This window comes from Lissotriton vulgaris, chromosome 10, assembly GCF_964263255.1.
Source record: "Lissotriton vulgaris chromosome 10, aLisVul1.2, whole genome shotgun sequence".
NCBI lineage: Eukaryota > Metazoa > Chordata > Amphibia > Caudata > Salamandridae > Lissotriton > Lissotriton vulgaris.
Genome location: NC_141698.1, coordinates 17,463,195 through 17,529,702, shown reverse-complemented (window position 1 = coordinate 17,529,702; position 66,508 = coordinate 17,463,195). Strand labels below are relative to the sequence as shown.

Below are 66,508 nucleotides of genomic sequence, written 5' to 3'. Positions count from 1 at the left end.
CGACCAGATCGTGTGTGGCTCTGTGTGTGTGTGTGTGTGTGTGTGGCTCTGAGTGTGTTTTTGAAACCTAAATAAAACGTGTTATTTGCAATGTCAATAGCTCAAACTCGCGTAAATATGCGACCTATTGCATTGCAAATCCAATAGGTCTTGCATTTGCGAGAGATTAAGCTATTGGCATTGTAAATGACTGTCATTTATTTATCTGTTTTCAAAACCAACACATAAATAAAAATGTTGTCCTTTACAATACCAATAGCTCTAACTTTTGCAAAGGCGGGACGTTACATTGTAAATGCTTGTTTAATGTGAACTGGGAAACATTTCTGCGCTTCCACTGATGACAATCCTGTTCGTGAACTAAAAGTCAAGCCAGAGGGTCACATATACCCTACGAGTGGGTTAGATTCTCAGTATACATGGAGCAAAAGTATAGTCTATTAAATCGCACAAAATAATATTTTTATACAGCAGATATGCTGAATCCACGTATCTGAAAGTGTTTTCATATGTGATGACCACAAACTAGACTGAAATGAAATATTTGCCCAGGATCACACTAATTGAGACCAGTTTATGGGTCAAGTGTATTAGTTACATCAAATACATTATTCAAGTCACTAGACCTGCAGGACTGGTGGCATCATTTTAATGATTTTTCAAGGCTGGGAGTAGTGGCTTAGAATAGAGTGTGCATTATGTGGTAGTGAACTGCCATTATACAACAGTTTCAATTTAAATGACCATTCATTTGTACATACAGTTTTATTGATCAAACTATACAGTGTTTAAAACAATAATGTGTTGAAATAGGCATTACCCAGGGTATTGATTTGTTTTGGTTGTAGTAAAATATTTGTTTCCACCACACTTCTGAATTACAGAAAAACGTGCTTTGTTTGTGCTTTCCTAATTCTGATATATTTGTACAATTCATATACCGGCATTAAAAATTTTTTGGTTGCTAGAAAAAATAACCACCTATAACCTTTCCCAGCAAGATTGTCACACAAATCTGCTCGGTTTGCAGTCAGAAAGAAAAGTAAACCTCAACCTGTCTTGGAAGACAGAGCCTAACATTTGATCTGTGTCTTTGAATGCACACAAATGTGAGCCGATAACTACTAAATTTAAAGGCCGGTTAATTGCTCATTCGCTTCTGAACTCCAGCATGATTATTTTGGGGGTACTTCAGCACTCCCCTACTACGAGAACCTATGGCATGAAATTGTGGAAGAATATTGTTTAAGTGTTTCTATTAGTAACGAACACTGACCAAAATAAACACACTCTTAGACAGTACATTGTCCATCAAAGGCATGCAAAATGAATGGCGTAGATGAGTGAGATCAAGCAGAAAGATAGGCAGGAAACGGAAAAACAGTTCATCGAAAGTGAGCACTCGAATAGGTGGTAAACTGGCTGTGCTCCACTGAGGGAGACAGACCTGCTGGACAGTCTAAAACTAATAAAGCCAGGAAATAGAAAGCAAGCAAATGCGAGTTACAGAACAGAAAGCCTCTGATCAGTAATGGACAAAATGCATTCCTAAGGAAGCTGTCTGCATGTTCCCAATAAGTCTTTCCAACCAAAACAGCTGAGCGTCTGGTAGTCTTCAACCTAAAAAGAGCCATGTCCCCACTGTTATCGCTAGATTAAGCAAAGGTATAGCTGAGCTCTGCTTTTCAAGTCATCTGTCTGTACTCTCAAGTTTCCGGTTGGGACACATATGTGTGGCAACATGCTGTGCACACTCCTGCCATCTAGTGTTGTGCCCAGACATTTGCAACTTATTTTTCTTCGAAGATGTTCTTGTCACAAGACCTGGTGTGACTCCACCCTTAATCCACAATGCAACAGCACACTTGCGCCACCGCATAGTATATATTTTTTTCTGCCATCAAGCTTGGAAACTTGGGAATGCTGCTCCAAAGTAGGCATGTTTAAATACTCCAGCTCTGTTTTTCAGGTTCGCTTCTGTTCCAGCAGCTCCTTTCTCACATCTGTGTTGAAAAACTACTTATTGCATCAAAGGCTTCTGTTTGCACCAACAGGTCTGTAGAACCATTGGCCAACGTCTGGCATACTTCGACACTTGGTGGCATCACGCTGCCATTTCCTCTGGACTCTCGAGAATCTGCGTTGGACAACCTATTGGAAAGCACGTCAATCCACTCTTGTCTGAGGTTTAACATAAATTCTCCCTGGGCCGACCACGGGGAGGTTCTGCTTATACCCAGAGAGGTGCAGGTCATGTCCCATTATTGCAGCACACACCAGCCTTGGGGCCAAAGTCAAAATTCATGCAGTGTGCACAGGTTGTGCTTGAAGGACAGTCTTGAGCCCCCAAATGCACTATAGCTGAGGCAGAGCACTGCTCCTGGAGTTTGGCATCGAGGCCAGATCCACGCTGGGAGCCGCATAAACCACCTGGATCAGCATCTCTGGCTTGAGAGGTTGTGCCTGTTTCCAAGACTGCTCCACATAAGAGCAGTGGAGCTCACCACGCTGCCCCACAGCACTGAAATGTATTTATTTATATGCTTCTATAGCGCCAGAATCGAGCCCGAAAGGGTTATCTCCGCGCTTTGACAACAACAGGTTACGAAGGTACTGTATAGGCAGCAGTCCTAAAATTATTTCTCCATAAACAGATTCGGTTTTAGCATTTTTCTAAAAGTGAGATGATTGGGGATCTGTCTTAGGCTAAAGCCTTAGGCTAAAGCCTCACTTTGCGTCAAAAATACCCTATCGTAGGCAACCGCCTTCAACAAAACATATTTTGAAGCTGCCGCAAGGGCTCACTCTACAACAAGCGCTGAGGAGGACACTGGAATCCCCCTAGAAGATGAGATCTGACATCTAGGAGCGTTCCTTATACGAAAAGCTGGCAGATGTTCTAGATGAAAAACTGATGTTTATCCACTCTGACATGGACAAGATTTTTACCAAACCACTAGCACCAAGACGTGCTTTTCGATAATAAACTTGAGCTTCTGCCTCCTACGCCCTTCAAGCTCAAAAAGGATTAGAAACTCCACCACTAGTCCTGCACCCTTCCCACCACTAATGTCCAAGCCCCCTACTCCACCACCACTGCTCCCACAACACTTGCCTCTATCTGATCCACAGGATTCAGACTAATAGTTTAGGACCCATATGAGCAACCATTCGGGCCACTGGCTAGGGGTGCTTGGACCCACGTGAGATTTATGCAGTACCCCCAAAAAAGATGAGCTAGGTATAATGAATATTATACTAAAGTGTGATATAGTAGTGCACTGCCGTTAACAGACAGCGCACATCAACTGAAATGGCCGCAAACTTTCCCACTAACTTAGTTTTGTTTGTAAAACTATATAGTATACAAACTGTCAATCAGTTTTCAAATATTTATCATTTTCCCATCTACAAGTAAGGAGTTCTCATTCAGTTCTCATTTTTTTTGTTCCTATTCAAATGCAGTACAGTACGCCGACACTGGAAAATACTGAATATTGGGGGAGAATGTTTGCCAGAATCCCTGTTTGCCTTTAAGAGAAACAGTAATTTGCGTGACAAACTTGTGCACACCAGACCTCACAGTCCAACACCGCAGACCCAAGGTACCATATGGGGTTTACCAGCTTTACAGGGACGCTTTCCCTGTGGTGCTTGCAAAGTCTGTCCTCTGACCAAGAAATCAAAGACGGTGGAAATTGGGACTGATCGACCATGGATACAGAAAAAATGTACTAACTAAGCGATAAGGTGGTTTATTTGATTTCTTGCCCCTGCAAACTTATAGGGATGACCTCTTGTAAAATCAAGTTGAGGATAATGGAGCATATGAGCACAGTGAGGTGCAAGAAACTATCCACACGCCTGACTTTGCGCTATTTGGAAATGAATCATGGACCAGAAGACATGGTTTGGACCTTATTGGAACAACCGTTCATCCCACAACACATCACTGACCTATCGAAATTCCCTTTATTAAGGGAACAGAGATGGGTTTTTAGGCTCAAGAGTGACATTAAGGGGCTGAACGATTCTATCCCGTGGTCCACTTTATGATGTTTGATAATTTATATTGGTTCCACCGTGTTGATGGTCAGATGTCTGTATAGTACAAACTTTATTATACAAACAATGCGCGAAGTTTGTATCCCATTAAACTACCTCTCCCATGATGCAAGTTGAATATTGGTAGTTCTCAGCGTGTTCTCGCGAGAAGTCTTGCGAGTTCTCACGGCAATCTGGATATAGAACTGTTTGGGCTCTCGAAATGCACAGTTTACTCGTAAACCTTGTGGACTACCACCCCCATGATTGTATTTTGACAAAAAAGGTTTTATTAGTCAAAAGATCCCTGGAGCAAACAATGCGTCCACTTAATGATGTTTGATAATTTATATTGGTTCCATCGTGTTGATGGTCAGATGCCTGTATAGTAAAACTTTATTATGCGAACAATGCGCAAAGTTTGTATCCCATTAAACTACCTCTCCCATGATGCCAGTTGAATATTGGTAGTTCTTAGCGTGTTCTCGCAAGCAGTCTTGCGAGTTCTCGCGGCAATCAGGATGTAGAACTGTTTGGGCTCTCGAAATGCACAGTTCACTCGTAAACCTTGTGGACTACCACCCCCATGATTGTATTTTGACGAAAAGGGTTTTATTAGTCACAAGATCTCTGGAGCAAACAATGCGCACAATTTATATCCCATTAAACTACCTTTCCCATGATGCTCCTTGGATATTGGTAGTTCTTAACGTGTTCTCGCGAGTTCTCATGTCAAACGGGCTCACACAGGACAAGATGAGCCTAGACCTGAGTGACAATGGCTCATTATAAACACCTTCTAAACCTCTCGTCGGTACCGCCCCCCCCCCCCCCCCCCCCCCCCCCCCCCCACCGACTGTTGGTAAGACCGTCGGTGGTACCGACTGTTAGGTAAGAGCGCGTTCTCTCCAGCCTGCTATTGGGTTTTCTTCCCTTGATCGACCTGTTGATATCTCGGAGTTTGAAGTTTGTATTTTTTTTTTAGCACTTTCTCAAGGTGTTTCTTTCTTTTCTTTTGTAGCATTTAAACAGCGCTTTTTCTGGTGATGCATGTCTCCTCTGTATCTTTAGATAAAAGAGATATGCTGGTCACTTATACGCTATCAGCCCACCCATTACATCTGGGGTTCTGATTTATGACTGTGATTGCGAGTTATTAAGAAGTGTTACCTTGGTAAATAATTTTCGCTTGAAGTTGGCACATATCATTCTTTAGGTGCCCACACGCCACCGTATTGGGTGGAACAGTTTACATGACAAGAGAGAGTGAGTTTGAGTAGTGGGGGCTCATACTATTGTTACGGGCAATAGGATGTTTTAATGTTTAGGGTAAACAATTCACCACATAAATTATGGGTTTGGTGTATTCTGTTTCCTTTATAGAGCAGTGCCTCCTTTGTCCTGATTGTGAACTGTGAGAATACCGATCCACAGTGTATCCTTTATGGTTTTCTTTCCCTTTCTTTGTTTGCGTTCTTTTCACTTTTTACATTTAGCAGTAGCATTAATATCTATTAGGTCGTGACAAAAGCACTAGGGGCCAGATGTATCAAGGCTTTTGCGAGTCGCAAAGGCCGAAATTTGCAGAATTTCGGCCTTTGCGACTCGCAAACGGCCTTTTAGCATGATTTGCTATGTATCAAAAAATCGCAATTTAAGGAATCGCAAAAAATTGCGATTCCTTATTTTGCCGTAGCATTTAAAGGAATCGCAATTTTTGCGATTCCTTAAATGATATGTATGTAACTTTTTGAAATTGCAAATTTGGTGGTAATTTGCGATTTCTTTTAAAAATGCCCTATTTGGCATTTGTGAGGGTGGCATGGGACACACATACATGCCCATAGGGCATGTATGTGTGCCACATGCACACACATGTAAATTTCAGGGGTGCAGCAGGGTGTCTTTGAGACACCCCTGCACCTTTGAAATAATTCTCAAATTGCGATTAGGAAATTGCGAATTCGCAATTTGAGAATTATTGCACTATCATTCCTATGGGCCTCCTGGCCCATAGGAATGCATTGGAAATTATTCTTTATTTGCGAATTCGCAAAATTCGAATTCGCAAATAAAGAATAATAAGGAATCGCTAAAAAATAGCGATTTTGTACATACATTCCATTTTGCGAATTCTAAAAAGCGATTCGCAAAAAATCGCTATTTAGAATTCGCAAATCGGAATCTTGATACATCTGGCCCTAGGTGTATATCTACCTTTGAGTGCTGAAACATGTTGACCGATTGTTTACTAGTGGGTAGCTATCTATTGAAATCGTCCTTTTGCACGGTTGTTAACTCTTGATCGTATCAGACATAAATAAAGCTTGCGGTCTGATTACGCTTCAATTTTAAAATTCACATCACCTTTTGCACTGCACTTTTTCCCATACACTTTATATACTACATTTGGCTCACATCTGTATCCATATCTTTGAAAACATCCTTGGGCTCCTTCATCATTAGGGGGGGAGTGGTAGCCCTGTTAAAGGAGACCCAGATGATGAAGCATGTCACCTGGAATGGTGAGTGATGGGAACCCATACAGATGTTGTATATTTTTTCGAGTCTTGGGTAGTTAGAGTATTGTTGTTCTTCTTTATTTAGACTTCGGGTTATATTCTATGTATTCATAAGGTTTAATGGGGCTGCATATCCTGTTCTGTCTATAAATTTTGGCCTTTGACCCTACCCTAAGTATAGTGTTTCTTCTTCCAATTTTACAGTCTACAAAACCCCTGCCATTCAATCAAAGGAGGGTGAACATGCCTCAGGAGGAGTTTCAATCTAAAATGAGCTCGCTGTGGTGGCTACCATAATCGCTGTGGGAAATGGCGACTGCATCATCATTAAAGTAAACTTGGTAAATAAATCCATTATGACAGTCCTTTAACTGATGGATTCATCTATTTGCACCCGCAAAAGATATAAGGTCTGAGACACTATCTCACCTGCTGTTCATAAACTGAGCTAAAATTAACCATCCAAAGGCTACATGGATAATTATGGGCAACGTCTACACCAATTCTATAGATGGAGGCGCCAGCATTATTTGGCAGGGATATGACAATCGAAGCTGTGGTATCCCCTCATCTCACATGCAATTTCAAAGAGAAGCACAGCCATGTAGAAAGCTCTGCATTGAACGATATGAGGCTGCGCATATTTAATTGCAGATTTAAGAAAGATTAACGGGGGCCTACACCCCCTTCTCATTAAACAGAATGGCCATCTTTGACTACATATGCATATCATTAGCACACTTCCATCAACTAAGCATATTAGAATCCTTCCATCTTTCGTCAGCAATTATGCCATGCTAAAATGTGAATTAGCTGCTCTGGGTTTCCGCCGCACAAAGCGATGTCTCATTGGCGGCAAAGAGAATCTAGAACCCATCAAGCGAATTAGATGGCTCACGGAGGATCAGGATAGGCTTATCCCTCTCCGGGAGTGGCTGCTAGAGGAATTTGCCAACAAGGTCTCAAAGAACTTAACGAGCAAGGAGCCATGGGTGGCCTTGATTTCACATCTCCAGGAGGTAGCTGAGTCAATCAGGGTTCCACCTAATCCCTGTTGCAGGAAGAAGGGCTATAAGAACATACCACCCACTAACAGTAAAATGGTCTAAATTAAAACGGGAGGCACAGAGCAATGTAAGACTACTTATAATGTTTGGGTATTATCTGTATGCATCCATACGTCATGCTATGTTATGCACCTGTCTATGTAAAGCGCTCTGATACCCCTGGGTCTAGCCAGCGCTATATGGAACTTATAAAATAAATAAATAAAAAACAGAGACAAATATTAGAATGTTGCAGCAGAAGGCTTATTATACCAACCATTATAAGGCCGGAGCCACTCCATTGTCTTCAATTGGGTGCCCAACATTCCACTGTTCTAATTCAAACTGCATGAAAATGCATAGAAAGCTCATGATTAACTGTAACTATTATGCTGGACTAAATAATTATCACTCGGATCCCAAAGAGTAGTGTTGCTACCCATTTGCAAAGCCCTCATTGCTTCATCACGTATTAAATACAATACTGTCATTTAATATCACCATGAGTGACCTATTCTGTTATGCACTTAGTAAAGTGTCAAATACCAGCTGCTAGTTCCATGATTAAGAGAAGTAAAACTGCATCGCGCGGTCGCACCTCGCAGTGCAGCCGCTCATTCGCTTCAAAAAGCCCGCGCTTTCGTTGAGACTCTCGCTATTGGGCGAGAAGTCCGTCACTCCATCGGTTCGGCGGCGGGTTGTATGCGACTTCGCTTACGCCGATTGGGCACAGGTACAGTGATGTCAAAGGCAGTGCGGCCGATTGGGTGCCAACCCTTTAGTAACAAGCACGCGTGTTCTGGCAGTAATGCGTCGTAATAGCACGTAACCAATCTCAGCTGCAAGACTGCTGATTGGGTTATAAAATAAATAATACGATGGGCGGAAGCGGATCACGGAGCGCTGATTGGTTGACCAAACAGGTCTGTTGCGGAAGTGATTCGAAGTAGAACATGGCGGATTTCACCGAGGACCTGCCCGGCGAAGGGAAAGTGGAGGGAAGCGGGCTCAGGAACATCACTCGCGAAGCGGCGCTTGAACTGAGCGGATACAAGCACGCCTGTCACGTGATGCTGCACGCGCCCGACCCCGAGAGCAAGCTGTTCGGCCGCATCCCGCTGCGCCACGCCGTGCTGGTGAGGGCACCACAGTGCGCATGCGCGGTCCAGTCCTGAGGGTCCATGGACCATAGCATTGCTTCTGTTCGTTGTGTATCCCATAATCCTGACTTCCAGCCTCTCCACGAGTCTTATTGTGAAAGTGTCCACACCAGTTAACCACCTCGCCCTTCGTGTCAAACAGCATTGCATTTTAAAAGCTGTTACTCGACCTGAAGCTAGTTAAAGGCTTTCCTTTGGCTCCATTTCATGTGGCGATAAAGATCTCATGTACAGCAAGCAATAGTGTTGCGGCGTCAGACCTATTCACCAAAATGTTTGATCCTGGGCACTTCATAGTGTCTGTCCCTCTCTAGTCTCCTCTCTCCTCTCCTCTCCTCTCCTCTCCTCTCTTTTCTCTCTCTCTCTCTCTCCCCCCACCCCCCACCCTATTCTACTTGGACAACAAAAGCACTATGAATCGGACAGAGTGAAAGAAATAAAAGCACCAAGGGCGTAATCCCAGGACAGGGCCCAGCTTTGTTTTCATTCACACATTTAGGGTTCTTTATAGAGATTATCTTTCTCTATCCGCATATCTAAAGGCAAATGTGTTTCAGGAACTTTAGTTGTGAGCCATCCCTCCTGTGTTGAAACTTCTACCACGCAATAAACATGCATGCTGCACTGCGCATAGGCAGCAGAAAGAAGAGAAGGCAGCACCATGCTGCAGTGAGTCGGGGTGAAGTGTACCCCTAACAACGCGGTGAGGCCTACTGTCAAGGTGGGAGCACTAATGAATATACACACACTCGGAAAAACAGTGTGGGCCAAGACCCCGAGCGGGCATGCGCCTGTTTATTTATCCCCAGGGGTGTGCCTCTCCCTTGGGTGACGCAAAGTGCAAAACTGTAGTGTTCGTGCCGGGTGGCACAGACTCTACATCCCTCCTTTCCTTTAGCTTCGTACTGCTTCTCAATGGATGCAGTTTTATTACACTGTGCAGCACACAAAGTCTCGAAACCTCTGGCTTGGAGCCGGGTTCGGCAGTAGACCCTACGTCTGGCTCTGGGAGCTGGAACTTTGCCCGGCTTCCTCAGGACTTGTGGACATGGGTAAATCATCCTTGAGTTGCACAGAGGTGTTCCTCTTGGTGGATGGAACCTCTTGTTCTGTCAGCTTGGGGTGAGACACCACTCACCTGTGGAGAGTGTGGCGGCGACATGGCTTTTTCCACCAGTGTGTTGTGTTTGGATTATTCTTCTCCTTCTGGTTTTGATCCATGTACCTTCTTGAACCACAATATGTTATGCGCAATTGTGCACAACCCTGTCTTCGCTGACACCATCGTGCCTGGCACGTCCGTGACCTCTCACACATTCGGTTCAGAGGGTGTTCGAAATTTCCAACCAGGGTGCCGATCCCGCCCTTATGTTGGTCACCTGCGTCCTTCTGGACCTGCTGGCTTGTAGATTGGTGGCTGTTCTCCTGGCCTGCATGGCTTCACCATCGAGCTCCTCAAGGTGCCAGGCAGGGTCTGTTGGTATACTGTCTCGAGTGTGGGGGAGCCTGCCGGAATAGTAGGTGTCACGGGGCACATCGAGTCGTGCAGTGTGGGGTCTGGCGGTACGCGTTAAAAAAACGTTGCAGTCAGCCGTCTAAAGAAGGATGCTCTTTTAAGCTGGATTCCTCCCTGTTGTACGAGGATTTCCGCCTCACCCTGTCATTTGTCCTGATAACCAATGTAAAAGATATCCAATGTGCATTCTTTGCTATTGAGCTTTCAATAAAAATGTTTTTTAAAAAAATAAGAAAGCGCTGCAGGCATTCTTCCGACTCTTCACCCTTTTCCACCCCAATATTCAGTGCTTGATTCAGGGTTCTCCTAAACCTCACCATTGGCTTGCAGATACTGCAGTGTTATCTTGCAGTGCCGGGCGTCATGTGCCGCCAGATAATCCTAGAACTCCTTGTCTTGAAAGGGCGTTCCATTGTCAGACCGTGTCTCTTCTGGGAACCCTATCATCGCAAATGTCTGGTCGAGAGTGACCTTCACTTGCAGGAATGCTGTGGACAACACAACTTCCACAATGGGAAACTTGGAGTGAGAGTCTATTAGAACGATCGTGCTTCTCTCGTCCGGAAAAGACCCAAAGTCCATGCTGACCTGTGACCATGGTTCTCAACACAGTTCTTCTGTGAGGACTGGAAGCTGCACCGGGTCACTACTGGTAATGGTGCAGGGGTGTCGTCAACCATGGCATCCATTCCAGAAAACCAGACTTTGTTCCAGAGGCGGACTTTCGTCTTGGCTATTCCTTGATTTCCTATGTGTGCGAGGCTGACTACTTATTGCTGTAAACTACATGGGATCATAATGTTCGTACCTCAGCACTATTCCATGGGGCCCTTCACTGAGCTCACTGCGTGCTTTCCATAGTTGTTGTTGCGTCATCTGGTCTTCCACGGTCCTCATGCGGCCACCGTACAGAAAGTGCTGCCACATCCTGTCAGCCAGCGCTTTCTTCACCTTGCCCAGGTTCTCATCCAGATTCGTTGGGGTTCCTACTTCTTCCAGGGTCAGTGCTTTGAGGCATGATTCTTGCATCATCACCCTCACCAGTTCATCAGTGTCCTCGCCGTCGGATGGTGCTGCCAGTCTCACCGTGATGTGGTGTCATGATAGGAAATGTGCAGGGTTGTTGATACCCAGACGGAACACCACTTCAAGTTGATCTGCCTGGAGCTGTACCTCCCATCTTTCAATTCTTGGTGGGGCCAGAGTGGTGTTTCTACAAATAGGGGGATCGGCGGTTTGTGGTCTGTCACCACTCCGAAGTCATGCCCATATAGTTAAAGGTAGCACGCCCACTTGATGGCAAGAGCTTTTCTCTCTATTTGGGCATGTCTCTGATAGTGACTGCTGGCGTAGGCAACAGGGACCCACTCCCTCTTGGTTGGTTCTTGTAGGAGGATGGCCCCCAATCCGACAGGGCTGGCATTGACGACTACGTCAATGCGGCAGCTGGGGTGGAAGTATGCCATCACGATCTTGTCCATTAGAGCCTCCTTTATGGCTTAAAATGTCCTGTTTGTTTCGTCTGTCCAGTCCCATGGTGCTCTGTTCTTCGTGAGAGCACGTAGGGGTTCTGGTAAAGATGCCAGGTTCGGGTTGAAGCAGCCGCAGTATGTTGCCATCCCCAAAAAGCTGCAGACGTCAGTCTGGAATGTGGGCAAGAGTGCTGAGCAGATGGTGACAGATTTCTTTGGGTCGACCTGTAGCCCCTCCAGGAAGAAGATGTATCCAAAAAACTCCAACGATTCCTGGTTGAAAGAGCATCTTGCCCTGTTGAGGGTTAGGCCACTGTCTGCGAGATACTGGAGTATGCTCCTCAGATGCATATGGTGTTCCTCGAGTGTTTTTGAAAATACAAGAATGTTGTCGCTTAGGTTGATGACTCCATGTAGTTCTGATAGTCTCGCGAATAGCGTTCTGGAACACTTCAGCAGCCAACAACATCCACAACCTTAGTCGTTTGTATCTCCTTAACCCCACTTGCGTGGAGAAGGTCGTTAAGTACCTGCTTTCTGGGGCGAGTTCAAGCTGGTGGTAACCTTCATTTAAATCAAGTTTGGAGAACCATTTTGCTCTATTTAGGTCCGCCACAACATCATCCATTGACAACTAGTGGAGATACCCATGGTGTGGGGCCAGAGCCTTTTTCAGAGACCCCCACTTATTCCAACTTCCGTAGTTCTTCGACTTGTGGGTGTAAGTGACCGGGTACCGTCCAGTGCCTCAGTGCAGTCGGCTTGACTGATGAGTCGATGTGTAACCGGAACTGTTTGCCCTTAAGCCGTCGGAGGCCTTCGAGCAGCATGGGGAAATCATGTAGGATAGCATCGGCATGTAGGTTGAGGACTTGGTTTGCGAAGAAGACCAGTTCCAAGTCTTTGGCTGTATGACGGCTGAGGAGGGTGCCTCGATTCCCCTCAGTGACGTGGAATCTGGCAGGGCAGCCATGTCCTTCACTGGCTACCTCTACCTCAATTACCTCTCTCAGGGGGAATGGTTTAGTGGTCCCTCCATACGTGTAGATCTTTGCGCGGGACGGAGCACTGTCCACCACAAACACATCGTCGTCTTCCACTCTAAGCCATAGCTTGGTCCTGGCGGGGTGGGGTCTTCCTGTCCCAGGGGGTCGTCTAGAGATAGCTGTCTGACTTCAGCTGCCGCTCTGCCTTGTCCAGTGGCATTTGTTCTTAACCATCCAATCCTATACACTCTGGCAAAATTGTTAAGCTTGCCACACCAGGAGCATGTTTTGCCTTTAGCAAAGCATGTGTTGGTGGGAGGGTGCTCCATGCCACAGTTTCTGCAGGACCCCCTTCGCGGGCATACTTGTGTTCACACGTTGGGTTGGTGGGCGTCTTTGAATGACGTCTGCCCTCTCTTCCTTGTAGATCTTTGCTCGGGACTGAGCACTGTCCATTGCATTAACAGACGCTCCTGTGTCAATGAGTGCTTGAACCATGGATCCTACTACGAGTATTGAGCACATGGGAGGTGGTCTGTGCCGTGGACCAGCGTGGCTTACGAATGACACCACAAACACATTGTCGTCCTCCTCTCTAGGCCATAGCTCGGTCGAACCATCCTCGAGAGAAAAGTGAGATGGAGAGAGCGCCGCATGATCAGGATGCTGCGCTTGCTCTCCCCATTGTTCATGATGAGGCCAGGGCAGAGGCGAGAGAGGAAGCAGGGTCCACGTGCTGGCAGCACCTGTCGGTGCTCTTCGCGCCTTCGCTCACTGACCTTGACCTTGATGGGGAAGGATCCGTCTCCGCTGCTGCCAGCTGGGCCTTTTTGGGCCCTGGTTGCGACCGCCTTTCCTCAGCGGCTTCGTCGCTTTAGGGCAGGTAGGTGAGCGGGCTGCGAGAGCGCCGCTTTGCATGCGACGGGAGCTGCCGTCGGGTGCACCACAGCAGCGCCGATGCTGCTGCTATGATGCTGCTCCGCCTGCTGCCACAAACACAGTGCAGGCGCCTTTGCTTGAAGCGGTGGCGGCGTGGGTGAAGACCCGCCTCACCACCGGTTTAGTGAGTTGGGTTAAAGCGTGCCCTGAACCACGCAGTGAGGCCTACTGCCAAGGTGGGAGCACTAATGAATATATGCACACTCGGTAATTCAGTATAGGCCAAGACCCCGAGCGGTCATGCACCAGTTTATTTATCCCCGGGGGCGTGCCCGCCCTCTGGGGTGATATACAGTGCAACATTGCCGGGTGGCTCCGACACTACACATGCCAGATAGCTAGTGGCGTCTCACTAAATAGCTGAAATCCTTTCGATTGAGCGTTTGTAATGGTTCCCATGCAAGAAGCAAAAGGTGGGATTTTGGCATCCCTCACCTGGCCCTGTGGGCATCAGGACAAACCATCAATGTGGGGATTTTTTTTTAAAAGCCCTTCTTTTTATTTAGCATTTTTTAAATAACATTTGTAGGTGAATCAGTGCATATTTAACTACAATGAAGGCATGTGCTTTACACTTTCTGTCATATATTTTGTACATGAATTTTCCTTTGACCAAATGCAGGACAACCCTGCTGAAAAGAGGACGATTGATTGGTCTCCCTTCTGGGGAGCACAGCCACCTATTTCCATAGCAATCGAAGGCATGTAACAGAAAGACCAGGGAGGCAGACTTCAGGTTTGTTGAATGTGTCCTAGCAGTTTATTCTCTTGATCAGCAATTCTTCCAGGACAGAATTGTGTCCTCTACAATAGCTGTATGTAAAAGAGGGTTGAAGTAAACTACATTTTCCGCTGTTGGTTTTGAACGTATCGGTACGAAAATCACAAGTTTACATGCTATTGACCATTGAAGCTTCCCCTTTCTTTGTGAATGTACCAGTGCATTGACTGGTCAAGGTAAGGATGTACCGGGCACAATTACTGCCTAGGTCCAGGAAGAAGCTGGAGTGTTGATGTGTTCTGGTATAGGCACAGGTGTGAGGACCAAAACAGTAGATAAGGGTGCATCTCTTCAGACTGTAACCATAAAACGTAAGGAAGTTCTTTCCAAAAGTTACAAGCATCTCTGTTAAGCAGTAAGTTTGCTTCAATCAATGCTTAAAGTGAGATTCTCATTATGTTCTTATGATTTTCAGAAAGTGTTGCTGTCATTTGAGCAGTTTGGGACACCTTAAATGACCCAACACATTTAATCTTAAAAGGTATCAGCAGCTGAAAAAAACATGGAAGCGGATGCCTTTATACTCGGAAGCCACAATGCATTCCAAACAGTGACGTAGGTGACTGATTATTGTGCTCAAGCTGGTGGCATCATTTATTTAGTTCTAGATCTGAAAAGCTTTTAGCTGCATTAGTTAATATATCATGTCCTACGTTTGTTGTGCCAGTTGTCTGTGGCATTGGATAGGTAGGTTTGGCTGATGCCTCCGGCATGATACATGGTTCTGGAATGATTAGTGACACAGTGTGAGCCCATCTACAGGATGCCCTGAGTGCGGACCCATCTACAGGTTCAGTAATGTTCCGTTTGAGGAAATTGTTGATTTAATCTTCACATTACTTTTAAAAGTTGCAAGATATGCCACAAAAATGCTGAATACTGTGCTTGATTGTTTCATCTGTGGGTAAGATCTGTCTATCCTTGAGTTTGTCAGTATCTTGAAAGCAATTTGGAAACTTCTTCATGTTGTTGACATTATCACGGGCAGTCATTTTTAGGTCTCGCCCTGGCGATTACTGCGCGAAGTACTGTCTCGCCGCGAGACCTATAGTCACCGGCTATGCTTTCAAGGAGATGTGCAGGCTGCAGGCCGGACTGGGAATCTGGATGCGCGCGCCTTGTGCATCTCCTTTCCCCTTTGAGAGGCAAGGCACTTTCACTTTCCATGCCTAAGACGTATCAGCGCACTAGCGCGCCCCACTCACCGGGCTGCTGTGCGATGCTGAAACACACCCTGCCCCTCCACTTCACCCAGGCCCCCTCCTGGGACCCGGGACTTCTCTGCATTTCCACCGCTACCGCGGGGCTCTCCCTTCCTAATGGGAGCCCCGCATCAACGAGCAACACTGGCCTCTTCCGGCCACGTCACAGGCTCCGCCCATGTCACGGGCAAGTATGCCTGACTTCCTCATTTTGCCCCCGCCGCAAAGGTGATTTTGTGCTTGTTGATGTACACTTGAAAACTCTGAGATTGAAAATGACATCAACTGCCTGCCGGGGTGTGACTATCCGACTCCACCGGTCTCCAGTAATTTTTATAAATAAAACCATAGTGGTGGGCAATAATGCTGGTTGTTTAATACACTAACTGGTCGCAATATTAGCCGCACAATTTGTATTAATATTTGGTAGGCGGAAAGGCTAAATAGCATTTGAGGAATATAAGTATAATAGTCTCTTTTCGAATGCTAAAAACTGGCAGCATGACGTTAAAATCACGTGACACAAATTTAGACTACAATTCCCAGAAGCGCGAGCGCGACACAACTTAATGCCGGAAGGACACGCCAGATAGTGTTTCCTGTAGCGGAACCACTTGGCAAGTTGAGTAGATACGGCAGATCTGACCCAAAAGAACTGGAGGTGAGCATTTGAGCGTTAATCTATGCTTTAGAGCAAAAGAGGCACAGCGATACACATATGGTTCCCAATATGACATTGCAGGAAGTCTTTTTAATAAAATGATGGTATGTCGTGCATAAGTAAGAGCAGCATGACTGCAAGTGCACCCGTGACTGGCTAGAGAACTGATGAAAGGGATGCCGTTTTTTTCCTTCAGCATCAACCTGTTGTGACTCCTACATTGACATAAACTGCTGGAACTGGTGATTTGTTATCGGATAGAATTTCCTCATAAGGTATGTAGGCTATTTGTGAAAAGCAGTACCACAATGCTAATTAACTCACTTCAATGGTAGTTTTTTTGAAATTGAACTTTATTGTCCACAGAAGGTCAAGAGTACTTGTCTTCTTCTCTTTTCTCGTCGAGCCCTATCTCTTTCTCCCTCCATTTAACCATGCTTGCAACTCATTGCTCTCTTGTCCACAGGTAATATGTTGTTCTCTCTTTCATCCCTCCTTTCTCCAGGATTCTCTCCTCCTTTTTCTCTCTGAAACACCTTCTCTCACCTTTCATTTGTCCACCTACTTCTCTCCCTAAAATCCATTAAATCCCACTGTCCAATGTCTGTTTTGCCTGCAAAATATCAGATTTTGATGTGTTTCATAATAATAAATATAAAAGGGGCACCAATGACTTGTCCCCCATCCCTTGATATAGTCTGCCAAATTCCAGGGCCTGGACAGGCCTCCAATGGGATAAAGATAGGCAGCACTAGGCCAGAGACATTTGTTTACTCAGGATCGGGACTTCTTGTGGGACAAACATTGGAAATTCCTATTCCTCAAAAAAAAGTCTCGGCAACCACAGGCCCAAATTAAAAACAGCATTAATGTTGTATCATCTGTGTTGCCAGCATCATTAAATTACATTACAGTGATTAAAAACGCACAAATCCGTGGTCAGTATCTATATTTATAATTTGTATTTGTGCGTCAAGAATTTATTTCCACGAGGCACATTAATTCATAATAAGCACATGATTAAAGGTTTAGGAAGCATGTCTTGCGTTTCATATATCAAATTAGTGTATGTTTGATTTAGATTTGCAGTACAAAAGGGGGTGGTGATGGACGGAGCATCTGAATCAATCAAGCACTCACACCCAGTCAAAAGATCTGGGTTTAATCCATCACCGTTCTTTAGCCCACTCTGCCACCCCAGTTCAGACATGGCCATATGCAAATCAGTCTGACCCTGTGCCTCATGGGAACAGTCCAGCCCGAACTGCCAAGCCATGTCTTCCCTGGACTGGAAACAAGCTTCCGAGGACCGGTTTCTGGCATTCCAGCCGTCTTCAGCCCGGCTTGCTTGAATCCAGTGGCAAAGTGAGCAAGGGACTCGCGTCTGAGCATACCCTGCCACACTTATGGCGGCCAAAAGCGGTACAAAAGGGGGTGGTGATGGACGGAGCATCTGAATCAATCAAGCACTCACACCCAGTCAAAAGATCTGGGTTTAATCCATCACCGTTCTTTAGCCCCTTCTGCCACCCCAGTTCAGACATGGCCATATGCAAATCAGTCTGACCCTGTGCCTCATGGGAACAGTCCAGTCCGAACTGCCAAGCCATGTCTTCCCTGGACCGGAAACAAGCTTCCGAGGACCGGTTTCTGGCATTCCAGCCGTCTCAGCCCGGCTTGCTTGAATCCAGTGGCAAAGTGAGCAAGGGACTCACGTCTGAGCATACCCTGTCACACTTATGGGGGCCAAAAGGGGGGATCCAGCAAAAGCAAGCAGGACTTTATCCCATGCACTGAAAGTATCAGGAACACTTGCTTCACTGTTGACATTGAGTTTCTTCCCTTCTGAAGCCCACATGTAGCAGACCGAGGACAGCCAGAAGGGAGAGACAGTGGAGGCAAGAGCCGCACCTGTGGGCTGAGGGACTCCTTAAAATGCCTACAGGTTAGAAGTACTTTTGATGCAGTTTCTCTGTGCACAGCAAGCATTTCTTTGTGTACCAATCAAAAGCCTTTACAGAAAGCATAAGAGGCAAACTTCAAGTTCGTTCAACAGGGGCCCAGTGGTGTGGCAGATGCTGGTTTATCCAGAGCAAATCTTTCTGTGACTGTGTTCTTCAATGTTTGCGAACCTTTGTGTCGCCCTGCCTTCCTCCATTTTTGCCCCACTTCATTTCCCAAGCGCTAGGAAAAACACATAGCTCTACACAGGAAGTAGCACCTGGCGTAGATTACAGCCTAAATGTATCGCACAGATAGCCCAGGTATTCAATAGATTTTACCTCTTTTCAACAGAGCGCATCCATTTGACAAGGAAGGCATTCTATATTGCCGTTGTACGTGCTTTGTGTTAGTCTGCAAGCACAAAAGTGAGCCCATAGAGTGGGCGCAGTGCTGCTCTTAAGAGTATGTAAACGAGATCAGTGTTTCAAGAGTTCTTCCTCGAGATCCATGTCCACCTGCACTGCCTGCTCCAGTGGAGAAACCTCCTTCCGTGCCAGAGCATCAGAAACAAACATTCGCAGAGTACAGACGATGAGAACACCCTCTATCATCACCAACAAACCTTACTCTGCTGGATGGATATCATGGGAGCCAGAGGGGGTCAGATAGTGCTGCAGAGACTATTTCTACTAAGGTTCAGCCTCCCACTTACCACATACAGCGAACTTCTTACTTTGTTCTAGACATGTGAATCTAAAAAATGCTTGCTTGTAACTGTGTCTTCTAAGTTGGTATATTTCATAGATTTGCACGTGACATGCCCACCCTCCTGTTGGGGCAGTGGTATTGGAGGGCGAGTGTGCTTTAAGAATCTGGACACCTTGATACCCTTAGAAAATTCTTAATTACTGGAATAGTGAAAAAAAGATGTGTGTAAAAGTCACACCGTCGCTGTGATGCTGCATGCACTTTTATGGAAGAAAATCCAGGCCAGACCTATATAGGCGATAAGGACATGCTGTATATTCCTAGTCTGACCACATGACCAAAAGGCTCTGGAGTTTGATTCTGGATACCTGAACGCCAGTTCTTGCATTTCTTGCTGTGGCAGAGCGGTCTGAGCTGGATCTTTGTAGAATCCTCCGATCGACATACGCTTCAGTCGTCAGTGTTAACATTTTTCATACTGAGAAATGTACAGTCTTAGTTCGTGATCCAGTACCAGCATAACCTGGATTCCTTCAAAGTATCCTCAATCTTGTTCCTTGTTGAAGTAGGCCCAAAAATTGGACTTTGTTTGCATAATGACTATCTGCAGTTTACTTCTTGCAAGCGTGGACTTGATTGCTGGAATCTACCTTTGAGTTTCGAAATGTTGAATCTCTAAGACTTTTATCTTTACAGTAGGAGTCCTTGAATTGTCAAGCTGTCCATTCAAGTTCTCTAGCCCACAGTCGAAGAATTAATTTTGGACTGAATGGAGAGGGTATTAATTTGGCAGAGCTGTTGCTTATGTTCTTTTTCTGGCATCACCAGGGAAGGAGTCCTAAAGATGCAGGTTTTTGCCTTAGTTTGGACATGCAGCTCTCTGACTTTTATATTTGTTGGTCCTCCAAATATTCTTCCAGGGAAGGTCTGCAAAATTGCAGACAGACATTGGCTCCAGAGAAGACCGGATTTCTTCAAGTTTAAAGGACTTTGCTTCCAATAGAAAGGCATTTTCTTCAAAAGATACATTCAGGCGTTGCTTGTTTATAAAACAACCCCAAATAGAAGCTTTCTCTGCACAGAGTAGGCTGGTGTGTTTCAGTGCCCCCCACCATAAAGACCAGGTACTTTCACGTCCAGGTGTTGATGGTGCAGGTGTTGGGTTCAGGCTGAATTCTAAGACATTGCTTTGGTGACTTTAATGCATGGTGAGTCATAGAGCTTGGTTTTATTTCTTTTCAGTGAAGTGAAGATGTGCACATGCATCTGTTGAGTGCATCCAGTGTCTTTTATGCAAAGTAAACATCCTATAGTTATTCTTGTTTGAGGTTTTAAGACCGAATGGGTCTGATAGTTGCGTTTTGACCCTTTTTAACTAGAAAATAACAGCTGTATGTCACTTTCATACTTTTGAAAGCTAGCAACGTTTTCTACTACGTTTAACTGTGCACATTCAGCATGACACCCCCTTAGGAGAGAGGGGGCTACGAGGTACCAGACCATGAGATCTAATATCTAGCAGCCCAATGCCATTACTACAGATTCTGGTACCTTCCAGACAGATTTATCCCGTCCTTAATCCAGATAGGGAACAGGCATAGCCCACGCCCCCACTCTATGCACTAATACCATGTGGTTGTGTATACCCCTCGATACCTTCAACCTAGTTGCAACAGCCTGTTGTTCTTAGAACCGTGTCGGCAAAATGTTTAGCACGCAATTCCCATACTCTCCAGAGGCACAAATGGCGAATAATCTAGTATTTCTGCTTGCAAATACAAGTGGAGTCCTGGACCTACTGAAAAGGGCGAAAATAAAGGAAATGGGACAGCTGTTCGCAGTAGGCCCGTTTATTACACCTGCACAATTTAGTGCTTCATGTGCAACCAAACCATTAGACATCATCCTCTACAATATGATATGTTACACAGCTCGTGCGAAACTGAAAGAATTCCCAACCGAGCCAAACGATTGACCCAACTGATTAAATCCTCCAATGCAATGAAATGGGTCTTGAGACTTTATGGCCTGATGTCCGACAGGAGACCGATCTGAACACTGCGACATAGGCGGGCTCGGGAAACCTACCTTGAGATGGAGATCCCCGAGGTAAATTGGAAATACTGCTGTCAACAGACAAAAGCGGTAGCTATAAACCATAGACCTAAGATACTTAATTAGAGGGCCTACCACGCGCCACTTGAACAGTACAACATAGACCCAGGTCCGCAATGATAGGCACTCTGTAACGCAGAGCAAGCAGACATGTCTGAATGGTCTGGTTCTATTCCCCAATGTATATGTTTTTGGAAAGAATTATTAAACCGCATGTCGCAGATTACAGAACCCCGGATCAGGCCAAATCCAATAACTGTGTTACTGGGATATGTTAAGCTTGTCGCTGCACCAGTCCCTGCACATCTCCTGGCCAAGCGAAGATTAGCAATGCGTTGGCGCAGAGAGGCTGCACCACAGATGGCTAGATTGCTTCAAGACATGGCAGTTTGTAATGAAAAGTGGAAGGTTATGCCACACTGCAAGCTCCTACTTCCACGCCTAAGGATATATGGGGCCCACAATGTTCTTACTAGCAAGAAGAGAAGCTCTGCCGGGCAATACACAAGCTTCGGATGCCTAAATGTAGCTAATTAGCCTGTTGATTATGCAAATGTTGGTAGAGAAGAAAAGTGGCGATGTCAAAGTCTTACTCTGAATGTGATTAAGAAGTGGTAAATCTGTGTAATGTCTCATGTTGTGGCTTCTTCAAACCTGTAGCGCCTTAATAGGCATAATATAGAGATGTTATGTTCTTTCGGATAATGCACGCAGGGTATGCAATACATTGTTTTATATTGATATGACTCTTTGTATTGTTGATCATTGATGAAAGAAAAACAAATTGTGCAAATCCGATGTGCCTGACGGTACAGATGTGAGTCTGGTTTGCTGTACATTGAATTCTGAGTGGAACGCTATTGAGCCGTCTCAGTTGATCTTCCTCACTTCAGCGTAGTCACTGATGCTTCACGCAGCGGGAGAGTGGTGGAAGTCATTGGTGAATGTTGGTACCTTCCTGGCTGCTACCCAAGAGTGGCTTGCTATGGTCTTTGTTAGTGTGACCTTTGTGGCTGGCTGTGTTGTTACTGTAACCAACAAGAGATTTGATCCCAGAAAATCTTATTTTGGACTCCACCATCTCTCTTGAAGTTTCTGGTTTGCACAGAACCTGTGTACGGTTGAGCTCTTTGAGTCTGAGTCGAGATGCCCATCCTATGGACCTGCAGTGACCTTTAATATTGGCAGAGATGCTGCATTGCCGAGTTCCAACTGCATCCAAAGGTCTGCTTCCTTGTCTGAGTAAGCGGTGAGAGGGTGAGTAGAAGGCAAGTTTCTGCCAGAGATTAGTACCAGACCAGGGCGTTGTCTAGGTTTTTCTCCTTCTACTCTGGTTTGTGTAGATTAGTCCAGGTGGAAGTGAAAATATGGCCATTATTTTTTCCAGCATGGATATGGCATTTAAAAAATGAGCAGCGTCTGTGTTTGCGTCTCCATAGTTGAGATCTTGAGTTTGTTTGCAGATCTGATCATGACATGATTACATCTTGTGAGGTGATCTGTGAGTGAAACTCCTGCTGGTAGATTGGCTTCTGAAAAAGCTGAGCTGCAGTCTGGATCTGAACTGTGCTAGGTCGTCTGTGAGGTTGTGTGGGAGTAGCTTTTAAGGCTTGATAGCGGTTCCCAAATGGTTACTGCTCTTACTTCCAATGCTGAGCTTTCTTTTAGAATTTGGGCATGGGTAATGGCTCTGGGCTTAGTCGGGACCATATTGTCTTGCCCTTTTGGACTGCCAAAGGGGAGAGTGTAAACATACTCCAGTGTCTAATGACGCGTGAACTGTGCTATGGTTCTATGACCTGTCTGACCCCGTATTGATTCTGCGCAGTGGCCTAAATCTCAAGCCATCTAGGACATTACATGTGAATCTCTCTCCAGCAATATTTTGTGTGCTCTCCACTCTTAGATTCTTCTAGACTGGGAGAGCGCACAAAATATTGCTTAATCCGCTTCACTCCCTCTATTTGGAGTGAGTTAAGCCTGCGGGGAGGCTACAGGTCGGTGGCAGCTCTTAATTGATCGGGGTAGGGGTTCTCCTGCACTAATTAGCAACCAGCCTACTTGCTGTCAAAAAAAATCCTATCCGCAACTCATAACTCACTTCTGGACCTCCCTTACTTCAGACATAAGAACCGAACCATGCTCCTATCGTTGAAGACAAAAACCAACCCTTCCCTATTTATTCCAATGGTGGCGCTTCGCCCTGATCCAGAGATTAATCCGTACAGTCTTTGTTCTACTGTTCAAATGTTTACTGTTCATTCTATTTTTGTGTCATGTTTTCTTCATTGTAAAACACACATACATTCTGGTTGAGAAAACTATGTATAAACCTATAAATAAATGGAACATTTCTTTTCCTTCTGAGAGTTGTGTGTGCAGTATTTTTTTCAGTAGCAAAATGGGGAGAGTAATTTTTTAAAAACTGCAGAAAAGCAGCGATGCCGTACATCTGGTGCCTCTCTTAAACATTCATTTTCAATTCATTACACTAAAGAAAAACCTTCCAGTCCCTTGTACATCAATTACTAACGTGAAACTGTTTTAGAAATCCCTCATTGTAGCTATATAGCTGTAGTCTCTAATTTAGCCACCTCTTACCAGTCTTACATTGCCTCAACCCCAGCTTTTGAGCCTCTACAGCCCCATGCAGCCTTATCAAGTCAGTGAGTGGGCTGTATGCCTGCTGCTGCCATCTATATGTAACTCGCTAGTTACTTGCTTGGATCCCAGGATGACCGATTCCGTCCTTCATGCTTTTGGAGTTGATTAAGTGAGTCCAAGTTGTGAACTATATTATTGCAGCAAAGTAACCCGCTGATCTGTCTCGTGTATCACAGAATTATCCACCCTTTTCCTTTCCTCTGCAGATGATGATGCGCTTTGATGGTCGCTTGGGCTTTCCTGGTGGCTTTGTCGACCCAGAGGATGTGTCTTTAGAGGACGGGCTGACCAGGGAGCTGACGGAGGAGGTTGGGTGGGGTGAGAACCTATACCCCATAACTGCGGAGGATCATCTGAGCTGCCAGGTTCGCGAACACCCCCAGAAGATGGTCACCCACTTTTACGCAAAGCAGCTGACCCTGGAAGAGATATCGGGAATTGAAGTGTCCGCGACGCATGCCAAGGAGCACGGGCTTGAGGTAAAGCGAGATTCTTGAAATGTAGGTGCAGATTAGATTAGGGAAATGTACTATTTCTCACGCTGTAAAGGGATAACTAAAGCGCATCTTTTTGTGGTTAGTCATTTGGAGCTTTTCTGCAGCAGTTTGTCTGGTGTATGTGTGCTTCAGGCATTCAGACCGCCTCTAGGGTAATCCGTATTGGTTTCTCCACTAGGTGCCACAGAGACGTGCATTTTGTTGCAAAATGATTTCCTGCCCGGTCATGTTGGATGAGATAATAGATTGTGTGTATGGGTGGTTCTGTCTCATTGAAAACGATTTTGAAGATCTTGCCTGAGCTCTTGAACGATTGTTCTTTCATTAAAGCCTAATTAATATCAATCTAATATGTTTGCCTATATACAGGATCCAACAGTACCTTTCTTCTAAATAAATATGTTTATCAAAATCTCTCTCTCTCTCTCCTGCATATGTCTTCCTGACAGTTATGCTCCAAATGAGTGTGACTTTTTAAGGAGGTGTTTTTTAGTTACAAAATAGGGGAGACAACTTACTTGTGGCTAAGCTGAACATTTTTGGATAGCACATTGACAGAAGTGCTGATCTTCTGGCCAGTGGAGGGTTCTGACTCTATTACAGACCTAGTTGGAGCAGCATCTTACGTCTGTCGCCAGACATGAATACTACCATTCTCACCTAGTGGGATTTAACCTGGACCGCTACCAGTTCGATGTCTGGATACCTTTTGCTTCTAAGATCTTGCTGAACATTAAGGTACAGGTTGCCAGGTCCTTTCTCAACATTTGGAGGCTTTTCATTGGCAGTGGCTTGGATTAAGGTTCCATATTCCTCCTGTAAGATGGGGAACATACGCAGAGTGCCCCGGTCTTACTGAGGCCCAGGACTCTGCTTCCAGGATCTTGCTAGAAACACAAAATGCCGGAAGCTCGTCATCCATAGGTCCATCTAAGTCCCAATGGCCCAGCATGATTTTATTTTGGTAGTCTACCATGAAAAGGTCCTTGACACCGGTTTCCCAACAAAGATTTAATTCCTAGACAATAAAAGAAATACAGGGCTTTGGAATAGGATTGTCTACTGCTCTGCAGTAACTCTCATTCTGGCTCCATGATCACATCGACTGTCGAGGAAAAAGTATCCTCCAACTTCATTGGAACGCTTGAAAATGAAAATGAATTGATCATAATGGAGGAAGAGTTTTGGATGCCATGTTGAGGGCAGGAAGACCCCATAACTCGGATGGATCTATAGGAACGTGTCTTATACGAGTGCTAAATAACAGTAACAGTAACAGCAACACATTATTGCTTTGGGACCTTTTGGTCCAATTTACAGAGGTCCTCGAAGAGACCCTCAACTGTCTAGATAAGAAGAAAACGCTTTGCAACCTCCATTTCATAGCCATGTCAAGAAATTTTACTGTGGGTTGAAATCCTGTTTTAGCAGAAACATAGTCAATCACAGAAGCCTTCTGCCATCGGCGACAGCAGATCAAAGTAATAGAAAATGTCAGTTATTGGCAGATAATGAGTTAGTTCCTCGGGTCCAATTTCACGCACCTCAGTTGGAGGAAACTGTGTTTGAGTCCCATACAACGGGGGTAGGAATAGCCGAAGATTATACAGCTCTTTACAGACTGATCTATCTTGTGCTTCAGTAACGCACCCCCAAACATTCCACCTTCAAGAATGCACAGGCTCCTCCACGAGGACAAGCTCTTTAAAGTAATGGATGTTGTTCTAGGAAAGATTACAAAAATCTATCTGCAAAGATTGGAAGGTTGAATCCTCTCCTGCTAAGAAAATAATGCCCAAGAAATGGGTTTAGACACGTTCTAATTCCAACAAGTGCAAAAAAGTGAGAAAAAGGAAAGTGCAGCTCATTTGCTCTCTTATTCCAGGGATACCCACATCTTCAGAAAAGGCAGTGCATTTGTGCTGTAGACTGAGAGAAGTGTAACAAAAACACCCTTGCTGGGATTAGAAGGCTGCATGAACTTCCTAACTGTTCAGGGAATATGTACTTAAAATGAAAAGTCTGCGTGCCGGACACCAGGGCCGCTGTTCCGGTCCTCCACTCCATTCTTGCAGAAACCTCCGCAAAGGCAGTTCTAGTACAAAGCATCAACACAATGACCATGATCTATCCCAACACGCGGTTTGAAACGTGATCCAGGACCCCCTTGAAAGAGGAACTAGACTCTTGCTCACATTTTGAAGATCAGAGTAGCCCATTTACCAGCTGTAATGAAAGCAGATCTACTTAAGAGAATGGTCTTGGAAGAGCTGAAATACTCCCAGGAAAGTTTGACGAGTGTGGAACAAAACAGTAGAAATGCAAGCTTTCCAGAATTCACAGCGATAATCCTCTGGAAATCTTAATGATTCCTATATTAAAAGCGGAATCGCAAAGCGCACGGCATAGTTCAATTAAATACTGAAGCACCGAACACAGCTAGTCTAGGAGTCCCGAAGTGGACACACAAAACTACATTTCTCTAATGGTACACTTCCCAAATTGCAAAAGTAGACACAAAATATTATTTTCTTATGTCTTATTCACATTGCCTCCCTTAGGAAAAATCCAACACAGTGCCATATGGCCTGTAAGAGTGAGAAGATAATAAAGTGCTGGTCTATTTTAAATTTAAAATGGCCTCTTCTGCTGTCAAAAAAAGATAAGCTGTATGTGCTATTAAGTTCATTGTATACCGTATTTCCCGGCGTATAAGACGACTGGGCGTATAAGACGACCCACCGACTTTTCTTGATAAAATGTAGGTGTCGTGCTATACTCGCCGTATAAGACTACCCCTCTTCCAACGCAGTCCTGCATAGCCATTTTGAGAATTTATTTTGGGCTTATTAGCGATTCTTGCCCAACATAGCAGCTCAAATCGGAGAATGTCTCACATGGATCGCACTGTTAAAAGGACAGACTCCAAGGACATACATCCAGTTAATTAGGCAGACCGCCCATGCAGAAAATATGACCTTCAGACGGGTGAGTACAGTCAATTTGAGTATAGCATTTCACCAAGCTACTCATACTCCGGCCTGCCTTCTTTGCCAACACTTATCTTAAGTTCAGCCATAAAGTGGAAAATATCAGCCTACCGGTATGTATTTTCCCACACTGAATCTACATAAGCTATTAATTTGTTCTACAAAATACCTGCCTTTGTTTTCTGTACATCACTTATTGGCTTTTGCTGATGCACAAATTTCCCCCTTACCATCATTCTTGATCGACGGTGTTGTGCCGCACCCTGTGAGCTTAAACTCCCCTGCTGCTTCACAGGGAAATAAAATAATCAATTAGAAAAGCAGGCTACAACTGAATTAAAGAATAGGATTCATAAACCACAGACTTGGTGTATTAGGATGTTGGAATCTACGGTACGGTAACTCCTGTTGAAGCGCAGACTCTGATGTTTGCTGAGGGTGAAGGATTTCAGCTCCAATGTCAAAGTCGGCACTGAGGTGGAGCGTTGTTTGATTTGGCACCCGGCGTATAAGACGACCCCCGACTTTCAAGAACATTTTAAAGGGTTAAAAGGTTGTCTTATACGCCAGAAAATACGGTATTTAAAATGATTTATTAAAGATTTTACATTAAATAAAAATGAGAAATCAAGATGTCATGTCTGTTTTTACCAGATGTAGCAAAGAGTAACAAATTGTAATCTGAAGAAGCGGAATCCTGTGTCCTAACATTGTGTAAGAGGATATGGACATATACGATATAAGGCCAGAGTTTTAGTCTGGGAATTGAGGGGTGCAGGACAAATAAGTTAAACTGCATGAGTTTAACTTATTTGTCCTGCACCCCTCAGTATACGTCTTGTATAAGTGATTTTAAACTTATAATTCTAAGAAATTCCTCCAGGCTTTGTAAGAATGTTGTTCTTTGCTAAGTATTTTGTAAGGTCTCTTCCATAGGACCAGATGGTTTAAGCGTATGTTTTGGAATTAATTTAGATGCACTCAGAATTAAAAGTAATGTTGCATTTTTTTTTAGTGTTGGAGCTATTGAAGTTGTAAATGACCATGTCTTTTACCCATATATTTTGGTTTGGAGTGGATATGTGTAGTGGGATTATGTGCTTTGGATTATAATTGTTAGTTGTGTAATGGTTTGGAGTGGATTTGTGTAGTGGAATTATGTGGCAGGGTGTGCAGTGGAAAAGGAACATGGGAATCACAGACAACGAGAGACACAGACCCTGCATGCGCCTAAACTAAGGAGAGAGCAAAGACCAGGAATGGGGAGATCGACAAACTTTAGACACTTCTTGTGTGGACAAACACTGTGTATGCTATCTCCTCTATACAGCCAGTGCTCAAGCCAAAACAAAGAAATATAGAGCGTGCCCACACTACAGTGCGCCCGAGCACTGAGTACAGCACAGTTCACATTCCTACACCCATGGGGAAAGCAAAATAGAGTGGTACTGAAAGTGAGAAAATCTGAGATCCAGAAACGCAAATGACACCAACTACAGACAAATGGATGAAGTCTGACTGAAACTCCTTGTAAGTAACTGTTATGTACATAATTCTAACCCCTTCTGTGCGCACAACGGGAGGGGATTTCTTTTCCTCCCCTAAAGCCTCGTTTCTGTGGAATGATGATCAGCGTGCACTCCCCCTCCCCCCGCGAAGGGCGATCCCCAATCAGTGATCCACCCACTACACACTACCAGGGCGGGGGGAGCGGCCCCTTGGGCAAGGGCCTTCACCCCCCCCCCCAAAAAAAGTTGGCCAAATTCAGTCTTTCTGTCCCCCTGGGGGGCAGTGGCCCCTAATCTGCCCCACAGAAAGCCCACTAGGTGCCAGGGATTTTTTTTGGGGGGCAATTGTTTTTAGGGTGGGGGCTGCCCAAAACGGGCATTTCAGTACCCCCACCCTCCGCCACAATAGCAGCCTTTCTGCCAGATAGCAGTGGCACCTCCACAAAAAATAGCCACAGACCTTGGGAGCATATCAGGCGAACTCCCCTGATTTCCCCTCCAGGGCAGCAGAAAGCCCACTAGGCACAGACTTTTTTTTTTTTTTAGCAATGTGCCTACTTGTGGATTTTGGGCCCTAGCACAGCTGGCACATAGGGAAACCTCGCAAACCTATACATTTTTGAAAAAGTAGACACCCAGGGGAATCCAGGATGGGGTGACTTGTCTGGCTCTCACCAGGTTCTGTTACCCAGAATCCCTTGCAAACCTCAAAATGTGTCCAAAAACACATTTTCCTCACATTTCTGTGGTGGAAAGCTCTGTAATCTGTGTGGATCCACCAAATTCTACCTACCCCGCATTCCCCAAAGTCTTCCGAGAAAAATGGTACCTCACTTGTGTGGGTGGGTCAAGTACCCACGACCGGCAAGGGCCCAAAACCTATTGAGGCAACATCAAAATTACCTATCACAAAACAACCTGGTTTTGCAAGGGGGGGGTCCCATGAGTGTTTGGCCCCGGAGTCAGGAGCCATCTAGGGAAACCTACCAAACCCACACATTTCTGAAAATTCAGCAAGGTATGGGTTGCATGGGTTCCCCACCATTTCCCTACCCAGAATCCCTGCAAACCTAAAATGTATGTGTGGGAAAGCTTTGGAATCTGCGTGGATCCACAAATTTCCTACCACCCAGCATTCCCCCACGTCTCTCGATAAAAATGGTATCTCTCTTGTGTGGGTGGGTCAAGTATCCGCGACAGGCAAGGGCCCAAAACCTATTGAGGCAACATCAAAATTACCTATCACAAAACTATTTGGTTTTGCAAGGGGGGTCCTATGAGTTTTTGGCCCCGGGCTCGGCGGCCATCTAGGGAAACCTACCAAACCCACACATTTCTGAAAACTAGACACCCGGGGAGTACAGCAAAGTATGGCTTGCATGGGTCCCCCAACATTTCCCTACCCAGAATCCCATGCAAACCTCAATTCTGTAGGGGGAAAAAAAAATTCTCACATTTCTGTGTGAGAAAGTTGTAGGATCACTGACTGCCACAAATTGCCTACTACCCAGCGTACCTCCAGGTCTTTCGAAAAAAATCGTTCCTCACATGTGTGGGTAGGCACAGTGGCTGCAACAGGAAAGGGCCCAAATTGTACTGTGGAGACTGCAAAATTACCTATTTTTCTGTATAGATATTTTCATCGGTTCTACCATTTTGTAAGAGAGATTTCTTGTTTTTCATAACTTCTGACTGTTTCTTCATTTTCTGTCTTTGCTTCTTTATACTTTAATAAACTTCAAACTTAAAAAAAAAAAATTACCTATAACAAAACTACCTGGTTTGGGGGGGACCAGGTTATTTGGCCACAGGCTTGCGCCATCTAGGGACACCAACCAAACCCACACATTTCTGAAAACTAGACACGAGGGTGAGTCCTCTGGGGTATGGCTTGCGTGGAACACCCAATGTTTCCCTACCTAGAATCCCCTGCAAACCTCAAATTTAGCTGGAAAAAAACACATTTTCCACATTATTTTGCTGGTTAATTGTAATCCTGCTTTTCAAATAAACAAAAAAACTTGTGTGCGAGTTTTTAAAACCGCAGATATAGAATTTTTTGGAACAGCTGCAGTTATAAGCGAGCGGAGCTGAGAAGAGAGCGGGAAGAGAAGTGGCTGAGAATGGAGGAGGATTGGGGAGATGAGAGGCTGAAGCAACAGTGAAAAGTGGGAGGAGGGTGATTTGGGGACGGAAGAAGAACCAGCTGAGGCTGAGCTTGTTCAGAAAGGCAATAAACACAACAAGCACGAGCCTGAGGCAAATGAATGGGACTAACATAAACCAGCACAAAGATCCTTTCATCAAGCTGGCGAAAAAACGATATGAGGCAGGCAAACTAAAAAAACAATGCTCACCAGGGTAATAAATAGCCTGATGAGTAACAGGACATGCAACAGGGAGGTTAGAAAAGGAGGGACTACTAAGCATAATAACCAAAGAAAAGCAGCCATTTACGAAGGACAGTAAAATTAGCCAATTAGAAAGATGGGCAGTGCTTAAAGCCCGTATTCTAGATACAGCATGGCTCAAAAGTGACTGCGTATGTGCTGCCTAGGTGAGACCTAAAAATAAACACAGTATGTTGAAAATATTAACTTCGATTTGCTGGTACATCATTGCATTTAATTATGTATGCTTGTGAATGACTTTTACAACGTGCACTTAACCCCTTCGATGCGGATGACGGCCCCCAGCCGTCATGCATCATGGGGCTCGTGTGCTGATGACGGCTGGGGGCCGTCATGAACCCGCCCGCTCGCGATTCTGCTGCACAGGCGCAGAATCGCGGCAACGCCCAAGGGGTTAAAGGCTTTGCATCGCTTGATTTTGTTTGTAAACACGCACCCAAATAAAGTCTTTAAAATGAAGTGATAGAGGTGTGATTTAGCCACAGAGGACCTTGGAGCAGTGAGTGAAAACGCGAGCACTTGAGTTAAGTGCTCTTTAGCAAAGAAAGCAGTAGTTCCTGAAACATATCCTAAATTGGAAGCAGTGAAGGGATAGTGTAGTTGGTCCATGCTCTCAGGGAGATCTAAACACAGGAAGAGGCATGACCAATTCATGCCACAAACACATTGGGAGAAAGAATATGAGAGCGATGAGGGAGACAGCGAATGGGAAGCTTATGGGTGGACTGAAGCCTACAGAGTATACACAATTCAGAAAAGGGGGTGGTGATGAACAGAGTGTCTGAATTGAGCAGACCACTCTTACCCAGTCAAAAGATCAGGGCTTGATCCATCACCGTTATTTATCTCACTGCCCCATCCCAGCTCAGAACCTGGCTATATGCAAATCAGTCTGTCCCTGGCCCAGTGCATCATGGGAACAGGGCAGACTAAACTACCAAGCCAATTCTTCACCAGAAAGGAGACAAGCTACCGGAGACCGGTTTCTGGCATTTCAGCCGTCTTCGGCCCGGCTTGCTTGAATCCTGATGGAGCAGTGAGAAAGGGACTCATGTCTGAGTATACCCTGCCACACCTATAGTGGCCAAAAACAATTCAGAAAAGGGGGTGGTGATGAACAGAGTGTCTGAATTGAGCAGACCACTCTTACCCAGTCAAAAGATCAGGGCTTGATCCATCACCGTTATTTATCTCACTGCCCCATCCCAGCTCAGAACCTGGCTATATGCAAATCAGTCTGTCCCTGGCCCAGTGCATCATGGGAACAGGGCAGACTAAACTACCAAGCCAATTCTTCACCAGAAAGGAGACAAGCTACCGGGAGCTTGTTTCCTTCCCAGTGTAAGAATTGGCTTTTGTAGTTTGGTTTGCCCTGTTCCCATCATGCACTGGGACAGGAACAGACTAATTTGCATACAGCCAGGTTCTGAAACTGGGATGGTGCCGTGAGCTAAAAAACGGTGTTGGATCTAGCCCTGATCTCTTGACTGGGTGAGAGCTTTCTGCTTAATTCAGAGACTCTGTCCCTCACCACCCCTTGTTGTAAATATTTTTGTCCACCCTAAGCGTGGAAGGGTATTCTCAGATGTGAGACCCTTGCTCATTGCACCATCAGGATTCAAGCAAACCGGGCCGAAGACGGCTGTAATGCCAGAAACCGGTCCCCGGGAGCTTGTTTCCTTCCCAGTGTAAGAATTGGCTTTTGTAGTTTGGTTTGCCCTGTTCCCATCATGCACTGGGACAGGAACAGACTAATTTGCATACAGCCAGGTTCTGAAACTGGGATGGTGCAGTGAGCTAAAAAACGGTGTTGGATCTAGCCCTGATCTCTTGACTGGGTGAGAGCTATCTGCTCAATTCAGAGACTCTGTCCCTCACCACCCCTTGTTGTAAATACAAAGTATACACAGCATGTGTCTTCGAGACCACGCATGCGCTGTCCAGCTGAGACCTGGAAAGGGCAATTCAGTGATTAAATGTAGTATTTAGATGCAGGAAAGTTAGGCACTCTGTCTGGATCAACCGTCTGACCTGTCAGAGGATCTGACACTGCTTCCTATTTCTTTGTCGACACTTACACTCTCCTCCCTCTTGGCGACCAGGTTACTTGATGATCAGAGGTCCTAAACCAGGTAACCGACCCACTGACCAGACAGAGAATTGCTTGAGAGTGAGGACTTCACTGGGGACTTGCAGGTTAAATATTTATCAAGTTTGTTGTTTGTTTAAATGTTTTTCTGTTCATTTGATAAATGATACTTTGTTGTGATTTAGGTAATGTAGTTTACAACAGCACCAGAGTGATTTACAGCACTAACCTAATCTGGTATGAGCACCCAAGGAGGACCCCCAAGTCCTCACCCCTCAGCTGAGTGATATTCACATGCTTTAAAATCACCTCTTTGGCTGTAACCTGTATTTAAACTTCATGAATGATGACATGCCTCCACAAACGGGGCAAGTGAATTATGCAATATCAGACATACATAAGTACATGATAAGAGGCTGATTGTGTGACCCTTTCTAAAACCATTACAACATGCAGAGACTCTCGCTGGCTTGAGAGCAGGATGGCGGTAGAGACGAGCTTTGGAACAGGATGGCAAAGGGTGGTGAGTCTGCACATCGTAGGCTAGGGTGGTGTTAGGTGGTGAATGGGTAAGTAGGGAGTGGTATGCCTATGAAGAGGAAGGCATTGAGCAGAGGCCATCCAATCAGTGATCCTGCAGGCAGGGGGCTGTGTACATGTGAATAGGTAATTGGGGAGTGGTGTGCTTCTGAATAGGATGGAAGCGAACATCCCATCTGTGAGCAGGGAGGCAGGGGGCGGTGTGCTGGTAAGTAGGGCTTGGTGTTCTGGTGAATAGGATGGAAGGGTATTCCAACTTGATGGCAGCCTGATGTGGATTTGAATACTAGAGCGAAAGGCACCTTGGATCTTGGATGGAGTGCAGGCCAGGAGCTTGACTGATCTTTCTCTCTCTGACCTAGGTTATGGGCATGGTGCGTGTCCCGCTCTTCACCATGCGAGACGGTAGCGGGGGGCTGCCTGCCTTTTTGTCGAACCGCTTCATCGGCAACTCGCGGAGCCAGCTGGTGTACGGGCTGCGGGTCCTGAAACTGGTGCGTGAAGACAAGCTGTGGGAGGCCGCCCGGGCGAGCCAGGTGCGCTAGAGATGGCGCTGGAGAACCACCATGTGGAGAAGTTGGAGAGAGCTCCCCACTTAGACTCTCCCGCCCCATGGCACACTTATAGCTGAGATGAATTGGTTGTGACTGGAAATGTGGCCGTTTTAGATGCACAATGAGTTTCCTATGTCATTATTTTTTTTGACCATCGCTTTTTGATTGGGCTCGGGCGCTGTTCATTTTACGCGGTAACAATGACCGTTCTTGCCCCTTTTCTTGTAAGAGCTTCAGTGGTTTATGAAACAAGATATACCATTGACACTGCGGTTCATGAATGAAAGCTCTTTCCAGCCAGGTTCCGCTACAAAGACTTTTGCCTCTAGTTGAAAGCGCTTGGAAAGGTAACTGCTCCTGGAGTAACTGCTGTGCACCGTGGCGTTATTCCTCTTGTGAAAGAGCCATGCGCCTCCACAGTATGTACACGGCGATGCAAGAACTTGTGAAGCAGGTGAGCCGGTTCCACTCCCATCCTCGCCTCTGCTGTCAAACGAGTTAGTAATTTAAAGCAGCGACTCAGAGGCACCAGTGGTTCATTTCTAGGCGGTGCAGGTACCGCTGGGGCCATGATCTGGCCCTTGAATATAAAGTATAATTGATAACGCCCTCTTTTAGAACAATTCAATTAAACATCAGTTGCCATGCCGACTTTGGTGCAGCAGGGGTATAGTTCTGAAGATAACTCCTCATCTAAATCACCACGGGCACTTTTCATTCAAAGTGACCACACTAGCCCCAGACTCTGCTGGGGAAGGGAACTAGAGGCAAACAGGGCGCTAGGAGCCTGCCAGCTCCAACATAAACTGTTATACACAAATGAGACCGCTCCCACTAAAATGACCTAAATAGTTCTCAGGGGTGTTATGTGTATGTGAGTACAGGCATCTCACAAAAAGTGAAGGACTGGCCTCCCACACCACCTGGTGTCATGCTTCATCATCGGCTGTCATCGCCCTCTAAAAACTTGGCTAGATAGAGGGCGGCATACACCTGACGACAGGGATGCACTTCTAAACTAAGTGGGGGCCCAAAGTGAGTGAGTGAAATTAAAAACCATTACAGCTGCCTCGCTGAATTTTAATAGACTAGGTAACTGTATGGTATCTAAAAACACGTGAACAGCGGTATGGGGGAAGTTATGAACCCCTCGCCGTGTAAAATTGGGTCGACCTGTTTCTGCCTAGTGTCAAGGGAAAATGCTTCAAGCAGGAAAAAGATGCTTAATGACAGTGCTCAGAGTGAGGGAAAATAAATATGTAAGACTTTCGGTATGGAGTGGAGTTTGGGTTTCCGACATACCCAGATGTGAGAGAAAACCATCTAAGGCTGTTAAGAGGTTGGACAGATTTTTTTTTTTTTTTTTTTTTTTAAAGAAAATGTCTTTTGTATGTTCGTTTTCCTTGTAAATTTCTAATGCTATGAATTTTCGTACAGTGTCATTGCTTCGAAGAGGAGATTGTTAACCCAAGTTGAAAACAATACGGTCATATTGTTTCCTTATGTTTTTTTGTACTTGTTAATTTGTACTTGCGTTCCCTTTACTGAGTTTGTCTTCTGTGAACCTTGAAATAAACCTCTCTGTAAACTGTACTAAGGCTTTATGCTCCTTTTTGGGTTGGGTGTACAGGATGAGTCGTGTCTTTTGTAAATTCACATTCTGTGACTGTTTCCCCAGTCCAGTGGAGCTCTGTTTAGTTTAGATCTTTACTTTCATTGTGGACGTTACACTTCAACTTGCTTCGACTCACTACGAAAAGGGGTCCAATCCCAAACAAAGTACAGATTTCAGTGTTATATATTTTTATATTTGTCACCATCCATAAATATATGTCCAGTTAATAATAACATGAAACAACACTATTTTTACAAATGTAGAGGTCACACCTGTCAAGTTCACATGCGACTGAAATAAATCCTACTATATATAGGCCATATCTTATAAGTATTCCAATAATTCCTATACAAAGAAATCTTGCCAGACTCCGCCTCCATAAACTTCATATAGTGATGAGTTTAGCACGTGGCCTGCCTTAAATCTGACCACATGTCAAAGACAAGATGGTCCCTGCACTCGCTCCTAGTCAAAAAAAGTTTTTTGTCTGATTCCATCTACCTCCTACTAATCAGGCCCATCTTCCTATACAATCTGTTAGTTGCTGACACGCTGCTAGAAGTTTGTGTTCAAGTTTGCGGACATCGCTTCGGGTCCCACTTTTAAGGGAATGTGGTGTGGGAGCCCAGCCTTCCATGAACTGGACTCCCTGCTTTGGAGTGTCCTGCTGTTGACGCTTCATCGCTTGGTAAATCATCAACAATTCAGGACCTTGTCCACACCTTGACCGCGGCGCGAATTCCCCCGCAGCGCGAATTCCGCCGCGGTGCTGGAGAATGAATGAGTGGGCAGGGTTCGGACGGCCCCCGGCCATCTGCCGCATGGAGTGGGTTAAAGCCCCCTTCTGTTTTGTTGATCTTTTCTCTTTTAGTTTGTCTTTGCTTGTGGACTGTTTGAAGCACCAAGGTACCTTTAGGTGACCACATGATAGAGAGCTAAATATTTATCTCAAGACTGTTCTATTTTAGAAACCCACAAGTCGAACATGGAGTTCAAATCATGATAGGCAGGGTACAAAGACAATATTTACCACCTCCAGTAAAAAGAAATGTTTACATATTTTTCAAGAAAATGCTAGGTTGCCCAGGACTGCTTAGCTTGTGGTTCTCTCAACGCGCCTCCTTTTAGAAAAAAATGTATTTAATAATTTTATTAACTTGAATTTCGTCACATGCAGAATCACAGCAATATACATTCCTTCACAGAATTAGAAATAAACAGTTACGTGCACAGTGTTTCAATCCAAACATTCCCGTTCTGTGGCCCCCCTTTTCGACATTTCCAGTTCTACCGTTCGTGAAATGCACAATTGTTGCTCTGTGTCCCTTAGGTAGGTTGCGTCTCATACATTCAGAATCCCCAGTAAAGGTGTTAGAGTGAGTTGTTTCCCTAGCGCATCTTGTAGCTTCTCCGTGGCCCTCTCCCATTAGTGGCGGATCAGGGGCAGTCCCATAGTATATGATAAAATGTGGCTATTTGATCACATCCACGCAGGCAAAGTGCATCCTGTCTGGTTCCTATTTTAGCTTAGGTCACACCGGTGAGGTATGTCCTGTGTAAAACTTTTAGTTGGATCAGCCGAAAACTATGGTTTATGGCCGCCTCTCTTGGGGACATCAACGCAGTTTGCCAGTCATCATCCTCGATCTGTCCCAAGTCTGCCTGCCATTTGTCCCTGAGAGTATGGAAGGGGTCTGGTATGTTATTGCATAGCTTACGGTATGTAAGGGAAATGGCCTTGGTCAGGAGAGGTTCTGATGAAAATCGATCCTCCAAGGGGGATGTAGCTGGTATGGTTGTCAGATCTGGGAGAGCTGTCTTGAGCGCATGGCGAATTTGTAGGTATCAAAACATCTCCCCTTGCGCCAATTCGTGCTTAGCTTGTAAGTCCTTAAAGGTAAGAATCTTGCCCTTCTATAGGAGCTCGCCAACGGTAGAGATTCCAATGGTGTCCCATTTATCAAACCCCGCGTGATGACAGAGCAGCCCCAGTTGTTGAGAGGACCAAAGGGGTGTTACTTTCGTCAGCTTTCCCGTCCAACCCAAGTGTTTGGTTGCCCTATGCCAGATGGATACCGTGTGAGCCATCGGACCTAGGTATCTCCCTTTGCAGGGCTTAGTGTATATGGCTCCAAGATACCCCTCTCGTTCAGTCTGATATCGCTCTAACCGGTATGCAGGATTCGTCGGGACACTGTACTGCCAGTGATTAACCGCTACCAATTGTGATGCCCAAGAATAAAGCTGTATGCCTGGGAGTGCAATGCCCCTGTTGCACCACCCCCTCGTCAGTTTCTCTAAGGCGATCCGCGGCGCCCCTCCATCCAACAATAGTGTTCGGACCTCCGCTTTGGCGCTATTAAAATATGAGTCAGGGACATGATATGGGCAGTTCTGGAGTAGGTAAAGGAATCGTGGCAGTGCCAGCATTTTAAATAGGGCCTCTCGACCTAGCAGTGACCGTGACCTCCAATCATTGACAACATCCCAGAGTCTATGTAGGGGGACTACGAGGTTCTTGTCATAAAAGGTTTTTGAATCTGGAGTAATAAATATCCCCAGATATCGGAATCCTACGCGGGCCACCTCCACATTGCATCCCCTGGGTAGCCTAACGGTGGGGCCATGGAGGACGAAAAGCACAGACTTTGCCCAATTAATGGCATATCCCGAGTACCTGCTGAAGTTTGTAAATATGTTCGGTAACCTATGTATCGAGGTGTAGGGGGAAGCTAAGTAGATCAGGATATCGTTGGCATACAGCGAAATTCTGGCCTCAGTGTCCTCCCACTTTAGGCCTCTGAGAGCCACATACCGTCTCACCCATGACGCCAAGGGTTCCTTCACAAAGGCAAAAAGTAATTGGGACAGGGGGCAGCCCTGCCTAGTCCCTCTGTACACCGTAAACGTCCGTGACGTGCGATTGTTCACCCTCACCGGACCGTGGAGCTCCGTGTAAAGCAGCCTAACTGAATCTATAAACCGCGGACCAAACCCCAAGCGGGCAAGCACTTCGAAGAGGTAGGGCCACTCTATGGAATCGAATGCCATGAAGACATCCAATGACATAATTACCGCGTCCTTTTCTACACATTGCTGCTATGCCAACACGTTATGTACCCGACAATGCGCCTCATTTTTAAAACATTTTTTTTTTATGGATGATTGAGGTAGACACCCTGAGCTACTGCTCCCATCACCTCTTGTAGGAAGCTGGGTCTTTATACAGTGGACCAAAAGAGGGAGACTGTGTAAAGAGTCCAGACAAACCCCAGAGGAGTTATATAGGCACAAATATCACCCAAAATGCTCTCTTTTGTAGTATTGTGGGTGAGCAATAAGGCATATCCGAGGATAGTGCTAAGCTTTTATTACACAAACAAAGGAAGTAAGTGAGACCACACTGAAAGAAATCTGACACCAGTTTTTAAAAAGAATACATACTTTTATATGAATTTAGATACCAAGATCATTAGAATCGGGAAGGTACTTTTTGGGTTATGAATTTTTAAAGTTTTCAAAAATGAACACATTGCATTTTGGATCAGCAATGCTTTTCTATGGGGGAAAACATGTTGCATTTGGGCACGTCTCAGTGACTTACGGGACTGTTCTTCTGCACTTAAGGTGAATATAGGGCAATGTCAAGTTCACACCAACAGGTCACCTCTGGGGGCTCTGAGGTGTCCGGGTCCAGAGGTGTGTCACGATGCTGGTGTTCCGTTCACTTCAATGGAAGAACAGGCCGGTTACAAAGACGCTGCAAACGAGGACTGGGGGACCAGTCTGGGGAATCCACAGGGGGGCTCACCCCGTACGATTCAACGGCACACAGGGAAAACTGGGGCCACTTCTCCTCTGGCCGTGGGTTTCGGATTCAGTGGTGTCTTTTGGGGTCAGGCTCCGGTGCAGGAGTCTCTCGGGGTTGGAAGGGACCTGCAGAAAGAGACTGCAGGTGGCGACGGGAAGTCCAATCTGGGCAAACCTAAGCGTGGGCTTGGCTCTTGTGGGTCTGGAGACCCCGTTGGTACAGTCGTCTCCCTTGGACTCGGGGCGTGGGTGCATAGGGGTTTTGATGCGTCGGGTGGCAGCAGTCACAGATTTATGTCTTTGTCTTGCAGAAGAGGGGCAAACAGGACAGTGTGGATCACTCACGAAGTGGGTCTCACTGTCCTGAAGTCCCTTTACGTGCAGGTCAGTCTTCCTCAGCGGCGGTGTCCGTACTGGACACATCTGAAAGAAACCGGTTAGTGTTAGATTCCTTACCTTAGAATATCCCCAGGCGTCAGACAGGATCTGGAAACTTTTGCGTAGCAATACCCCTGCGCGTCGGTAGGCGTCTTCCGCGGCTCCGCGTCCATCGTCGGCGTCGTTGGCGCCGGAAAACGTCACCGGAGTACATAGACGCCACCCTCGCGCGCTGACGTCAGTTCTTCTTCTTTTTTCCGCGCCAGCTATCGCAGATCCGGAGAAGCTCTACCCCTAGTCAATTTTTGACTAAACTTTTGAATCTTTTTGATCATCTATTTCTCGAGTCGTTAGACTCCTACGGTGCCGGTAGGGATGCCCGGGTTTAAGGACTGCGTCGACTGCGCTCGCACGATGTCGGTCACGGACCTCCATCGCTGATGTCTTTATTGCTTGGGCCCGACCACGACGACCGAGCCTGCACCGTCTGCCGGGCCCAGACGTCCAAGGCTCGATGGGAGCGGTACCGCAAGCGACTGGAGCTCCGGCAGTCGGCCCCGCACCGTTCGAGGTCCTGGTCCAGGAGGAGGTCGAGGGACCGGTCGCGGGGTCGGAGTCGTCATGGCTCCAGAAGTCGGCATCGGTCGTCGGGCTCAAGATCCTCAGGTAAGAGGACAGAGAAGTCGGAAAGGCGTCATCGCTCTCCCGACCTCCCCCCCCCGAAGCCCCCCCCCCCCCGACGCTCGCACGAAGCGGCCGGGCGTTTGGGTGACACCACCCATGCGGCTCCGCTGGAGTCGCAGGCGTCGCGCACTGCCCCATACCTGCAGGTCCCTGGGCATGACGCGACGCCAGAGGAGATCGAGCGCTACCTCGTGGCCATGAGGTCCCTCTCCTCCTTTGGGTTCCGCGGCTCCTCCGGGCACAGTGGCCCCGACTGGGGGGCCTAGCGGGTCGGGCGCTTCGGCCCCGGCGCAGCCGTTGACGGGTTCTGGCGCCGCAGGCCTCCGCTGGATCCGGATCCGGGTCGCCGCTGATCGACCTCTCCGGCTTCGGCCTCTAGGGTGTCACCCCCGGCGCCGCCTGAATGAATGAATGAATGAATGAAGGGAGTCTTTTATCGCGCAACTTAGCCCAAGGGCATCAAGGCGCCTAAGCTGGTCATGTAATGTACAGACACCAATAAGAGCATTTACAGATATACCACAGAAAAAAGAAGGGTTTTCAATGCTTTACTGAACAAAGCGGGTGAAGGTTGCCCTTGAAGTTCCGGGGAGAGGGAGTTCCATAACCTCGGTACAACCGTACAGAATGCTCTACCTCCCCACTTTGCTCTTACAAACCTGGGGACCTCAAGAAGGTTTTTATTAGAGGAACAAAGGGATCGACTAGGAGAGTAGAGATGGATAAGTGACCCAAGACCCTCAGTACCTGTACCGTGGAGAGCCCCATGGGCAAGACCGAGAATCTTAAGAGATCCTGGACTCAATGGGAAGCCAATGTAGGCTTCTCTGGGCTGCAGTGGCTGAGGCCAGTCCAGGTAAATTTAGGACCATCTTTGCCGCCGCGTTCTGGACCATCTGAAGACTGTGTATGAGGCTTTTGTTAATGCCCACATAAAGGGCATTACAGTAGTCAAGTCTTGAGGAAACTAATGCCACGGTGGCCTGTTTCCGGGCATCAGGGGAGAGATAATGGGCAATTTTTCTAAGAACCCTAATAACACCACATCAGGTGGAGACAGTCCTACTGACCTGACGGGCAAAGGAAAGAGTAGTGTCTATCAACACCCCTAGGTTCTTAGCAAACTGGCGAGAAGGAGGGCAGTCTCCAAGAGAGGCAGGCCACCAGTCGTTTGACCAGATATCCTGACTACCCCCAAATATTAGCACCTCCGTTTTCTCCCCATTTAGCTTCAGGAAGTTCTGTACCATCCACTGCGACACAGCCTCCATGCAGTTCCTGAAGTTCAAAGCTGATTCCTTCACGAGCTGCGTAAGGGAAAACATTATTTGGGTGTCGTCAGCGTACGACAGAACTTCCAGCCCAAATGAACTAACCTCCCTGGCAAGAGGTGTCACATAGATGTTGAATAATAGAGGAGTCAGTGAAGAGCCCTGAGGGACCCCACAATGCACAGGCTTGGGGGCAGAAAGGAACTGGCCCAGCTTTACTCTCTGTTCCCTCTCATTAAGAAAAGAAGCCAGGAGACTCAGTGCAGGCCCTCTGACCCCTATATCCTTAAGGCGGGTTACCAGAATAGATGAAGATAGACCTGACGGCGGCTTTTGACACCCTAACAGGACCAAAAGAGTGGTATGGCCCTTATCGACCTGGGAGCGGATGTTAGTCGTACAAGCGCCTTGAGACCTTTGCGGGTGAGTAGTGTGCTATACAAGTATCAATTTACATTTTATTGACAACTGCCGTGAGGGCGGTGTCAGTGCTATGGGAGCTCCTAAAGCCATGCTGGGAAATATCCAAAAGGGCAGAATCCCGGAGGAAGGAGCTAAGATCCCGATTGAGATGAGATTCCAGCATCTTTGCAGGAGCAGGGAGGAGTGAAATAGGGCAGAAGTTTTTTAAAACCCCTGGGTCTAGAGTAGATTTATTTAGAAGGGGTTTAACAACCACCATCTTCCAAGGAGATGGAAACACTCCCTCCGAAATTGCGCGATTCATAACATTCATGAGAGGAGGGATGACTGCCTCCCGACAGGCCTTCAAAACTTTAAGCGGGCAGGAGTCTAACGGAGAGCCCCATTTAATGTTATCCAAGAGCTGATTCGTCAGCTCAGGAGTGAGAAGGGGGACGGACAGGAAACTCGAGGGGTGTACCCTGGACAAGCTCCGGCCTCTGACAGGGGCAGCATTAATGGGAGGGGCCATACCTAGATTAAGGGATTCAAGGGAGCTGTAGATGTCCACGATCTTTGAGTGGAAAAAGATCGAGATGTTATCGCACAACTCCTGAGATTCCACTATGGAATCAACTGCCTGGGGAGAGGATAAGGAATCAATGATTTTAAAAAGATCTCTAGGAGAGGTAAGGGAGGCAGTGATTTTTGAGAAATAGGCCCTTTTTTCCTCTACAATAGCTAGCTTATACTCCTTTAAAAAGAGTTTATGTTGTTCCTTCTCTGAAGGATCCAGCGGAGTCCTCCAGAGTCTCTCCTGTTTGCGACACCCTTGTCTCAGAAGCCTAAGTCTGTCCGAGACGCAGGTAGCAGAAGGACTCTTTCTCGCGGAGTAGTGCTGCTTAAAGGGGGCCAGAACTTCCAATGCTCCTGAGATAGTACTTGCAAATTCAAGGGCAGCAGAGTTGTGTCTTGAGATTCAACAGGCGTCATTTTATTCAAGTACGGGGAAAGAGCCTCATTGTTAACAGCTTAAAGTTCCTTCTTAGTTCCCACTAATTGGTATCTAGAGAAGAAGGGGAAACATCCTGAAATGACAGCTCTAGTGGAACGGCCAAATGGTCGGACCAGGCCAATGAAACCGGGGGGCCCACCTTCAACCTGGGGTCATTGGAAAAGACTCCATAAAGTGTGTGCCCAGACAGGTAGGTAGGACCCACCACCAACTGGGTCAGACCACAGGAGTCCAACATGTCCAGAAGGATCTGCGTGTCTCTAGATCCCATATTTTCCAAATGGAAATTAAAATCTCCCAAGAGAGTAATGTTGGATCTCTCAATAAATGGCTCTAGAAGTTTGGTCAAATCCTGGCTAAAGGATGACCTAGGGCCTGGGTGTCTGTAAAACAGGAGACCAGAAAAGGAAACCGAGGGGGTGGAATTGATAGAAAAATACAAGGCCTGAAAAGAATCGGAGAGAGTGGAAATGAATTCAGTACGAAATATGAGGGAATCCTTGTAAAGAATTCCTAATCCTCCTCCTCGCCGGCCAATTCGATCCATCCTAGCCAGGGCATACCCAGTGGGGATAGCATCTATCCGATCGGGTCCCCTGACATCGGAGGCCCATGTCTCAGTGATGAAGACCCACATAGGTTTCCTGTCAGATACAAAATCCATGAAGGCAACGTTATTTTTTATCAGAGACCTAGCGTTAATGAGAAACCCCCCTTTCCTTCGTTGTGTTGGAGGCAGACTCAAAATCCCCACTACTAAGCTGTACCTTGCTTGAAACAGCGTTTCCAGCACAATTGCTCAGGCATTCCCAACCCGTCCTAAATAGGAAGCCCTCAGGGGCAATGGTGTGGTGGCAGGGCCTAGCTAAAGGCTTCAAAGCAAACAAAGATTGTCTGGAATAGCTAAGACCTACTTGTAGAGCAGCGGTGGCCAGCCCGGCCTCCCAGGCCCCAGGCGAGATCTCAGCGCGGACGGGCGCAGACGGGCTGGACTTAGGGGCGACTTCGGCGTGCGCGCGATGATCGCGTCCGCTGAGCGCGGAAGAAGACATGGAGACTAAATTGGGCGGCGCCTGTAGGAGAGGCTAGCGCGTGACCCTGGCTCTCCAATCAACAAGAGAGCAGCAACCTGTGCCGGCACCCTCCACAACAATCGGGAAAACCCGTGGTGGAACGGGGCGCCGGCAATCACTATAACGAGTGCAGCAAGCCTAATTGGAAGGTATGTGCAAAACGAGGTTTTTAAAAAAAGGCTCAGATACAGTCAGTGCAAAACGAGGTATTTTTAAAAGAAGGCTCACATAGAGACAGTCAGATTTAAAAGTAGACGGAGTGAGGTAGAGATGAAATGCAGGCAGCAGCGTTATACAGCGTCAGTAACCGACCCCACCCTCGATTCGATTCCGGCGCCGGAGCGGCGCCGCTTGGAGATTCCTACTTCAACGAACCGGCCCCATCCTTTGAGCCTGAATTTCAGGAGATGGATGACGAGGGAGATTGGGAGGGGTCTGAGGACCCTCTGGCAAGAGATTGCCAGTCTCAAATGGACTGGACAGGTGAGCTTGGGAGTGCAGGTAGCCTGGACACTTCGCCCGACACTGTTTTTGTCTCCCCTCCTACCGTGGCTACGGAGGAGGGGGCTTCCTACAGTGTAGTGTTGACGCGGGCTGCCAAGGCCTTGGGCCTGACGCTCCCCGTTGCGGTTGTGAGGACTAACCACCTCACTGAGGTCCTTAAACCGCAGGTAAGCTCGGCTGAGCCTTTACTGCCATTTAATGAGGCCTTATGTGACGTTCTTTTGGGCTCTTGGTCCAAGCCCGCCACAGGTCCGCCTATGGATAGGAACGTGGCCAGACGCTACCGCCCGGCTCTGGGCGACCCTTGCTTCCTGTCCACCCACCCCACCACGAGAGTCTGGTTATCCAGGCCTCTACCTCCCAGACCGCATTCCCGAAGGCTCCACCCGATTGGGAATCAAGAGGTACGAACAGTTCGGCAAGAAAGTGTTCTTCTCCCTTAGTTTGGGACTGCGGTCATTCAATACCGCTTGCCTCTTGGGCCGCTACACCCACACTCTGTGGGACACGGTCGCGGAAGTGCTGCCATAATGTCCGGAGGGGGCCCGGACTAAACTCGACCAAGCCCTTGCGGAGAGTCGAGATGCGGCATGATATTCCACCCGGTTTGGGCTGGATACAACGGACACTGGGCAGAGCAATGGCAACGACGATGGCGGTTCGACGCCACGCCTGGTTGAGGTCCGCCAACTTTTCGGCTGATGTCCAGGCCACACTCATGGACATCGATGGCCGTCGCCTCTTTGGCGACAAGGCAGACCATGCGCTTGAGCGTTTTAAGGACTCCAGAGCTACGGCCAAGTCCTTGGGCCTCTCGGCCCCACGCCAGCAAACGGGTGCCTTTCGCTCCTTTCTTGGCCAGTTCAAAGCTCAGTCAAGACCCAATGTGTGCTTAAGTGCTTTATATACTCCTGTGAGGGTTTCAATAGGGAGCATTTTGACAGAGAAAAGTACAAAACATATATTTGTAGTTGTAGAAGACCGGAAAGAAAACTGTCAAGCATTTCATTTGTCTCGCTTTTGGGACCCTTTAAGTGTTTAGCCACACAGCACATTATCCTGTTAATAATCTGGTCGCGCAATTGTACTTCGTAATAGTTTTTAAGTTTGGAATGCTGCTGTTTGTGTTTTTAACCTTTTTTCATGCGAGACACGGCCGTACGACATCGCGGTGCGTGTTTGGGAGGACGGCCGGGGGCCGTCCGAATGCGCACTTATAATTTTTTTCCGCACCTCGCCATAATGTCCGCCGCAGCGAAGTGGTTAAAAAAATAGCAAATAACATGATGTTGAACATTGTGTTGTAAACTATTTTGCTAGGTAAAAATTAAAGTTTGAGCTGCCAGGTAGCCACACTTTGAAATAAACCTTTAAAACATGCCACAGCTATTTATTTTCCACCTATTGTACTACACTCTAGGGATGGTGGTACTGTGTTAATGTGGAATTCGCTCTGTAGCTTTCCTCCTCTGTATAGAGGTTCTGCACCACCGCCAATACTCAGAACACTTAAAAACAAACCCTTCTCTTCAACTCTCCAGACGTCACAAACGAGATATTATGCCATCTTCTGGGAGTTTATCAGCATTTGTGTCTTGAAACCTGTTAAGTTATAAAAATCACAAAGGCAACACACCACATCCAATTTGAAAGACTTTAAAATTGCACCACTGTTTCTGGCGTATATCCACTTAGAACAGATTGAGAATATTTTCTTGCGGGTACACGCATGGGACCAAATGATATTGCAGAGACTGCTGCTTGTAGAGCGCCTGTTAGTGCTTAGTTGATGAATAAGATGAACACTCTAGTTTTCAAATATAATTATATGCAGATTTAATTAAATATACACGATGTCCAGGAGAAATATGGCCAACATTCCACCAAGTTAGACAGCTACGAAGAGATCAGGTAAATGGTTGAACACATCCCAAATTTTTTTTACTCGTGCTCTGCAGAGATAAATAAAAATTCATGATGTCCAGGAGTTCGACGGCAGGAGGGGGGAGATAAATTATTGAAGTAATGAACCGTGTCACTGAAGTACAGTTAAGACGCATGCCCTAATAGCGACGCGGTTCATTACTTCAATAATTTATCTCCAGAACCATAAAATATTCTCATGCTTATTTTTGCCTATAGATTCAACCAGAGGGTGGAACTTACTAAACATTGAGCACTCTTCTCCCATTCAAAGGTAGGCCACCTACTCAATATCTTTTGGTTTCCTTACTAACACTATTAGGTTTAAGGTATCTGAACTTTGTCTTACACTTTCTGTCAGAATCTGACCGGATGGTGGATTCTTCAAAAGTATCACTGCGCAATTCCCTTCCAGGATCACTGAAGATCACAAATCGATATATCTATTTTTGGTAGGTTCATTGTAGGCGAGAACCTTCCTTTCTTATCTAAGATTCTTGATCACAGAAACACACCTTATCCATGGTATGATTTATTCTGCCCCACTTAGGCTGTCCATTTCTGTTTGATTGTCCTGAAGAAGACCCGCTGTGACGCTGGTTCAAATAGCGCACAACTTTGGTCGAAACGTCGACACTCTGTATCTAGTTCATGTCCTACAGCTCCCTTATGCCACAAGCCAGAAATAGGAATGGCACCAGGTGCCTTGGGATAGCTTGAGAAACAAACTGTTAAAGGACAGACACTCTCTGAATAATACATTATATGTTTGTACCTGATCCTTATTGTATATATTGCACTCCCAACATCACCCTGTCACTCTTTTTCACTCACTAACGAAAGTCACTTGTTTGTTTATGTGTTGATGAAAATTCTCTTGTGACAGCCATATATGTAAAAAATCAATACATTACACCTAAATCACTGAATATTGTCCTTGGTGTGTTTCTTATGATATATTAACTATGGAGTACTTAGCAATTGATTTATCTAACAGGACCATCTGTAGATTTTAGTATCAATACCCAAGTTCTGAGGGACATAGGGCGACCCCATTACTGTTAATGGTTTACTGAATATGACACCATGTATATTGTCACATCACATAGTTAACCGTGTGTGTCCAACTCCACGCTGCACACCGCAATGGACTTATTAATTTACGTTAAAAAAAAGGTTAAAGTAACTTTATAGTTAGGAATTGTAATAATGTCTTACTTTACATTTTTTCAAAAACCTTAGACATTCACTGAAAATAAGCAAGGATACAGGAACTCTATAGTTAGGTGAAAACGTCAGTTACAACATGCAGTTTTGAATGAATAAAACCACTGAATGTCATCAATTAAAGTTATCTCAGGTAACTGTAACTCGTGCCCTAAAGTAACTGTAACTCGCGCTCTCACCGTGCGCTAATAATTTCCTCACATATTAAAGCCCTCCCGGCATGTTGAAAGACTACATAGATGGCCCCCCTGATGAGAACTGAAATGACATCATTGACAAAAGCACGGTGTGTGGCGAGGGTGCAAGACGTTTGATGTGAGCAGTGGAGGGTGTTGCAGGTCAGGAGGAAGGGGGTGTACAGAGAGCTCTGTCGGTTGCAGTAGATGCAGAGGAGGGGCCTGTGGCAGGGCACACTTGAAGTTCACTGGCAGAGTTGTGGTGGGGTCTCAGCCATCGACACTGGAAAACCATGGGTGTAGTGGGGGATGTTGTATGTGTTTGTCTGTCTGTCTGTCATGGTGCTGGAATAGGTTGCTGCATACCGCAGCAGGGTGAGGAGCATTGACAGAGCTCATTGGGCGTGAGATGGGGCTGGAAAAGCATGTTACTGCATAACCCCAGGACGAGGCAGGTATCCGCCCTGTCCGCTCAGGGTGAAGGGGAAACACAGTGCAGGGGCGGGGCCGGGGGGGAGGACTCCAGACCTCTGGCCTGCACTGCTGCACAGCACAGCTGCTGCCCTTGTTTTTATGCTGGCTTTGCTTGTGGGAATTGGCCGTAAGAACTTGATTAAACTGCTCCAACTCCGGCCTCCTTGGAAACGCGCTCAGTAAAGCCAGGCTGACATCCCATAATGGAGCTTCGTCGGCTCGGGCTCCCTCGAGTGCTGCTCTCCCGATGCGCACAACCACAGCGGCTAAAACACAACCCTCTTGGAAGAGAGTCAAACTGTGGGACAGCGCATGATCAGGGGTGCAGGCCAAAATGGCGCCGGGGGCTTCACCAGTGGAAGGTGCAGGCCGAGATGCAGGCCAAAATGGCGCCAGGGGCTTCACCTGTGGAAGGTGCAGGCCAAGATGGCGCCGGGGGCTTCACCAGTGGAAGACGCAGGCCAAGATGGCGCCGGGGGCTTCACCAGTGGAAGGCGCAGGCCAAAATGGCGCCAGGGGCTTCACCAGTAGAAGACGCAGGCCAAGATGGCGCCGGGGGCTTCACCAGTGGAAGGCGCAGGCCAAAATGGCGCCAGGGGCTTCGCCGGTGGAAGGCGCAGGCCAAGATGGCGCCGGGGACTTCACCAGTGGAAGGCGCAGGCCAAGATGGCGCCGGAGGCTTCACCGGTGTAAGGCGCAGGCCAAGATGGTGCAGGGGTCTTCACCGGTGGAAGGCGTAGGCCAAGATGGCGCCGGGGTCTTCACCGGTGGAAGGCGTAGGCCAAGATGGCGCCGGGCCTTCACTGGTGGAAGGCGCAGGCCGAGATGGCGACGGGGACTTCACCGGTGGAAGGCACAGGCCGAGATGGCGCCAGGGGCTTCACCAGTGGAAGGCGCCGGCCAAGATGGCGCTGGGGACTTCACTGGTGGAAGGCGCAGGCCGAGATGGCGACGGGGGCTTCACCAGTGGAAGGCGCAGGCCAAGATGGCGCCAGGGGCTTCACCATGTGGAAGGCGCAGGCCAAGATGGCGCCAGAGGCTTCACCGGTGGAAGGCACAGGCCGAGACGGCACCGGGGGCTTCACCGGTAGAAGGCGCCGGGCAAGATGGCACTGGGGGCTTCACCAATGGAAGGCGCAGCCGAGATGGCGCCGGGGGCTTCACTGGTGGAAGGCGCAGGCCAAGATGGCGCCTGAGGACTTCACCGGTGGCAGGTGCAGGCCAAGATGGCGCTGGGGGCTTTACCGGTGAAAGGCGCAGCCAAGATGGTGCTGGGGGCTTCACCGGTGGAAGGTGCAGGCCAAGATGGCACCTGATGGCTTCACCAGTGGAAGGCGCAGGCCGAGACGGCGCCAAGGGCTGCACCAGTGGAAGGCGCAGGCCAAGATGGCGCCGGGGGCTTCACCAGTGGAAGGCGCAGGCCAAGATGGCGCCAGCGGGCTTCACTGGTGGAAGGCGCAGGCCAAGATGGCGCTGGGGGCTTCACCAGTGGAAGGCGCAGCTAAGATGGCGCCGGGGGCTTCACCGGTGGAAGGCGCTGGCCAAGATGGCGCCTGAGGGCTTCACCAGTGGAAGGCGCAGCTAAGGTGGCGCCGGGGGCTTCACCGGTGGAAGGCGCTGGCCAAGATGGCGCCGGGGGCATCGCCAGTGGAAGGCGCATGCCAAGATGGCGCCTGAGGGCTTCACCGGTGGAAGGCGCAGCTAAGGTGGTGCCGGGGGCTTCACCGGTGGAAGGCGCTGGCCAAGATGGTGCCTGAGGGCTTCACCAGTGGAATGCGCAGGCCAAGATGGCGCCTGAGGGCTTCACCAGTGAAAGGCGCAGGTAAGATGGCGCCGGGGGCTTCACCGGTGGAAGGCGCTGGCCTGGCCCGGATGATGCTCTTTACGCACTCCTTGCTTTACTGGGTAACCAAGACCTCTGTCAGAAAGCGGTTTATGTCCTTGTGATGTACATATTCATACTATAGGTTTCCACAAACTCTACTCCGATGCCTAGTGAGGCCTGGTCCGTGCCTACAAGAACTCCACAAAATAACAAACATTAGTAAAGCCAATTGGTTTTCCCTATGCAAGAGCTATTAGCTTTGCCAATATGTTTTAGCTATGTTGTAGACCAGTGTGGCTGCTGTTCACCATGGTTCAAAGTTAGTGGCATAGAGGAGAATGGTGTAGCATAGAGTGGATTAGTGGAGTGGAGAAGAGTGTTGTAGAGTGGAGAGGCATAGAGTGTCTTGCAGTGGCGTAGAGTGGAGAGGGTGCCATGCGCTGTCGTAGAGTGTTATGAAGTGATGTGAATTACAGTGGAGTGGAGGGCCGTAGAGTGGATGGTCATAGAGTGTCGTGGAGTGGAGAAGAGTGGAATGTCACAAAATGGAGGGTTGTAAAGTGTCCTAGAGTGCCACAAAGTGGAGTGGAGTGTCGTGGAGTGGGATAGAGTGGAGTATGCTGGAGTGTTGTGGAGTGTCGTGGAGTGGCATGGAGTGGCGTAGAGTGGAGCAAGTGGTGGAGAGTGTCATAAAGTGGAGGAGAGGAGAGTTGACTGTCATAGAATCGAGGGGCGTAGAATGGCCTAGAGTAGAGCAGGCAGAATGAAGTAGAGTAGAGGGTCATAGAGTAGAGTGAAGTGGAGGGGTGTAGAGTGGCGTAGAGTGTCTAAGAGTACAGTGGAGTGGGATAGAATAGAGTAATTCAGTAGAGTAACATGGCGTGGTAGTGTACTGCCATTACAGAAAACACATTTTCATTTGAAATGACCATTACATTTGCACAGACATACAGTTTTACTGATAAAACTATACAGCGCAAAAAAGATAATCTGTAGAAATGGCATCACCTAGTGTACTGATTTATGTTGATTTTTTCAAATATTTGTTTCCAGCACACTTCAGAATTATACAAAAGTGCTTTTTTGTACTTTCCTAATTCTGATATATTCGGACGTATTTGCACAATTTATTTACAGTCATTTATATTGTGTTGTGTGCAGGGGAAAAAATGCTTTTTTGTAATTGAGAAAAATAAATATGTAGAGCACACAGTACCCAAAGGTGCCACTGGGCTAGCAAAGCTCAGAAGCTGCAGCAGAGGCAGGAAGACTATATGATAAAGCGGAGAAAAGCATGAACAGAATCAAAGGGAAAGAAGCCGCCCCGTTTCACACCCCCAGATTGTCAGATAAAGCCTCCCACTTTAAAGTCAGTGAATTGAAAGTAAATACCAAGCTCCCTCAGAAGTCAGAGCCTGACATTTGACCTCTGTATAGTAAATGTGACAAAGATAAGAACAAAATATAAAGGCCTGTTTACAGAAAGCGAGCATGGAAAATGCAGTAAATAGGACATGTCTCACAAGAGGGTTAAAGACATGGTGGGCAGCCTAAAACAAATAAAGCCAGCAAATAAAAAGCAAGCAAATGTGATTTACAGACCACAAAGCCAATGGTAAGAAATGGGTTGAATGCATTCCCAGGGGCGCTTTCAAAATGTCTCAAATTTGTTTTAAGCAGTGATCATGCCTATGGCATCTGTACATATCTTTTCTAAATTAACCAATCAGGCCTGCACCATTTATCATATGTTTGTCACCATAATCCTCTCAGGTCTACTTTTCTGAGTATAAGCATTTCAATAGTGGAGTAGAGTGCTGTAGAGTGGAGTGGTGTAGAGCATCCTAGAGTAGCCATACAGCCTTAAACTTACAAGCATGTACGCGATTTGGTAAAAGAATATAACCCCCAGCAAATGGGAACTAACAGAGACTATCATAGAGTCAATCTTTTACCCCAGATCTTTTCATAGGGAGTAAAGCACTCCATATCCCTTGCCTACTAAAGGAACTGAGATTGCCTGTAAAAAAGTACCTGTCCACAGACTCTAACAGAGTGTAATATTAATCCAGTATTCAAAGCCTATTACCTTTAACATGTTTTTTGTAATAAATATGTCAGGCCAGGACGTTTCAGAATAAACAGGCCCTGGCAATGCAAGGGAGCCTGCAATCCCTCTGTTAAAAGCCTGTTTCTAGTTTTATGACATCCCTAGTTGCCTGTAATAAAGAAATGAAATAGCAGCTAATCTGTAATAATGTGTGACTGTTTTGTTGTGGTATCACAGTGCCAGCTGCCACAGCCAGCAGTGGAGGGGAAAGGCCGGTCAAAGAGCATAATTACAGCCCTGGTTTAAATATAAAATGTATGTTTTTCTTCTACCGCTCAGTTTTGCTAGATAAACAGCGATAAGCTGAAAGAGGATATTTATTGCAAAGTGTTTTTATTCACCCTGTACAGAAAAGCTAGATTTTTTGCATATTTCATCAAATTTTGAGCTACAGCTTTTTTAACCTGACTTGCATTAAACTGATTCTAATTTCTTTTTTTTGCAACAATTCACTTAATGCTTTTTTGATGTTTCTAATTTTACACTATAGATTCTGCTTTCAGTCTTCAAGGCTGCAGCCATCTATCTTTATCATATAAAAGAGCAAGCCACCAAGGATCTAAGTGGTTTGTGGGGAGGGTGATGGGGTGACCATGTATTATAAGGATTACAACATCATGTCCTATACGTTAAAAAGATATTGCAAGTCACCTCAGAGTTCCATGACATAATAAAGGTAGTCTGCCCTCCGTCTCATTGCTCAGTGTGCTCACAGAACTCCTCTGTGAGTTGCAGGATACTTGTAATGCACAGCAGAGGGTACTTTATCCTGTACATCATTGATGTGCCACAAGAAACACCTCAGGCCGACTGTCTTCAGTATTTAATTTCCTACTAAGGCAAACATTGCAGCAAGCACTCTTTGAACCTTTTTTAGGTGGAAGCAGACACCCTCTGGCAAGTCATGGGCTGGTGGACAGGCAGGTCAGCCTGGAGTGCTGCTTTTCTGCTCGTCATGTATGTGTTGTTCCAGCAGCGCCCGTATGTTACATGTAGCATGTGCCAAGTCTGTACAAGGTGCCATGCTTCCACGTGGAGCTGTTTTAAGTCCCCCAAACTCAGCCCCTCGCGCTGTCACTTACTCCGAGTGATGGAGAGGGGGGCACATGTCACCCTACATCCTCTGTCCCCCACCGCCTCTCTTCCAATCAATCATATGTGTATACAGCGCAGCACACACCCGCGCCTCACACGGGGAGTTTCAGTAGTTGCGGGGCTCCTGTTTACGGATGTTGTTTGTGGTGTGTGTGTCTGTGAACTAGAGCAAAGCTCTGTGGTGTGGTCTGGCCGTTTCCTTTTTGTGGGCGGGGCTCTGTTCCCACACACACTCCAGCCAGCCTACAGACACACAAACGAGGCTTTTGTGGCCCGACAATAGCGCTGTAGGTGACGCAACGGTGTGTGTGTTTAGGGAGACTGCCTCCCTCGAGGTCACTACAGACCTTGTTTTCAGTCCTAGCTTTTTGTCAGCCCCAGCTGTTTCTTCACATAGCGCCAGGACGGGAAACATCCTTTACAACGCAACCATTACATCGCACTGCACTTACAACTCAGGCGTTACATCACAACATCCTTTACAACACATGCCACTACAACACAGGCATTACAACACATGACAGTACATCGCATGACACTACATCGCATGACACTACAACGCAGGCATTACAACGCATACCATTACAATGCATACCATTACAACACATAGTACCCCTACACTATCCAACACTCACACTATTAGCTCTTCATTTGTGGATTTAGTATATCCTAGATAAGATTCAAAACATCCCTGAGCTCCTGCCTCTCAGAGGGGGGTCGTAGCCCCCAGAGGAACAAGGCTTTTCCTCTGGGAGGAGAATCCCAAATGATGAAGCATGTCACCTATGGTGAGTGAGGGATTTCGTCCTTAAAAGGGAAATGCCCAAAGATATGTCTGTTGGGCGTAGTCACTGGTTTGGTTTCATATTTGACACACTGTATTTATTATCTCTTAGTAGTGGTCTTCCACACTTTTTTTTTACAAATTAAGCATAGCCTGTTTGCGTGTGCTCTGAATTCCCTAGAGCGTGTGTGTATGTGCGTGCGTGCGTGTGTGAGTTCTTTACAGTTCCCCCATACTACTCTTGTCCTGATATGTGTGCACTATCACGTAGTCGAAATCCTGGGGGCGCGTGCCTTAAAAGAGTCACATAATCCCCACGTCCATGTGTGCATTGTCGGTGTCGCATAAAGTGTGTGTGTTGTATCGCAATGTGTGGTTATTGATCTAGATAGCACTCTCTATCACCCTTAAGAGGCCCAAGGCGCGTGTTGCACTGCTGTGTGCCTCCTCCGGATGTCTCCTGAATATAGCGCTTCGTAGCTCCAGGAGATCCCCTGAACGCTCCCACTTTCAGTAAATTCTTCACGCCTGGGGTGCTTGGTTAAAGGGCGTTAGAGAGGGCTTTAAGTGGGCCGGGTCCTACCGGTGCTCAGCACCGACAGTTCTAAAAAGCAGCTGCTGAGACTGGTCCCTATCGGGCTCTCATTTTTACCCCCATGGTGAGAAAAAACCATCTTAACTGCAGCAGAGTTCTAGGTGGTTGTGGCTGGTCCATATTTTCGTAGGGAGGGTTATGACATTTACAAGTTTGTAAAATTGTGTGTTTGTGTGCATTTATGGTCTCTCAAAACCTCCTTGTATGTGGGTGGGTGGGATTCGTCTTGTATGTGTGTGCGTGCGTGGGTTGGGTTCATGCATCCGACATCTCCACATGCTTGTGTGCTAGTGCGCTGTCGTCTGGGTGTGATGTCGGTGTTTTACGACCCCTCGTTGTGTGCGTGCGTCGTGCGTGCGTGCCTGCTGTCATTTGCTCAAATATGGCTCCTCGAAAACACCATCTGTTATCAGCAGTGACTTCCCGTCGATGTGAAACCGGCCTCGAGGCCTGCCGATTCCCCCCTCCTGCTCCTCCTCGTGACTGTGTGTGTGTGTGTCTGTGTGTGTGTGTGTGTGTCTGTGTGTGTCTGTCTGTGTGTGTCTGTCTGTCTGTCTGTGTGTGTATGTCTGTGTGTCTGTCTGTGTGTCTGTGAGCGTGTGTGTGCGTGCGTGTGTGAGTGTCTGTGTGTGTGCGTGTGCGTGTGCCTGGGGCATGCGTCAACAAGAAGGAAGCGCTTTCTATGTCACTCTCAGCGCCAGGGCTGTGTGTGTGTCTGTCTGACCCCGCAGGACGCCCCCTCACAGCCCGTGCGCGATGTGTAACATCGTCATGTGACAGAGCTTCTCTCTAGCGCCTAACCCGATGTTCCAGGCGCTAGATCCTCCTCAGATTCCTCTGCTGCAGAGCAGGCGTGTCCAGTCTTGGTGCTCAAGGCTGCGGGCCTGACATCTTTTCATGACACCCAGCGGATAAGTAAATAATTCACATTTAAATTCACTGTGTATGAATGTATGTTGTTTGAGTAGACTGAATCCAGTGGCAGGAGTGGCAAAGAAAGGAAAACATAACATGATAATGACAGAATGTTGTTAGTATTTTATTTCGTCCTCCTGCTGCGGCAGTGCGTGAGGGGGCAGGCGGCGCTGCAGGGGGGAGTGGAGAACACTCCTGTGCGCAGCGACTGTTTGGTCGGCCCTCTCGGACGCTCAAAGCAGTCATGCGCACTCCCCTTTCTCCAAGCAGGCGGTATTACAGCCTGCATGGAGAACATGCCCACCCCTCCAGCCCCTGGCGGAGCGCCGTGACGCATTGGTCCACAACACACACCTGCCACCTATTCATTGGACCACAACACACACCTGTCACCTATTCATTGGACCACAACACACACCTGCCACCTAATCATTGGACCACAACACACACCTGTCACCTAATCATTGGACCACAACACACACCTGCCACCTAATCATTGGACCACAACACACACCTGCCACCTAATCATTGGACCACAACACACACCTGCCACCTAATCATTGGACCACAACACACACCTGCCACCTAATCATTGGACCACAACACACACCTGCCACCTATTCATTGGACCACAACACACACCTGCCACCTATTCATTGGACCACAAAACACACCTGTCACCTAATCATTGGACCATAACACACACCTGTTCATTGGACCACAACACACACCTGCCACCTATTCATTGGACCACAACACACACCTGTTCATTGGACCACAACACACACCTGCCACCTATTCATTGGACCACAACACACACCTGCCACCTATTCATTGGACCACAACACACACCTGTTCATTGGACCACAACACACACCTGACACCTAATCATTGGACCACAACACACACCTGTTCATTGGACCACAACACACACCTGCCACCTATTCATTGGACCGCAACACACACCTGGGTTGAGATGAGCTTTGGCATGTGGTGGTACTAACAGGGCACCTGCCTCATTCCCCACCAGTCCCTTACAGGGTCAGGCGTCCCTAGTGTACAACACCAGCCTTGTTTGCGGTGCTGATCCGTAGACCTCAGCCCAGGAAGGATTTGTCAGTTTCTCTCGGCTAGATGTCAACTTCCTCTTTGTGAGGAGAGTCTCACGTTGAAAGAATAAGGAACTAAAACCAGAAAAGGAAGAGAAAGTTGCATGTCCTTGAAGCTTCTTCACTTTCAGATGTTGTGTGTTTTGACCTTGTCCTGTTGAAATTAAACACTACTCCGGGACACAAGAAACATTTTAAAGGTGTGACTTGGCAAGTGGCACACTCCCATGCCAAACAAAACCCCCTCCCAAGATGGTGGCCAACTAGGGCAGATTGTAAGACCCAGAAACATTTCTAGGGCAGGAAAGGCAGGGAAAAGACACAATACTCGTGTACGATAGGTTCAGAGCCTGGCAACAGCAGTGTAATTCCACTCTAGCCGTTGCCATTTTGTCTACTGTTTCCCAAACTTGGACTGAGGCGAGCGGAAAGTCTCTGTGTCCCAGCACTGCTCAAACTGGAAAACTCAAGCCAGCACTGCTGCATTTCCCATTATCCTAGCAGTAGCCGATCTACCAGTGCAGTCCTCCATTTTGCCTCTCCTGCTGTCTCTTCATTTGGGACAGAGGCTCTGGCCTCCTCTCCTGTCCCCCAACCATACACCTGGGCTTATGCTGTGTGTTATGTGTCTGTTTGTCAGTATGTGGTGCCTTTGTTAAAATCATGTTTAAACTAGTACGTTCCACACCTGCACCCTTAGGGTGGGGAGGACCTCAGCATGCACCTGTCCATATTGTACTGTGTGCTACTGTATGTTGGTTTTGTAGACTCACATTACCACACGTACACCACAACACTCTTCACCTCGCAAAAAACAACAGAACTCTGGCAAAGAGCCCCCCATGGGTCCCGTTGGGCATTGCGGTGCCGGCCCAACGAGTAGATGCCCGATGATGAAGCATGGCACCCCTCGGGGTGTGTGAGATCCCCGATCTGTCTCTACAGGTAGCACCGACCTCTCATTTTCTTTCATCTGGCAGGACCTGCATACCATTTGTTGTACTGAGCCATCTGGACACGCCAGCAAGGCAAGGGATAGCAGCAAGGCTGCGGGCTGCGAGAGGTGGCCTGTCTTAGGGACCAAGTCCGCGGATCTGTTCACATTCAAGCCAAGGCTTGACCACAGACGGAAGGAACCTTTACAAAAATGGGGGAGGCAGTTCTCTGTTGACTTGCAGTGAATTGAATGACATTGAAAGTGGTTGAAAATTCCAATCCCGTTGGCTTTAAACTCCAGATTCCCCCACCTGCCTATAATTAGAAGTGGTGGCATGCGTGAGCTTGTACAAAGCCATCCTGTGTGCTGCCACGCAGTGGGCCCAGGCACAGCCTAAATAGACTGAAGGGCCAGGGGGCAGCTGTGAACTCCTAGCGCTGTTTTGCAGCAATTTAATGCGGCATTAATAGCTGCCATGTTGAGTCACCAATGCATGCCTCTTCTCTCACTGTTCAGGCCTTCTTGCGTTCCACCTTCCAGAGCCTCTCTTTCATACTCGGCATCCTAAGCGAGTAGCAAGAGTCTATGCTCTCAGCAGGGCAGCTCCTTCCATCTATCCTGGTTTAAAGGTCTTTTTTAGTAGGGCCGGACAGGCCTACGGGCTGCGGGCGTTTCCCCGTGCAATATCGGCCCTCAGTGACAAAAAAAGCAGGTAGCAAGCCTAATGCACCCACTTTCACTTTCGTTTCCAGCATCCTGGGGCCAGCCAGTGCTTCACACTTGAATCCCCTTCACCCTCTTGTAGTGATCATGCTGGCTCACTCCCCACCGTGCGGGGCTGGCCCCACAGCATTGCCAGGGCTGCTTTGGGTTCCCGGTTTCTGGCTGGCCCCACAGCTTTGCCAGGGCTGATTTGGGTTCCCGGTTCCTGGCTGGCCCCACAGCATCGCCAGGGCTGCTTTGGGTTCCCGGTTCCTGTCTGGCCCCACAGCATCGCCAGGACTGCTTTGGGTTCCCAGTTGGCCCCACAGCATCGCCAGGGCTGCTTTGGGTTCCCGGTTCCAGGCTGGCCCCACAGCATCGCCAGGACTGCTTTGGGTTCCCAGTTGGCCCCACAGCATCGCCAGGGCTGCTTTGGGTTCCCGGTTCCAGGCTGGCCCCACAGCATCGCCAGGACTGCTTTGGGTTCCCAGTTGGCCCCACAGCATCGCCAGGGCTGCTTTGGGTTCCCGGTTCCAGGCTGGCCCCACAGCATTGCCAGGGCTGCTTTGGGTTCCCGGTTCCTGGCTGGCCCCACAGCACTGCCAGGGCTGCTTTGGGTTCCCGGTTCCTGGCTGGCCCCACAGCATTGCCAGGGCTGCTTTGGGTTCCCGGTTTCTGGCTGGCCCCACAGCATCGCCAGGGATGCTTTGGGTTCCATCCGGTCCTGTGGGTCTAACTCTGCCCCCGGGGTGGATGTTTTGCATAATAAATATGTTTAGAGTACATGTAGGCATTGAGCTGGTATGCTCTTTCAGTGCAGGCAGCTGGCCCAGGGCGGGCCCTTACAGACCTTGCTGGACTGTAACATGAGCGGCCTGGGAGGGCGTCAGACTGGGACTTCCAAAGCCGATCCCAGCCTCTGCCATGGAGCCAGGGCCAAGCCTCGGTGGTGGGGCTGGGCGCCCACCCCTGACACTACTCCCACCTCCTGACCTCCACTGCACTGACCTCCTGTGCGTGAGCCGGCGGGGCTGGGTCTCTGCAGGGTCACTGGCCCCGCCTACACTGCTTGTAAAAGGATATCTGGAGGAATGAGGAATCCATCCCCGTGCAGGTCCATGCGTATGCTAGGATGGGAGGGCCGGGGAGCAGGGGCGTAACACAGGGCCCCGCAGGCCCCGCAGTGCGGGGGGGCCTTGGCCCCCCACTCTCCTCCAGGGGCCCCCTCACTGTCAGCGGAGGGAGACAGCTGCAGTGCAAGCAAGCCTCAATCTTCGCAAATAAAATGGTGCTCAAGTTAACTGCACGCACTGCCTGAGGCCTCCACAAGTCCCCATAAATTAAACTGTACACGCACACCACGGTGACGGTCTCTAACTATTTAAATAATAAATGAATTAAATAGTGCGCAGTCCGTACGCCCGTACTCATAATTAAATGGTGCATCTGCGTGCGCGGCCGCGGCGCCGCGTCTACGGGGTGGGGGCGGGGCTGGTGCCACAGTCATGCGCATTGTAATTAAAAGTGCGCGTGATTTGTACCAGTACTGACTCCTGAGAAGCGTGCAGCCGCGCTGTGCCAGGATAATTATACTAGAGTACTACTAGTACCAGCCCCTGCCTGGTGGCTACGCTCGTCCTGTCTTCTGCTGCAGGTGAGTGTCCTGTCGTGTCGTGAGACGTGAGTATGTACGAAGCAGAGCAGGAGTAGTGGTCCGAAACGCAAGCTACTCCCCTGGTGGTGTGGTGCCGCTCACCGTCCCGAGGTCGGAGTGGAGAGACTCAGAGAGGTGGGTGTGCTAGAGCGCACAGTTTTCCCCCGGTCACCCGAGTTACCAATTCTTTTACACGCACTGGGCCCTTGGCGTGGAAATACTTTTTATCATCACACTAATTTGTTTGGGTGAACCGGGTGAGGATTTCTCCTCCTGCGCGCTGCTAAGAGTAATAAAGTTTGGATTTGCCTCTGCTTACCATGCACCCGACTTACCACAGGCACAATTCTTCCGACGGACCTGGAGCTATTAGGGAAAATAGTAGACAGGCCTAACATCCAATACACTTTAAAATCAGTAATATACTTTCCACAATTCTGTAAAATGACCACAGACACCTGATGAAGTCAAAGAAACTTTATATAAGAATTCAAAGAGAAGATGCCAAGATAATAGGCGATACACGGAGTAATATATCAAAACATTAAAATCAACACCAACAGGTAACTTTGTATCAAAAATATGACCACTCGGATATATGGGGAGACTAAAGGTAGGAGGGTTTAAAACAAACTAGTCACTGCAATTTTATACTAGAACGTAGGAATGGGGATGACCTAGAACATGTACTTAACCTAAGCATTTAAACTATTCTTGCTAAGTTCACTGCAAACCACTAAAGGAAAGGGGAAAAACGGGAACATGCTATGGTTTATAAAATCAATGAGTTTCTAAAGGAGGGGGGGAGAGAAGGAACCAACTAAAATTCAGACACATATAATTGCAATGGCAATAAAATAATAACACAGGTAAGAATGCTTTTACCAGATCAGATAAGAGAGAGAGAGAGAGAGAGAGACGTAAACCCACAATCTATATTTACCTAGATCAGATTGAAGACCAACCCTGGCCACGGGTCAGTTGGGAAGACGGGGACAGGGACCCTCAGAAAAGGAATGCCAGAATGCGAGCAGGTACAGCTCACGGACAGTAAGGACAGGATACCCCTCAGGTTCAGGTCAAGGACTGGGCCTCCCAGGGTACGACCAACACCCACAGCTTCGGACAGCAACGCCTGCGTTACCCCTTCCTGCAAGTAATCCGCCAGAAACCCCGATTGGATTTCGAATTCCCCAGCAAAGTGCTTCGCCAGCACTTAGGATTTTCCACCCCTTAGGGGATTGTGGAAAGTATGGACAAAGTGCTCCGCAGCACTTTCAGAATGAGCACCTATTGAGATCGTAGGGTCAGTGACAGGTCTGCTACTCGGACAAGTCGGACAATTTTCCTAAGCTAAACTAGGGCAGTTATACGGTTTTGGGGACCCTTAGACCACCCACTAATGTTGCAAGTGACAGTTTCCCACATCGTGATTGGTCAGGAGAGGTGGTGCGGTCATTACCACCTCCTAGAATTCAGTTTTCACATGTTTAATATTCAATTTGCACACCCGCCCCCCGGGTTCACGTTCCCATGCATAGAATACAGCAGTACAGGACAGTTCACAATAGGTAGCAACAGTATTGCTTTTTCCAAGGTAAGACTCCGTATTCCCAGCGATGTTCCCAGGCGCATTGTGCTTCAGGAGCCAGCTGGCTAGATTTAGCTTCTGCGCGGTTGGAACTTTCTCCGGTCATGTGACGGTGCCCAGCAGAGCTTCAAGTATGGCTCCGCTCATGATTGCCCCAGCCCACAAAGACGCGGTACATGAAAAGTAAGCGAAAACAAATTAAAATCATACATAAAAATGATCGCACTGTATACCAAGCTAAAACTTAACCAACCCTTACTTTATAATGACTATAGCATTAAGGATTAGTGCGAAAAGATAGATAGGCTAAAGCTGCTGCAGTAAGCAGAGAGCGTGGTGAGAGACAAGCAGCCATATTTAGCATCAATGCGCATGAGCACCGAATCCCTCCAGAATGCGAGTGCGTCACATCACATGGGTATGACCGACGCATGCGCAGACTGAATTTCGGCAAAGCAGCCATTTTCAGTGCAAGCTTCGTTTTAGTACGGAAAGACAAACAAGCAAGCATCCTGGGGACACCCGCGTGTTGGGAAAACGCTTTATAAATGACGAATAACGAGGTTAATATTATTATGCAGTTTAGACAAGGGTTTTGCATACGAGCAAGGCGCTTTATGGGCAAATCCTTGCTCCATCAATCCCCTCTTTGATGATATTTACTATCATCACTACATGAAGGAAACAGATGCCAACTTTTCTCATTCATCCACATCACTCATCCGAATTTCAACAAATTTGTCGTTGAGTTTTCTTGCAGCTTCTCTATGAGAGTGGTCATTTTTCGCCTTTTTGTAAATTGCGCTCTTCAACTCTTCTAATTCTAAATCATCAATATTTCTTTTCACCCCCCTCGGATTGACTGTATATTTCTTTTTGCACTTTTGACATTTGCAGCAGAAAAAAATGATCAATACAATCACACCTATTATAACTATTGGCATCAGTATTTTCCACAAAATATTCCTACCTAAGTTAGTAAACCAACTACCTATAGAGGAGAGACCTCCAGTCAGTCTCGTCCAGGCACTGTCAACCTCCAATGGTTTGAGTTCCTTTTCCAAATTAGTTATGTTCTTCACATATTGTTTTAATTCGATACTTTTATCAGGAATGTAGGTGCAACAATGTTGCGCTTTCAGCATTCTACAGACTCCGCCCTCTTTTGCTAATAGGGTGTCAAGGGCAAGACGGTTTTGTAAAACCATTGATCTGATCGCAACCATTTCAGTATTGACCAGCAGGAAACCAGCAGCAGTGTCCGTTGATAACCGGTCCACTACTGTAGACAATTTGCAGATTCTATGGGTGTTCAGAACCACCCCCATTCCAGGTATCAGTGCACTAAAAATATCACCTATAATTTCACCTACACTTTCGCGCCTACTACGCACTAAGCCATTAGTTTCATCATCGCTTCCAGCTGCATTATTCACATGGTATATTTTCGGGAAAACAATGCCAAAGTAGCAGCTTCCATACCAGTGATCCGGCAATTTGAAATAAGCCTTGTTCCCACATATATAATAAATTCCGGGGAACACAGGTTCTGACCCATTTTTGAAACCCCAACCTCCAATTACCTTATAATTATGTTCACACTCGCTGGAACCGATGAATACATTGTTATAGTACTCTGTCTTTTCCCTATGGATACAAAGTTTCCCCTTTCTTTCAAAATCCAGCAACAAGGCAGGACTGGCTTCGCCTTCTGAGGTGTTATCCATGTGCTCAGCCCACCTAGGGATTCTATCCTTCTCGTCATTTGCCTTCTTCTGAAACTTTTCTCTCCTTCTGTCTGCCATCTTTATAAACATCTTTTCCTGCTCTTGCAGTGAACAGGTCAGATTGTCTTCTCTTGCTTGATCTAAGTCTATGTTACCTATAGTCAGGAAGTATTCTCCCATATAGCGGGTCACGTCACTTGTAGTATGTACACGGTTCAAATGTCCTCTAACAGGAAGTTCAGAAAATACTACGTCATCATTTGAATAATAGTACTGCAAGGTGCTTCTATAGAACAAGCTAGCTAATATACTACAGGAGATTCCATAGGTCAAAGGTAGATGGTGGTATGTCACGCCTTCAGCCACTGAGGTTGGTAGCTTCATGCAGACATAACAGTCCTCTATTTCCATGGCTTCTACATAATGCACTAACAAGTTAGCAAAAACATTTAGATGCGTCCTGTTCTTCATTTTGTGAAAATGTAGTCCATCCTCATCTGGTGCTTCTAAATTAGGTCGCGTGTGTGTCAGTCCTACTCTTTTGTCGCGTCTTTCTAGTCTTCGTGGTGTTTCTGCAGTCTGTACAACCCCTACATCTACTGCTTTGGGTTCAGTAGGGGACAAGTTTGGATCTCTACTTATCATAAAGGGTAGAAAAACTGATAGTCCTATCCACATTACTATTAGCATAGCTATACTACACAAGCATATCTTACAACAGGTTTTGAGACACCCACACCGGGATCTCCCAGAGACACTCGGATCAGACATTTTTAGCTTACAGGTGGCTTTTGCTACCCCTCTTCGTTCCTTTGTACCAAAGGCTCACTTCAGGGGTTCTCTCACGGAGGGTCTTCGTCCGAACTCCGATCAGCAATAGACTCGTTGTCACTGTTGCCACTGTGGTGTGGCTCGTCAATCTCCTCCAACACAAAGTACGTCCACTCGGCTCCGATACAGTCGGTTCTGTCTCTTTATTCTGTCGCTTTTTCTCAGCGATTTGCCTTGGGCTGCATTCCTTTCACTTTGAGCCCTTTTTCGGTCTTTATCGTTTTCTTCGACTGTCTTTAGTCTGAGCCTTAGTCTCTTGACGTATCGGGGTGCACTTCTTCCTCCGTGCCTCCCAGTTGTTGAGGAGACTTCGCCTTCTTCGTGCACTCTTTTCACTTTTTGTTGTGGCACCTCTGTTTTCCTGCCTGTCTGACTAGTTCCAGGTCTTTCGTCTATTTCTTCTGCCTGGTCGCTAATCTGTCCCTGCTCAGATTCAAATCGCACTTTCTTTTTATTTCTGGTTACTGTTGTTTCCGTTGTCTGAGCACTTTGATCTAGTTCTATCTGTTCCTGTTCATGCTCTTCGATCTCTTCGTTTTCTTCTGCATGAACGTCAGCTCTAATTTCTAACTGTCCCTCTCTCGGCTCCTGAGTTTCAGGAGGAGTCTCGAGATCTTGATCTGACCCTACTTGGCCTATGTCCTGATCAGGTGTGTTGTGGCTTTCGTTGACCTGACCTGCTTCTTCTATTTCTGACTCACCTGGACTATCCCACTCACTGTCTAAGTAGGAATATTTCCTGGTTCGTATTGGATCATGAACTGGTTCGTCGGCGGGATACCATTCAACGTCTCGACTTGTGCTCGGCAGTTCGATGTCAGCTAGTTCCGGACCTTCCTCCTCGGAAGTCTCTTCAGCTGTGCTGCCTTCAGCTCCAGTCGCGTTTTCTCCAGATACCCGCTTTGTGTGGCTGGCGTGGATCCACTTCGGTACACCAGCGCACTTCACAGCAGTGGTAGTGACGAGGATCACTTGTCGTCGCTTTCCCCACCTTGGCTTCAGGCAACTGCTCCGGGTGTGTTTCTTTAACACCACCCAGTCTCCTGGCTGCAGATTGTGTGCTGGAGTCTTTGGCCACTCGTCTTCTGTCTCTCCAATCTGCTGAGAGAGAGAACGCACTTGGTCACTGTTGTAAATGAAGTCAGCAGGCAGAAGTAAGGCTTAACACTTATTTATTAAGCACCATAGAGAAAAGCTGGTGTTCCCATCAGAAAGCAGGAGCTAACTGACAGGACAGAACAAAGGAGAAAATGACATCAGGGAAAATGGAATGTAGGACTTAAAGGGATACATAAAACATAAGTGCAGAGAATACAACATATCCTCTTCCCTTCATATGGAGAAACGAGAAAAAAAAACGAAAGAGAGTCAAACAAAAACATGGTAAGACCATGCCCCTCGTTGCAGAGAGAGACCTTACTTGCAAACAAAGTCATGTAAATGAACTGGAGGTCTTCTCACTCTCTGGATTCTACTTGCACTAAACTCATTAACCGGTTCTCTGGGCACGCTGGTCCTCACTGGTTCTCGTTCGGCTTTCTTATACAGTGCCACACGCCTCAGGTTCCAACACTCACCATTAAATAAGTTAACAAATCTCTTGTGTACAGACTTGATCTTAAATGGGCCCCTGAACTTCGTCAGACCGACACCCACACGACCAGGTTTGACCTTAACCCAATCATTCACAGCGAATTTACACGCGCCCCCTGATTCGCGAACAGTGTCAGAC

At 47.1% G+C, this 66,508-nt stretch overlaps 1 protein-coding gene across 1 annotated transcript; it reads left to right on the top strand.

The window, feature by feature from the left end:
* The first annotated feature begins 8,502 nt into the window (after positions 1-8,502).
* On the top strand, positions 8,503-35,942 carry LOC147684341 (U8 snoRNA-decapping enzyme-like). Its single transcript, XM_086940242.1, has 3 exons — positions 8,503-8,748; positions 23,967-24,239; positions 34,158-35,942. The coding sequence occupies exons 1-3, from the start codon at positions 8,566-8,568 to the stop codon at positions 34,338-34,340; spliced, it is 639 nt and encodes a 212-aa protein (XP_086796368.1). The 5' UTR covers positions 8,503-8,565; the 3' UTR covers positions 34,341-35,942.
* The last annotated feature ends 30,566 nt before the right edge of the window (positions 35,943-66,508 follow it).

Bases quoted from the DNA above. Each gene is read 5' to 3' on its own strand.
- LOC147684341 (XM_086940242.1), top strand. From the start codon at position 8,566: ATGGCGGATTTCACCGAGGACCTGCCCGGCGAAGGGAAAGTGGAGGGA. The intron at 8,749-23,966 runs GTGAGGGCACCA...TTTCCTCTGCAG, and splicing joins CGCTGCGCCACGCCGTGCTG to ATGATGATGCGCTTTGATGG. The intron at 24,240-34,157 runs GTAAAGCGAGAT...TCTCTGACCTAG, and splicing joins CCAAGGAGCACGGGCTTGAG to GTTATGGGCATGGTGCGTGT.